The 60,948-nt window shown below is 42.3% G+C and overlaps 4 protein-coding genes across 6 annotated transcripts; 2 read left to right on the top strand and 2 right to left on the bottom strand.

The window, feature by feature from the left end:
• Positions 1-227: 227 nt before the first annotated feature.
• On the bottom strand, positions 228-24,433 carry cwc27 (CWC27 spliceosome associated cyclophilin). The gene is made up of 14 exons (XM_055052449.1): positions 24,214-24,433; positions 23,940-24,036; positions 22,864-22,976; positions 22,594-22,737; positions 22,412-22,510; positions 22,214-22,317; positions 21,069-21,138; positions 20,384-20,460; positions 20,267-20,303; positions 20,004-20,158; positions 12,125-12,228; positions 3,875-3,981; positions 3,679-3,785; positions 228-634 (listed from the first exon to the last, which is right to left on the bottom strand). The coding sequence occupies exons 1-14, from the start codon at positions 24,253-24,255 to the stop codon at positions 472-474; spliced, it is 1,419 nt and encodes a 472-aa protein (XP_054908424.1). The 5' UTR covers positions 24,256-24,433; the 3' UTR covers positions 228-471.
• Positions 24,434-24,885: 452 nt separating this feature from the next.
• ppwd1 (peptidylprolyl isomerase domain and WD repeat containing 1) lies at positions 24,886-30,766 on the top strand. Its single transcript, XM_055052441.1, has 11 exons — positions 24,886-25,048; positions 25,147-25,249; positions 26,081-26,184; positions 26,266-26,386; positions 27,156-27,603; positions 27,684-27,874; positions 28,804-28,993; positions 29,086-29,267; positions 29,367-29,448; positions 29,582-29,764; positions 30,226-30,766. The coding sequence occupies exons 1-11, from the start codon at positions 24,898-24,900 to the stop codon at positions 30,367-30,369; spliced, it is 1,899 nt and encodes a 632-aa protein (XP_054908416.1). The 5' UTR covers positions 24,886-24,897; the 3' UTR covers positions 30,370-30,766.
• trim23 (tripartite motif containing 23) lies at positions 30,521-36,955 on the bottom strand. The gene is made up of 11 exons (XM_055052447.1): positions 36,765-36,955; positions 36,071-36,233; positions 35,543-35,664; positions 35,166-35,444; positions 34,165-34,347; positions 33,856-34,071; positions 33,641-33,775; positions 33,435-33,564; positions 33,240-33,350; positions 32,248-32,372; positions 30,521-32,158 (listed from the first exon to the last, which is right to left on the bottom strand). The coding sequence occupies exons 1-11, from the start codon at positions 36,936-36,938 to the stop codon at positions 31,979-31,981; spliced, it is 1,818 nt and encodes a 605-aa protein (XP_054908422.1). The 5' UTR covers positions 36,939-36,955; the 3' UTR covers positions 30,521-31,978.
• Positions 36,956-37,276: 321 nt separating this feature from the next.
• Positions 37,277-40,289, top strand: mzt2b (mitotic spindle organizing protein 2B). Of its 3 annotated transcripts, XM_055052479.1 has the most exons (5): positions 37,277-37,402; positions 37,531-37,719; positions 37,823-37,971; positions 38,782-38,919; positions 39,690-40,289. In XM_055052479.1, exons 2-5 carry the CDS (start codon positions 37,544-37,546, stop codon positions 39,833-39,835), a joined length of 609 nt encoding a protein of 202 aa, XP_054908454.1. In that variant the 5' UTR covers positions 37,277-37,402; positions 37,531-37,543; the 3' UTR covers positions 39,836-40,289. The 3 variants fall into 3 exon arrangements, with proteins under 3 accessions (XP_054908454.1, XP_054908456.1, XP_054908455.1); XM_055052481.1 differs by lacking the exon at positions 38,782-38,919; XM_055052480.1 differs by lacking the exon at positions 37,277-37,402 and having other exon boundaries at positions 37,410-37,719.
• Positions 40,290-60,948: the final 20,659 nt, after the last annotated feature.

The following is a 60,948-nucleotide window of genomic DNA, read 5'->3' as shown; positions in this document are numbered from 1 at the left end:
AATTCAGGGATAAAAGTCAATTCCGAGTGAATTCTTTGGATTTGATCTCTTTTTCACTGGCCCTAATCTTCTTCTGTCTAAAGTGATAAAATGTGAAGCAGATTAAGGATATGAATCGTCTTCTAACTCAAACACAAGAATTTTTTTTTCTGCCCGTTTGGACTTCGTTTGTCCAGAAGTGACTGACGAGGGCGAAAAAAAAAAAAAAAAGAAACGTGGATCCAAAATTCACATAAAGGTGGTTTATTGGATCTTTCTGGAAATCTTTACAGAGTTCTCCCCCCACAGAGAAAAGCAAACAAGTAAGAAGTGAAAAGCCTCTCATGTAATAATCATCTACACTTTGTCAATAACAGCTGTTCAGTCGCAGATTAGCTGAGCCCAGATGTTCAAACCTGACGGATTGTTTGGGGGGAAAAAGGCGGGAAAGTGGCCGGGGCGGCCCGGCGCGTGACCCCTGACCTCGGCGCTTCACCTCTTGGCTTTCTTCTCCTTCATGATCTTCTTGCTCTCCTCTCTCCGGCGCTTGTTGACGGGGTTGCGCGGGTCGTAGATCTCGAACGTGTCCTCGTCCTGCATGTTGGCGTCCTTGACCTTCCTGCTCTGCTCGTCGAACTGCAGGACGTGGGCCATCCTAAACCAGACGGAGAGAGGCGGGCGGCGGTCAGAGTCAACTTCCCACAATCCTTTGCCGCGTCACTCTAATGAGCTACGTTTCCGTTTATGAATGTGGGTAAAAATGTCGACGTTCTGCTGAAGTGGGGGAAAAAAAAAAACAACTGTGATTATTTCCATGAAATAAGAAATTAAACTAAAATCATCAGAGGCTGCAGATGCGGCGCTTTGGGGGAAATTGCAGTCGGGCGATTCAACGGGGTTTGAATGAGACGCAACTTTTTGCGAGCTGTGGGATTCTGTGACCCCCAATCAACCAAAAAGCAAACTACAAACCACGAAGAAGACTACTTCCTGGTTTCTTCAGTCAGTCTCCTCTTCTCCACGGTCAGAAAATTCCTCCGAGGAGACGTCAGCGTCAGGCACTTCGCAGAAAAACCAAAAACATTTCCTCACCCGTCAGACGACGGAGGCAACAAAGAAGAGGAGAGCGTCTGCTGTCTCGCTGCTTCATCTGCGTGAAGGCAGATCAGACTACTTTCCTTCACTCAACCAGAATTAACTCTATTATTAATTACTGAAAAATGTACAAGTATGCAGAATGCAACGTCCCAGCACATGTTTTTTTTTTTTTTTTACAAAGTCCAGAGTTTTCCCTCCCGGTTTGAAAACGACTATTGATGGATGATTCAACTGCAACTTGGAAAAAAAACTGAAACCGGAAGGAAGGAAGGAAGGAGGGAATGACAGAAACCGGAAAGAGACAAGGAAGGAAAGAAGAACACAAGTAAGGAGGCAACTTTCTGAAGAAGAAGAGAGAGGAAGAAAACATACAAGGAAGGAAAAGAGAAGGGAATGTGGAAGGAAGAAAGGAAACAAGAGGGAAAGAAAGAGGGAAGAACAAGGAAGGAACAAATGAAGGAAGAACAATGGAACAGGGAATGCAGCCTGGAATAATAAATATTGTTTCATCTTTCTATATTTATTTTCATACTTTTCCTGACCTGGAAAATGCTGAAATTCCACAACTTTCTAGACTTCCTAACTTATTCTGTGCTGCTGCAGGCTTTAGGGGTAAACAAATGATTTGCTCGTTTGGAAACTTTTTTTTTTTTTTTAAATCAAAGCCATATGAAGAATAAAATCTGCACACATCCCAGATTGAATGTTTCGAACAAACACCAGCTCACATGCAGGAATGTGTTTCAGTGTAAGGAGGCTGCAGCAGCACTGTGCATCCTACCTGAACGCCAGAAATCACACACACACACACACACACACACACACACACACACACACACACACACACACACACACACACACACACACACACACACGTATATATTTGTGGAATTTTTACAACTTTTAACAATTTTTTCACACAAATAACGGCGGGATGCTTGTGGATAGCCCTGGCGGCTCCACCAGCAGAGTTTCCAACATGTCTTTGAAAAACTAAACATGAAAGGAAATCAGGGCTGATTTCCTGGTGGCCATTTCCAGGTTTTCTGAAGGAACTCCAGTTCTCTGTTCAACATGTTTGGTATTTTCTGGCTTCCATACTGTTGGCTCCTCCGGGTCGGCGAACCGTTTGGGGTAAAGCTCTGCATCAGCCTCTGTGTGTGTGTGTGTGTGTGTGTGTGTATTTCCTGTATTCAATTGTCGTGACAGCTCATCTAGAATGTCACAGCCAGAGTCTGGCGGACTCCTGTGGAGCCCTGCTGTGTGAGCGGGGCTCCTCCGGTAATTCGTCTACCAGCCTCGGCGATGACAGCCTGCCGACCGTTGGGCCTCTGCGCGGCGACGACGTTGCGCGGCTTCATCGCAACCGTGCTCTACTGCCGGCACGTCTGTTTTTCCTGCGTTTCGCAGCGGACAGCGGCGGTGACGGCCGGCCAATCGGGCGTCTTGTAGACTCTGGGAGGATGTGAGTGTTAGCTGAAGGGGAGGAAGGGCTTGAGGAGGGGAGAGAGCCAGGAGCCGTAGACACACACAGATGGAATAGTTTACCTCCTCTGGCCCAGACTTGACTTTGAGTCTCTGACCTGTTGTAACCCACATTCTGTTCACAGTTCCTCTAGAGTGGCACAGACTTCCCACTGTCTTTTTTTTTCTTCTTCTTCTTCTAGGACTGCTATGCGACCCCCTTCCCTCTCCACTCTACCTGGCATAATGAGGAGTATCTTTGGCCGAGAGACGCTCCGAGCGCCAGACGACGCTTCTCGCAAATTCATTAGGGCCCCCCCACACACAGCCAGACTACACATCCAGAGTGTCTCAAGACTAATAGCAAGTACAGATTTTGTTTTTCTAAAAATCTCTCTCCCCGCACACAGACACTTTCCTCAAATTCACACACATGGTATTCATTTCAAACCCCTCGCTCGGTGCCGTTTGAGATCTTTGGTGAAAAACAGAATATGAGAGGAAAACACAGCGTCAGGGCTGATTTCCTGATGGCCAATCTGGTGGCTGCGAGTAACATTCTGAGCCTGACAAACACACACGCAGAGACACAACGTGCACACGCGCACGTGAGTACAACTCGAACTTTCACACACATCTAGAACAACATGAAGCGAGCTGTGGCTCCGAGAGAGGTCAGGTTCACCGCCGGACCTGTTCCCTTCAGAATGAACGGAAATTTATGGGAATAAACGGCTTTTAATCTGGAATTTAAAATACCGAAGTTGGTCCTGAACAGGAACAAGGGCCCAGAGGAAGACACTGTCTGAAAAGTTACAGAACTAAGTTCTCGGTTAAAACCGCTTTTGGTTAAAACATAATTATTCTTCAATCAGTGAAGAAATATCGCTGCGGTATCAAAAATGGTTGCCTGTTTGAAACTGTTGCATTGTGAAAATCATTAAGCTCTTATAAATCTGAACAAATCTTAGAAACAGTGACTATGACAACACTGCTGAGCCAAAATGACAGAGCAAACTGTGTCCTTATTGGATTTACAAGACTTGGAAAACGTACAGCCACAATTTAAAAAAACAAAACAAACAAAAACTAAAAAAAATGACCTGGACACGAAATGAAACTGTGAATCTCACTGACCATCCTTTGTCGTCATCCTCTGCCAACTCCTCCACGTCCTCCTCCTCTGCTCCCTCGGTGATGGCTGACGACAGCTTGGACTTGAAGCTGCTGAGCAGGGCCAGCGTCTGCGAATTCATTGCACATGCGTCTCAGCTTCCCCGGGATCCCGAACGGAGCGGCTCCCAGGCGAGCGAGTCGGTGAACGGGACGTTACCTGCTCCTCTCTGTTTGAGCCTTTTTTCCGTTTCTGTTGCCTGAGCTCCTCGTACTTCTTTCTTTCCTCCAGGTACTCCGCCACGGCCTCGCTGGTCGGCTTCTTCTCTGTCAGGAGGACGACGCGCAAAAGCAACACAGGTTAGCGGCACATGTAGACATTTCCTCTGTTTCAGAATGTTTGAAACCAAACCAAGAAACAGAAAAACGCAACTTTACATTTATAACAGCCTGAAAAAAGAAATCAATTTAAAGATTACTTTGAAAACTTCTCTACAAATTAGGGCTAAGCGATATGGACTTAATGTTTTATATTTTATCGTACTATTGTGATAGATATAATTTATGATGGGAAATATTTATTACTAATATTTTAGCTAACTTTAAAATACTGTTCTTGGGGAAAAACAAGGTTTTCTCGGGAAACCAGTCACATGAATAAGTGCAATTAAGTTGTTCACGCTGACTGTAATAAAAACAAATATTAAAAAGTATAAAAAAATTTAAAAAATGAAAGAAATCCCTCCATTTATTCCACCATTCTAGAACAAGCATAGAATAAATATTTATTCAGATGAAGATTATACCCACAATCCTAACAGTATTATCAATATATTGAGAGACATGCAAATATCTGGTTCCAACATGAAATGGGACACAGTATTAGACAAAATCTGAATGACTCCTGATCTGTTACAGTCAACCTGAGCAACAGGGTTCACTTTTGTTTTCTTGCTCTTGTGAATGAAGCATGTTCAAAGACGTTGAAAACTGCACTTTTTGTTCTGGATGTAACTGAAGCAGGACCACGGTGACAGCAGAGTCATCTGACGTCAGACCGACGTGTTCTGACTGGACCGTAGTGGACGATCACCACTTTGTCTTGCTTAGAGACGAACATAAACAACCTCTGGCGAAAAAAAAAAAAAAAAAAAAAAAGACATCTAGATCTACAGCCGACACAACAGTGTAAAGTTCAGCCCCAAATGAATCACACGGCTGGCAGATTTAGATTTAAACTTATTTTTACTCGATAAAGGAGTTTGTTTCTCCAGGAATCACCAACTCTTTCTTTCCAAAAGATGTTTTAGGCAGAAAAAAAAAAAAAAACGTTTGGCAAAGAAAAATGACTTATGGCTTTATTTTAGGAAGGTGGCCTGATTTAAAATGTCTTCAAAAAGTAACCAAAGTCAAATTATTTTATTCAACTCACAATTCTATTCATAAAGGGACAAAAACCCTTTTCCAAGCTGGCCTGTCAGCCTGGGACAGGTTTTAAAAAAAAATCATGTCTCAGACTTTGGGACTCCAGTGAACCACAGTGAGTCATTGTCCACTAATGGAGAAAACGTGATACAGTGGTGAACCTTCCCAAGACGGTTCGGCCAACCAAAATTACTCCAAGATCCAGATAAATGTGGAACAAACCGCCCAGAAAACGGCAAAATAGCCGAAACACAGACTGGCTAAAACTCCACCGGTTTGCTCTGCCATTGATGAATCGTAAGTTTGACATTGATCGACATATTGGATGTGTATTTGCTTGATGATTTTGATAATGGCATTTGACAAAATGTGATGCGTATTGCCCACTTCATAATTAGTGACTGCATGATGTTTTTCTGATGTAGGATTTCCCCCAGAGTATTATAAGCCTGGCGGGCCTCCAGGCTTAACTTGGGCCCCCACAAGGCTAAGCAGCGGCTAGTTATGTTCGTTTTGTTTTTTGAATGTTTAAATTTTTTTAAAGACTTTATTAATATTCCAATAACACATAGTTATCAAGTGATGTTTTCAAATTTCCTGTCAACTTTGAACATTCTTTAACTCAAAAACACGGCAGGCCGCTGAATGACTGACTGCCCGAGGCCCCAACCAGCAAGTTTTCAACCCGGTGATGGCCAGGAAACCACGAGGATTCGTCCTTAATTTGCCAAGAGACATTGTGAGGATCCACAAGATTGAAGCCATTACATCACTATTAATCTTTTATTTTGCTCATTTTATGCTGTGTTTTTGTGAAAGATGTGCATGGAGACAATTTGACCACACAAATTACCACTGCATCCCTGCTCTCATATCCCCCGCCATAATTCAGTGAAGCCGTTCGGAAACCACCAGCGCTGCTTGTGAACGCCTCACAATCCTGATCGGCTAATCTCTCATCGGCACCAACAGCTGGGAAACGGGAGCTAAACACAGCTTTCGGAGCGAGATTTATGATCGCCACCTGGTGATTTTGAAAGACCAACAGGACTCGAGAACACAGTCAGAAATAAAGTTTATGGATTTGGCGGAACATCCTCGGCTATAAGCGGCACGTTGACCTACTTAAACTCTGGGAGGGTTTGATTTGAAAATAAACTGCAGGGAGATGAGAGTCACACGTTCTGATGCTAATCGGACGTTCAGATTTATTTTCGGGGGCGGTTTTACTTTTTCGTGCTTTAAATTCTAACGATCTGAAACAACAATCTGTTTTGTTTGGCTGCAGTTTCCGGCGAGCCCGCCCCTAGCTGCTAACGAAAGCAATTTTCTGGTCTAGGACCTTATGCTGGGTCCTTGGTGCAAATTCCAAAGTTTGAAGTAAGAGCAGACAGAGCAGACACTAAGATGCATGTTGCTAAGGTGCAACCCCACAGATAAAACGATGGAGGTAAAAGGGAAACGAAGCCCAACTCATGAGTGGAAACATTATTCAGGAGCAACAATCCGCATGCTGGCCCTGGCAGCTCATGCAGTCAGCAGCCTACCGTAAATCTGCGCTCCGACACAGCCTGTGAAGTCAGAGTGGCAGACGGTGAGCACTGTCTGCTGGCTGGAGGAGCTCTCTCTTTCCACAACAAAATGTGATGTCACACCAATGGCGAGCACAAGGAGAGTTTTACCTGACTGGACGCGATGTGCAGACAGTGGCTGGATGCTCTGACGTGTTTGAGTGAAGCCAAATAAACGATGTAACAAAGTAAACACCAGACTGCCGGGTTTTATGAAGGTATGAGTTTCAACGTCACGTGTTTCTGTTTAGTGTGTTGGTATTTTTGAGGCGATTTATTCAGAGGATTCGATTGGGGAGAGATGGCACAAGAAAACTGCGTCAAAAGTCACGGATATTGACCCAAAGGTCAACGTTTAGAATAAAAACAATATAGATGAAGGGAAAGTTAAAACGAAATACAAATGTACTTCATACCCGTCATTATAAAAGACACTCAAACTCTGAACAAAAATGGGTCTTGAAGCAAAGATACAACACACTTGACAGTCTCTGCCGTCCATATAAAAAAAAGGTAAATCGTTCCAATGTGTACAAACTGCAAAAAGCCTGATCATCTCTGAATTTTAACCTGGAACGTATAAGAGAAACTGGGTGGTTGGCCAAAGTATCATATCTCTGGCCTCTGGACAGAGATATGATTGGGGCCAAGCCAAAAAGAACATCTTAAAATCCATCTTAAGGTAAACAGGAAGTCAATGAAGAGAGGCCAGAAATGGAGATACGCATTCTCATATTTAGTACTTGTTAAAAGAAAAACAAGCTGCCGCGTTTTGGATACTTTGTGGGCGACGTCAGATGATTTATTTAGTCCAACATGCAAGGAATTACAATAATCAAACAAAGAGGTAACGACAGCAGGAATCACTTTTTCAAGGTCTTTGGTTGGGATGTATGACTTCACCTTGGCAATTTGTCTTAGTTGGAAAAAAGCAGACTTCACAAAAGCATCTGTCTGTCAACAAGTCAAAGGGCCAAGACGATTGAGGGTTATACACTTCCCCAATCCAGAACATCGCGTCAGAGTGAATTACATTTGTTATGTATCCTATAAAGAATAATGTTACAAAAGCTGTTTGCAGCTATAAACAACATGCGTTGGTGTTACACCTCCTTGAGTCTAAGGACGACGGCTTCAAATGAAGGCAAGTCTTTCGTTTAGCTTGGTTCAAAGTTGGTGCTGAGGAATCACGAGTTTCCGAAGTAGCTCTGGAGCTTGAAGATGTGGTACGAAGTTGTTCACTGGATCTGGTATATTGGAAACCTCTAGTGTCACATCAGGACACAGGTGTTGTGGCAAAGCAACAATACTGTAGTCTGAATGTGAAAGTGTCAGCTGCCAGCACCGCTAAAACCTCTTGCACAATCCTTTTTTTTTTTAGCAAGGGGCAAACATTAGTAGAGGAACAGCAACAGTGTTGTCATTTCTTGGAGGCCAACTTTAAGCCCAGTCCACCTCTGCTGCCCACCCAAACATACCAGGTGTTCTCAGTTAGCCAGCCGGGGGAGACTTCTTACCTCTCAGCCATGCAACCCTTTCTCCACAACAAGTCATCCATCAGCCTCGACAAATCATCTAAGGCCATCACAAACCAAAAAAGACCCTTCATTATCGAACAGCAAGCAAAACTAAAAAAATAAAAATCAACCAATCTCTCCTTTGGACACAGAGGATGCAGCCATTTAAACCATCAATATTTGAGAGCTTTCTAAAGACTATTTGAATACTTATGTAATTTTTAGAGGTGTAATTTCTCCAAGTTAGTAGTTAAGATTAGACAGTGACAGTGTGTCATTTTAGGCCTCGCGCGAACCAATTTTGGACCTTTTGGCGACCATTTTCATTTTGTTCTTGGGTCAGCTGGACCACAATGTTCCACTCGTTAGCATGCAGTTCTCTCTCAGCCTCTATAAATGGAGACAAAGTGCTCATTTGTCAACTGTCCATTCAAAAAGAAAAGGAGAAAAATGTTGATCGACTTACAACGCAATGTAGTTGCGTTGTAAGTCGCAACTACATTGCCTATTTGCAGATACAGCATATCTAAAACATTAGACATAAAATGCATCTTGGAAAATCACTAGGCACAAAGCTCCTTGACATGCTACTTACTGGCTGGCACATTTGTAAAATAGCCAATCCAGGAGCACCATTCATTTTAGTGCCAAGACAGTTTCCATTGTGAATACTAAAGCATATTGTAATACATTTGGTGCTTAAACCATTAAAATAAGAAATTGTAAGCATTTTTAGAAGGGGTCTCCAGTATTTGCGTATTGCAGGTATTTGCAGGTGGTTGTGGTCGCTAACCTCTGCATTCAGGCTGTCCAACTCCACAGTAATGTGTTCTGCTATCTTTGTTAGAGATGAACCGTGAAACAGTTCGGCAACCCGAATGGGACAGTTCTATGCTTGGTGGCGGGTATTTTCCGACAACTGAATGTACCGCACCTAAACTCTAATTGATCAGACCAACGACAACACTCTTCAGTGTGGAAGTTTTTACTACGTGAAGTTACCTGTATAAAAAAATGACCTAATATCAAGAAGGCATTATCTGGAGAGAAAAATCATACAGATCAATTTTGTGCAGAAATGTCACATGTGAAGATCGGGAAAAAAAAAAGCCTTGAACTTCGGTTTGTCTACTGCAGTGCTCTCGACTGTGCTGCTTCAGGGGAAACTTTCCTCAAATTGATTTACGAGGCCAACAAGTGATCTCCTTCCATCCCACCCTCGGTCACCTCTGCTGCTCGGCCTTCTCGCTGCAGCTGCCTTCTCGGGACACCCTGGATGCTGATTGATGATGCCTTCAGGTTCCACACGAGAAACACACATCACCGTCTCCAGCTGTCGTCAGCAGCTACCATCTAAGTTTGATGGCCTTTCTAGCTGCATTCCTGCCCCTCTCCTATCACCTGGGCTCCGGGGGGCAACAAATCAAGCTGCTAATGTTGTAGCAACCGAAGGCCGTTGTGAATGACAAAACGCTGCTTCCAAGAGATGAAAACGTTCCTTATCTCTTCAACAATCGAACAATTTTGAAGGGAATTCACAGAGTGATGAGGTCAAGCTGTGAGGCAACGATATTCTTTACCATCTGTTAAAGAGTGCGCAATTAGAAGCGTAACAATATTTAACAATATGCTTGTTACGTTCCTGCAAAGACAGGATACAAGGACACATCGTATTAGAAAGCTATTGATAAACTGTACCGATCACTAATAAATTCACAGGGAGAATAACGCAGCACAGGATTGGAAAAAGAAGACAATCGGACATTAACAACTGATGAAGGGGAGTTAATCTGTACACAATAGTGGACTACAACAAGCGCCCCCTGGTGGAAGAATATGATTAGCTATCTTTTAGCACACCAGCCCGAAAGTCTCAATATTGACTGTTGGAGTCTGTGTGGAACCGAAGTGACTGAAATTGGGAAAACAACTATAATGTGCATTTATAAAACTAACGAGGACATACTGAAATTGCAGATATGTTTTGCTTCCGTGTTTATGAATCTCTTTATTACTAACTGAACAAACAAAAAGGGAAAAAATAGAGCCGTTTTTCAAAATTATTTTTACAAAATTAAAATCTGAAAAATGTGGTTTGCATTTGTTTTCAAGCTCTGTTGAAAAAGTCTTTGTTGAACCATTTTTTAATGCTTTCTAGTTCTAATATCTTTATGTTATTATATGGATTTCTGGGTTTGAACTGGACGCCACACACGACGCGCTAATTCTGCTCTCCGGAAATAACAATTATGAAAATCTGAATGTGAATGCACATTAGGGCCGGCGCTGACCACAGGCGAGGTCTTCGCCGAGACGACGGCTGAACTCGGAGAGAGATTTAGGGCTTGAGTGACGGTGGTGTCAATGTGAGCCCCGCGATTCAGCTTCGCCGTCTCCCCCAGTGGGAAGAGATGAAACAAATCCTCGCCACAGCGCTCGTCTGCGGCTGAGCAGAGCACAGAGATTTACGGCGCTCGGGCAGACATCCGTCTCCCCTGCAGTGGTCATTGGCTCGAGACATCGAAGGATTCCATCTGATGGAATTAACCGTTTCTTCCAGCGCAGAGATGTAATGACAGCCTCCTAAACTCAAGTCCTGCCTCAGGCTTAGCTAGTATGGAGGTACAGAGCGTATGTTGGATACCTTCTATGATAAAAAAAGAAGCTTAAGGGAGGTGAAAAAGTATCTTCCTAAATGCAAGTAACAATTAGGGATGCACCGATCCCATTTTTTCACTTCCGATACCGATATCTGAGGTTTACCATCGGCCGATACCGATCCGACGCAGCAACATTGAGCTGAATTGAATTTTTTTTAAACACAGACATAAATTAATTACAAATATATTTGATCCCTCTGCACCACTACAACACACATAAATACACCAACAGCGTCACAAGCTTGGCCAAACGTGTCAGAACAACACAACTTTAATTTGTTGAGTCTCTGCAATCAGTCAGTGTGAAATGAATTAAGAAATTGACCAACTATGTTGGTCAAACATGCAAAAATAAACTGCAACAAACAAACAAATGGTTCAGAAAGTGCGACTAGGAATTCTAAATATTATATGAAATTAATAATAAAGCACATTGTTGCTTAGAGCGTAGAATTGGACTGAATAGATCTGTCCTCATGGATCTGGCACATTATCACGATACTCTATAGTTTAAGTCAATATCAGGAAAGATACAGATATTAATATCGGATCAGTGCATCCAAGAAAATCCTCAAATTACACTGAGACCAACTTTGCCTTCTTTCATCAAATATATTTTATAAAATCATAAAAGTTGGGAGTTTCTGTACCAAAAAAAACCCAACACGAGTGTTTGTGGAGAGAAATACAACGTTTGAGCAACTAAACCCCTCATCGTTGTCTCCTATCAATTTTGGCTGATGGTAATCATACAGTTAGGCTGGTTCCAGAAGAACCCCCTGCAAGCTATTCTGCTGTTGCACAACAGCACAGACTGCGGTGTGGTGAGGACCCCGAGGAGATCTGGGGTCAGGTTTTTTTTTTTTTTTTTTTTTTTTTTTTTTTACAGAATCGCATTGGCCGAAACTGCAGGCTTCGCTATGGTTTTGATGTGCAACTATGGCGGCCACTCAACAATTTCTAACCATGCAATTTTCAGCAACTTTAACACAAAAATGCAGACCCCCGGGGAGAGGATAAACTTCTGCAGCTAATTGACTAAATCAGAGGGTTGTCTGACTTGGTGTACATTAGCAGAGAATGCAGCATGGACCACCCTCTTAGAGCGTGTGTTCACACTGAAAGCTGGAGTCATGACAGAGTACTTTTAAAGCCATTAAAAAAAAGGCACCTAAGTTATTATAAGACGTATGTACAGTTATAGTTTGTCCTGGAACGCCAATAAATTCAACATTTAATGACTTGCGCTAGTAAACATTTACATGTACATACAGACAAGTAAAAGCTATGCACATACCCTCCTTGACTTCTTCTGCAGGAGGGTTTAAACGCTCTTCTCTCCTTTGCTTTATGGCCTGCAGTTCCTTCTTCAGCTGCCGGACCTCCTTCTTTAATTCATCACTGTGAGCAAAGGAAGAAACTTTGAGAAAACAGACACAACATGCAAAGTCAAGGCCACTGGGCCTAAAATCAACATTATTGGATCAAGATCTGGGTGACATGGGTAGAGTAATATGACTTGATTTTATTTTACAGATCTTGTTTTATCATTTATACATACAGTTTTCATGTCGACTGTGATGTGTGTTGTGTGTCTTTGTGCCATTACCAAAGAAAAATTTCCATTTTATGTAAGTTTAATGGACAATAAAGGGAGTTTAATCTCTGGGCCTTATGCCAAGATTACTGGATGTAAAGTCACAAACATTAAGTCTAAAGTCAAGATCGGATCCAAGATCAAGACAACTGAGTCTCATGTCAACGTACTCAGTTATTGGGTCTAATGTCAAGGTCACTGGGTCCAAAGTAAAAAACGATTGGCTTAAAGCCTTGATTACTAGGTCTGTCGAGATCATTAAGTCTAAACCCACGCCCATTGTTAAAAGTTAAAAATACCCTTGAGACAGAAGTCAAGATTAGTAAGAGTAGAGTAAAAACATCAAGTCTCAGATTAAGGCCATCAAGTTGAAAGTCAAAAGCAAATTGGTAGAACCAGACCATGCAGATATAAAAAACCACAAAAACAAAAAGCTTGTGTTTTACATTGTGATATAAATTTATGAGCAGCTCGGTTCTTAAAACATTGGCCAAAGTTTCTGGCTTCTATTTAGCACATAGTTTTATATTTTTGTCCCAATTAAAAAAAAAAAATCCACAACCCTTCAAAAAACACTGGCAAAAATAGAATATGCAAGCAAATCTGTACAACAAACTTTGGTTGTGTGCAGTAAACCACAAAATGCTCTGCAGTACAAGAATTGGACAATACTGTTAGTGCCAGAGGTAGTAAACTAACTTTATACTTCCTTTGCTCACATTGGCACTACATTAAGATTTACAGTGAATGTTTGTGGCCCCCTTTTCCTTTAAAACCTTTAGCAGGCAAAGGCACATCCTTGATCCAACATATTGTCCCTCTTGGCTAAACACTCAACTCAACAGGACCGTCAATGCCAGGTATTGTTCCTCTTCATGAGTTAGGGAATAAAACTACTGCATGTAGAGAGCAGAAATGTTATGTCAGAAAATAATATTTTTGTATTGTCTGATAACTATTGGTGTGATGCCATTGACTTGCCAAAAAGCACAGGTAAGCTGCAGAAGTGTTGGCCCTTGGCCCAGCAACATGTGAGGCATCTCCAGAACAAACAATGGAGGCTTTTGTTACCTACATCTGCCTCTCTGGGCTGACATTTGCTTCTATTATTTTCTCTGCTTTTATCTTTGGCTTTGGTTTGTCTATTTGTAGCTCACGTTACGCCGGTTGTATTCTGACTCCCCCAGAGGAAAAGCAATGAGGCATCAAGGGGTGTCAACTGGTGGGCCCTGGGAAATATTAACAGCTGCATGTCTCTTCCCCTAGTTTTCTGGGCTTCTATGACAAATACATAAGGAATCAGTCAGAAATAAGGTTGTAACCAAGAAAATAATGTCTTAACCAAATCAGGAAATTGCATCCCAAGATTTGTTCAGAAGATGTGAAAACAAACATTTTTTATGAGACATTGCGTCTACGATTTGGTAAAAATGCCCAAGTACTCAACCAAGAGTTGGGCTAATGACCCCATCATATTTTTATTTTGCTGTAAAACATTAACTTGAGATTGGTCCCATGATTAGAAATTAGAACCAACTTGCCTGAAACAGGCTGGCATGTTATAAAAAGTGAAGAAAATGTTGCAGTTTCAGTTCTGAACGCAATTAAGAAAACGTTGCAGTGATTACCGAAAGGACTTTCCATCTGTTTACTGATCTCTCTGTTGTCTTCTCATTCCTCACTCATGTTTTGTCATTTACTTCCAGATAAACAGACTGAAACTGGCAAAGCCATTCTGAATCCTTTTCGTGACTCCCAGCTAGTGCTGGCAGCCAGATTCTAGTTGGCGGCTCCTTGCTACTGTCACTCCTTCAGAAAATGTAAAAAATGCGAAAACCAGAAAGCTGTGGATAATTAACTTTTCATAAAGAAAGCATATAAGGTGACTGGCAGTGGACCAAGAAATCCCTCATGATCCCGAACCGTGCAGCGTCTGCTCCGAGTCCACAGCTGACACAGGAATTTGACAACCTTAAAAATAGTCCAGTGATGACTGTACGGTTCACAAGAAAAATTCAGTAGCTTTTCCAAAACGCAAAAAACAGACGCAAGTTGTCTGTCATTAAGAAATGTAAATACTGGCAAAAATCAAGGAACTCAAGTTTGGAACATGGCAGCTACGGCACTCGGATGAGTCAATTTCATGTTTAAAAGTAAAATTTTATCTTCCAAGTCTTGTTTATACAGCAGTGTATGGACTGGGAAAGAGATGCTGATGATTTCTGCGTCTAATTCTTTGTTTGTAAATGTGTCTATAATGGAACCTTCATGTGATTGTTGTGCATTGCTGCCTGGAACTATTGAGAAAGTGCCCCACATTTGAGGGTCTAGAGATGTGTAAACTTGGCCGTTCCAAAACATACACGACCCAACTGCCAAGAGCTGGATTATCTCAAATAGTTGTCTGCACAAAAGTGGCTCAGAAAGCTTTCTTGATCTCTGCGACCTTTCCCTGAGAACTCACTGGGTTATGACCAATGACAAGAGACAGGTGCAGCCAATTAATATGCTGTGACATGTCTGCGCTACGGACCCTTGGTCAGGGTAATTAGGACTTAATGTCCCCTTTAAATCACCTTTTCCGAATAAAGGTTTGCTCACTGAAAGTGTTGTGGATGTTAGAGAGATGTTCCGAAAAGCAAAACACAACTTCAGTGGTGCCCTTAATCACACGACTCAGTAAAGTCTAGAATAGTTAGAATAGACCTCAAATGTTGCAAGTCAGAGACACTGAGGTATCTGCAGTAATTATCAATACTGGCCCAAATTTACATCTCCACCCAGAAGCGTTCGTTGGTGTTTTTTCATTCATAAGATGTCTTCTAACCTGCCAGAATTTACTCTTTAAGCTCGTCCCCAAACCTGGACCTTAAAGAAAATGTTTTGCCTCAGTGGGACGGATTCTCACCCAAAGAGGAAGGACTCCCATGAATGATCTTCTTTATTTCAGAACGTGCCGTAACAGGACTTCGTTTTGACAATGCTCAAAGCTGGATGTCACCTTGTGTTTTATGGCTGTAGCATCGCCCACCTGCATCATTAAGAATCTCCAAAAGTACAGCTAGATAATCTGAATAACAGGCTCTGCAGCCACATCGCCGTCCTCAGGCTGCAGAAACTGAAAAGCGATTACCAGGAGCGGCAGACGGAGCCGGGCCCTGCTGGCAGAAGCAGCTCACACTGTGTCCCTGAGCCATATGGAAGCGTTTTGCTTCCCCCAGTCATGCCCCGTCGGCTTTAACAAAAGTGCCGACTACCGCATGCATCGCTTTTGGGACTCCGTTTCCGTGGTGTCTTCCATAAAGCGCCGCTCTCTCGATTAAAGCGGACGTCTTCAAACACAAAACGAAGACTTGCTCAATGGAAGAACAAAAGGCGTGTCAAACCCTAAGACCCAAACTGGATTCGACCACATTCCTTATTTAATTGTGTGCATGTATTTTTGTCAGCCCAGGTGAAGTTAACCATAACTTGGAAACCTTCGCTCCAAGATTTTTGTTTCAACAATCATGGCATAATGTAGCGGAATATCATCTGGTGGCTGGAAAGCAAGGCGAAATAGATTTGACCTGATGTGAAAACCATTTGGTACTGAGAGGGACTCCTAATGTCACGGTGTTCCCCAATTTTGATGAGAAAAATTCACGATGGCTTATAAATTTTACTTTGGTACTCAGCAGACACTGAAGACCCGCTCTCTGGCTCTCTACGCTAGAGAGAAGCTGCAGCTTTTCTCCAGCGTCGACAGAATTGTTTTATTCAGTTCTCTCTAATGTGGAGACAATTTAACAGCAAGAGGATTGCATCAGAGTGACGCAGCTGATTGAAAAACATTTGCATGAGGGATGAGGATGAAAACGACCGCATGGTTTTCAAGAATTTTTAGAAGAAAAAAAAAGTATCTGAAAAACTGCGACACATAATTGTATACAGTCAAATTGTTTTTTAAAAGGGGCAGCATTTATGTATTTTCTGTAATTTTATACCTCAATAAAGTCACTATGTTACATTCAATTGTTACAAAAATTCTGTATATATTAAATGTCACTTATAAGAAATTTGACCTCATAATTAGATACCTTGAAATTGGGTCTCTGTCTCTTTAAGAAACTCCTGCTCTTTCTGAAACTCCGCCTTCGGGAAGTCATCACAACACGTCTGCTCTATTAACACTTTAACAATGTTTTCACTAGCATTGTTGAAGTAGCTCATATAATGAGCTCAGTTATTCCAGCAGTTGTTTGCCAATTGCTGCAGGCTAGTCTGAAGGAGCTGAGTGGAGGAGTCATAAGGGACGAGTGCTCTACGAGGCGGAAACTTGTGAACTTGCAGCTCTGAGCATGGTGCTTTACAGAGCGGAATGGTCGCCATGGGAGATTAAAAGATTTCTCAAACATGCAACACTCCAGGTATGTTTTTATAAAATGATATAAAGCTATATCACATAATACTGCCCCTTTAAACCATGGATAATTTTCATCTCTAGTTACAGTTCTGCAAGGCTTTGCGTCGGTCCATGTCCGTCATCTCAAAACCAAGTAGAATACATTAAAGTTTTTCGGTTGCAATTTGACAAAATCGGTTGCAATTTGACAAAATGTACAAAGATTAAAGGGGAATAATTCTGTACGATTCAATCACATCTTGTTTTCCCTTCTACCCTGACGACCGGATGGAGATCCTTGTTCATACTGAGCGTGGAGAGTAGCTGAGCGCTCACGGCGGTGGGCGAGCGGAGCTCACCCTGCAACAATACCCCCTTTGTCCTGGACTAACACCGTACCTACCAGCGTGCTCTTTGATTTCCTGCCAAGACAAACCACTGTGTTGGGTTGCAGTTCTTGTGGCAAAACAATCTGCACTTGTGTTTAATATACTACAGTCTGCCTGCATCGGGTTGGCTGTCAGTCAGGACACACACACACATAACCGAGTGAGGACCGGCTCCTTATCCCATTAGCGTTAATGAGAGAAGGGTGCGTTCATTACGCGTGTTGAGGGCTACCTGCTCACAGGATACAGAGGAGGAATAACTAGAGCGACCCGCAGCATCAAAGAGACATGAAAGACAAATCGCCATTCGTTCTTCTCGGGTCATTTTCGGACTAACGTTGACCCGCAGACCATTGCCTTCTTTTCACACTTGTGCTCGCGCACACACACACACACACACACACACACACACACACACACACACACACACACACACACACACACACACACACACACACACACACACACTCTGCTGGCTCAGACACGTTCGCTGTTTGCTTCAACAGAGTAAGTAATCTGCATTGCGAGCCAACATTCCTATTTTCCAAAAGCAGGCCGACTAATGTTGGTCCAGTGGGCTACAACTGAGGCGTGTGTGTTTTTTTTTGTTTTGTTTTGATGTGGATGGAAATGGAGTTCAGGAAAGTGGACGTTGACGGAAAGAGTCAGGAAAATCTGTTGCGACGTCTCAGAGTTTTTCAGCGTTTTAGACCTTTTCTTGAAGTCTGGCCTCCATCCAGCAGTGGGCGCCGCTGGTCATCCTAATGCTGATGCAGAGTTAAAGACGGCAGAGCCCATATCATAACGGGAAAGAGAAACGATTCTGGCATGGGATGCAAAATGCACTTTTTGTTTTGAAATCTAAACACTCGACAAGCTCCTTAAGTCATCACCTTAAACAGCGCTCATTCATGACGGAGCGCCGTCTACTGAACAAAAATGTATTCGTGTGCTACGAAAATGGAGGGGATAATTAAGAAAAAACAGTTCCATGCTGGGGGAAAAAATAGCATGATGCAATAAGCATGGTTGAGTTTGTGAGGGCTGACGTTAGATAATGAACTTTGTGGAGTCAAATTTTAACTTTGCTCCAAGAACAGCCACACACCGTACTTCTGTACGAACAGCTCTATTCATACGTTCACATACTTTATTCTTTCTGTCTTTTATTTTTTTATGCAGCAACATAAGAGGTTGCTGTTTCGTTATGTTTCACAAACATGTCTAAGTTTAATAATGCGAGAAAACCACAATTTTCTGTTTATGTGATTAGCATTTAATAAGGAGTTCACCCAAAATAATATTAAAAATTAATTATTTATAATTCAGCATAGAAGATTTCCCCTCAGGAAACTTGCTGAACCCAGTGTAACACCTAAACTCCAACTACAATAGCCTGAAAAAAAAAAGTCAATGCTTCAAAATAAGTAAAATAAATAAGCAATGTGGCCCGCCAGGCTCATAATACACTGTGGGAAACCCTGAGCAAACAATGAAAAATATTGCCTTTTATGAGAAAGAACACGCTCAAATACACATCCATTAATATTTCTATAAATGCTTTTTGTAATTGGAATTATGAGAAAATACCATCACGTTTTTGTCGCCGTCAACAAGCCACGGGCATAATCCCGGTTGGATAATTGAGTCTTTTTCTTTCAAAATGAATAAAATTCCTGTAAATGTATTTTTATATTACACATCATAGTAATTGTCTGGGAAGTTATTAGAGTAAGTGAGCCTCAACTTTACAAAACCAGGTCTAACTTTTCTAAAATTGATGTCTAATTTACGTCACTTCTAACACGCAAAGCCGATATGTCACTCTCTGTGATGGCTGACTTTACAGAATTTCTGAGAGAGACGGAGCGATTTCTATTAAGCACAACTGAGACGTTTATCTTAGCTTGACAAATTTACCACCAGCCTGTCAAACATCTCTAACACGTGGCTCTCTGAAGACTTTGAAAAGATACTAGCGAACATTTCTCTGAGCCAACACTGACAGGTAAGAAAACCTGTGAAGGAGAACAGAGTTTCATCTTCTACAACAAACCAACCATGTTACATTAAATGACAAGAGATATTTTGTGTGGCAGCTATTTTTAAACTATAAAAGACACATCCCTTTGTTCATTGTTGGCATGTCAAAAAAAAAGAAAGAAAGAAAGCTTTAACAAAATCCACCATAAACCCATTGGAGAAACCGACAGACGCAACAAAACTGCTGTTCTGCAGTAATTTCCTGCCACAATAAGACAAATTTAATACGAAGTCAGGATTGTTTTAGGAGGGCCTCGCCCAGAAGCTGCCAAAGTCTCCCATAAAATCCTTCATGTGGTTGTGAAATTTTAAGGTAGCGCTGAGGGAGTTTACAGACCTTTTTAGATCAAATTTGTCAAACAGTCCCGGGGTTGAGTTTATGATCGTCTCAAGATGAGACATTTTTAGATGTCTTATTGTAGTATCACCCTTTTTTTTTTTTTTTTATTTAGTATTTTTCTATTTTGATATAGATAAGCAATATGTCTGAAAACTGAGAGGACAATTACAAGACTAGTCTGAACTGAATAAAATAACTCAAGCTTCTGGTGGTCTCACCTGGACTCACCATCTATATTCATTTCTAATGAAACATTAGGTTTTAGTAGGAACGATTCAGAAGCACTCCAACAGCACCACCTGCAGGTCATCGTCTTACATTACAAGTGAATTGACCAGTTTAATGTTTAGGAACCAAATCCAAGAGCAGATGGGATCATAAATTAGGAAAAGCCGAGTTTAAAATTGTGGAAATAAAAATGACCTGCGGCTGGTCTTCTTCTCTGTCTCCACCTCGCCGGGTTCAGCTGCTTGCTCTGCACCTTTCTCTTTCTTAAGCTTTTTACTGATGAGCTCTCTCATCCTCTCCTTCTCTTCCGAGTCAGATTCCTCATCGCCGTCATCTGCCTCGCTGCCTGACTGGAAAATAACAATAATAATAAATATATTTTTTTAAAACATAAGTGAACACAATCAGACATACACGACTCGTCTTTCTTTATCCGTCAAGCGTTCCGTCTGACTTACATTTGCCGCATCCCCGGGTCTGGCTTTCTTCTTTCCTCTTTTAAAAGTAGGACACACACAGGCATATTCTTAAAATGGGAAACAACAGGTTCAGTAATCATTGTTTCATGGACATACTTCACAGCTGGAACAGAGCTGAGTCTGGGATCGTCTTTCAGAAGATCGTGGCTGCTTTTGCTTTTTCCCTTCAACGTCTGATGGAAAAATCATAAAGAAGATAAAGGTTAGCGATTAAACAACGTTTGAGAATAGTGGAAAAACTCATTTGGTCTTCACAAACTTCTCTGGAGCTACAAAAACATCGCCTATTAAGTGATTTAAATACCAAGCTGCACTTTATCCATCAATTGTCCCAATTACACGTCTTCCTGCCCATTAAAGGGCCAGTATTATGCATTTTCCAGACACAAAGTGTCATTTTATAGCGCAATTAAGTAACTATGTTAACTTTGGTTGTTATAAAATTGCTGAATAGATATCAAATATGGCTTAAGAATAATTTGACTTCATAATTTAACATCTTAAAATTGGGTCTCTGTCTCTAAAAAAAAAACCCGCTGAATGGTTGCCACGGGAGATTATAGGATTACTCAAACATACATAAAATAATCAAGGCAACACTCCAGATACATGTTGGATGAGAAAAAAAAACCCAATTACAACATGACATAAAGCTCAAAAAGGTCAATTTTACATAATACTATATAATATAGATAGTATTAGCCCCTCTAACAGGTGAAAATCGACAACATGGCATGTAGTTGAAGATGGAGCTGAAATGAGGGTAGCAATAAATCTGTACCTGGCTAACTTGAGTCACCATCTCCTCATCCTCCTCAGCTTCTTCTCCAAATGATAAAAGGTTGAAATTCCTACAAAAAAATAAAAAAAAAACAAAAAAAACTTTTTTTTTAAGTGGTTTTCACCGAATTGTCGACAACAAACATAACACGACAGAGATAAATATTACATAAGGTATCAGATTGTAGAGATGATGTTTATATCGGTCATGCTATTGAAAAATATCTAGATTGAGTGCCAGTTAGAATGTGTCTGACCTATGAAGGGATGACCTATTCAGTTTACGTCTATGCTTTGTGCTCTGAGCAACGTCTTGCTTTATTATTATTCAGATATTATTTATACATGTTTGACCGAGATAGTGAACCTAGTGAACCTGTTTTTCTTTTTTTGGGCTCCGGTGGTCTTTATTTGAAGCTGCTAAGGCAGGTAAGTAGGTAAAGAGAGAGAAAGGACAGACATGCGGCAAAGGTCACCAGGCCGGGTTTCGAACCTGCGACGGACGCGTTTCTACTATTTATTTTCCGCCGGCTGTCGTACTCCTAACTGTACTGACTGAACAGGTTAAATTTGTTTTTACATGTTTGAGCAACGTTGTGAAGCTACTGGTGCATTTAAGTGTGCTGTACTGGTGCAAACTTATTAAATCACTTAGTAATTCAGTACATTTATGTCTGTGTTTAAAAAATAAAAGCAATTTAGATCAATTCAACACGGTTTTTCTATATTGGGTCGGTAATGGCTGCAGATATCAAAATCAGAAGTGAAAAAAGTGAATCGGTGCATCTCTATCTGATTATCTAAATAACACTATAGAGCAATGGCAGTGAGTAAAGAAAGACAAATAAGACACAATGATCAAATTAATATGGTCAAATACCTATAACTCAAGTATTCCCATCAAGACCAAATTGTTTATTAATGCCTCATTTCACATGGATCAAAATAACGACCAAAATTATTGATTTTTTCAGATCAGTTTTTGTACAATACAAAATATTACGCCATGTTTAGGCAATGTTTGGTGTTTCTTTTAAAATTTATATCTGTATGATTATTATGCATTTTTAAAATATTCTGTTTCTTTATAGCTTGTAGTGCAATGTGCCTTCATCGGCAGCAAAAAGAGAAAATCTCAACACTCACTTTGTGGCTTTGGACTGGGATTTTTTCACTTCCTCTTTTTCCTTTTCCTTTCTTGATTTTTTGGTTTCCCGAGGTGTGATGTCATCAAAAGGAGAGTGTAACACCTGGGAGGTATCAGCAACAAACCTCTAAGAACGTACGGGGAAAAAAAACCCCAAACCCTAAACAAAACAAGACACGGCGGTTTTGGGGAAATACCTCGGCTGTTCTTATCTTGTGCGGTTTCAGCGGCCGCTCGTTCGCATCGCATTCGACTTCCGCTAACCGGAGCAGGTTGTAGATCGTGTCTCCGGTGACCTGCAGACGGATGGGGAGCAGGGGCCACGGCGTTACCTCCATCTGGAGTCCACGTGGAGGAAATGCAAGGCCTCAAACGTTACCTTGCCAAATATCGTGTGCTTGTTGTTGAGCTCGTCCGCGCGCCCCAGCGTGAAGAAAAACTGACTGCCGTTATCGTGCTGCCCGGCGTTCGCCATGGCAACCAACCCCCGCCGGATGAAGCGCAGCCGCGAGTGGAACTCATCCTAAACGTTTCAGGAGGAAAGAAGTATTGTGATGCCAGTGATGAAAGCTTATTTTCTTTACAAACGTCTTTGGTTTGTAGATTTCTATAAAAAGTTAAGGAATTTTTTTTAAAAAAGCATCGCGACCTTGAATGGGCGGCCGTAGATGGACTCTCCACCTGTTCCTGTGCCGGTCGGATCCCCCCCCTGAATGATGAAATCCTGAACCACTCTGTGGAAAATGGTCCCATCATAGTAACCTAGATAAGAGAAAACCGCATTACAAATTAATGCAGCAGCACTTTGAGATTAAGTACAAAGAGCTTTAATTTGGCTTGACGTACTATTTACTTTACTACTGTAAGTATTTGTCTGTTTGCAAATTTATATATGATGTTTGCACCGAGATCTGACAATAATAAGCTGTATAAAAACAGGATTATATTTTTGTATATTTATTATAGATTATTTTTATTTTAATTTCATTACTTTTCCTTTTGGTTGTTTTAGGAACATACACTGTATTCATAGTCGCATTTTTCTGTGCTCTGATAATCAAGAAATAACATTTTCCTCACACTTTGGGGACTAATAACAAAGGATTACCTTATCTTATTTTATTGTGCTGAACCATTTGAGATACTTATTTAAATAAAATGTCCAATTAATTATTAGTATTATCATTATTATTAATATTCCTCCAGAAGTTTATATCAGCAAAAGCAAGTGATGTGTGGTTATGTCTTCATGTAAATCTTTTTTTTTTTTATGCAGAATTTGACCGCCACTAAATTAAATGTATAAAATTAAAAACTGGATTTTTCAATTGTTTTAAATGGTTGTTCAGACTTCTTTCCGAGGTATGAAAATATATGTGGAAGCTGCTCACTTTAAGGAAACCTGACCTTGGAAAAAAAAAAAAAAAGAATCTAGAAAAAGTGGATGCAAAGAGAGAAATAACTAAACTTTATTTAGTTATTTCTAAATAAAGAGCCAATGCTATTCTTTACAGAATAAAACCTGATATAACTTTGCTCTCTACTCAGATATATATAAAAAAATAATATTTGAGCACATTAGTGAGGATGGTAGGGTGGTTACTCGTTTAAATGGCAGCTAATATCTAGATAGAGTTCATTTCTGAGCGTAAACACAACAATTTTATGCCATGGATCCCTGATGCGGGATCATTTAGCTGTAAATGACTGCAGGTAAATTCTTACCTTCCATGCACAGCTGTACAAAGTTCCTGCATGCTTTAGGGGCCTCCTTGGACCACAGCTCGATGTCAATCTCCCCAGCTGTGGTCTTCAACAGGACCTTAAACGCAACACAGGGGCGGACATTTTAACCTGAAACTCTGCATTTCGCATTTCGAGCCCCCCACCAGAAAACACACACGCACACACACATTACCTTCCGTTAACAAGGACACGGCTATTTGTCAAAACCCCACACATGTGTAAACTTTGAAGGTTTAAGAAGAAAAGCGCCCACCTTTCCACTCGTGGGAGGCTCCTGGATGTAAATGTTGCTCATTCTACAGCTGAGCTAATGCGTGTTTTGTCTAATATAGGGAGGCTCGCGTTGGTTCACCTTTAAACGCTTTGCTCATATAAAAAATAGTAGCAAGAAAGCGAATTATCCTTCAATTGAAAACAGCTTTTTGTAAATGTGAAAATTATTATGATTTTCTTCCCACAACCATGTTGGCTAGTGAGATGCTTATTTCTGAGTTTAAGGGTAGTGTCAATAAGTTTAATTATTATTTTTGGTTTCATTTCATGACTTTTGGTTATGATTAAAGTTTGGAATTTTTAAATAATCTTTATTAGTAAACTTGAATGAATATAGCGCAAGAAACCCCACCATACAGAGAATTATTAATTTAATATCATCCAATATCACCCCTCAGTGGATGAGCATTGGTTTAATCCGAATGCTCTGCGATAACTGGCACGCGAAAACAGCAACGGGCGTTTTTGGTTCCGGAAGTCACAAATTAAAGCAGAAAATGTATTAAAGTTTAAGGGCATGCTTAAAATAAATACTAAGAAAAACAAACAAAAAATATATGTGAACTATAATAAATTATTTGGAGCTATCAAAGAAATACACTGAAAACCCGAGCCGACCGGAAGTACCACGACCAGCGAAGGACCAGACGGAAGCTCCGCAGAAATGGCGGCCACCGAAAACAGTGTGGAGAAGAAGCGAAAAGCTGATGATAGTCAGGAGAAGGAGAGAGGTTCTGATGGGGACGGAGAGGGAGAGGATGCAGACTGGGTCGGACCCATGCCAAGCGAAGCCACGAAAGCAAAAAAGAGAAAAGGTGGTGTTTTCAGGAGCGAATTAACAACATTATGGCGGCCATGTCTTCTCTAACGAACCTTCTGTTTGTTGCTCCCTTTGCTGGTTGTTTTCCATCAGTGCTCGAGTTTGAGCGCGTCTATCTGGACAACCTCCCATCAGCTGCCATGTATGAGCGGAGCTACATGCACAGAGACGTCATCACACACCTGGTCTGCTCAAAGTGAGTGACGAGCAACAAGAAAACTTCACTCTTGAAGTAGGACTTTGATTTAAAAGCGACGCCTCCTTCAAAAGTATTTTAACCTGATCTTAAGCTGATCAAAAGCAGTCCAGATGTAAGAATTGGCTTTTTGTTGTTTTGGATCTGGGACTTTCTCACGCAGAGCCTCTTTAAATAGACTGTACTACTGCTAACCATCTTGTTCAATCATGAACTTTGACCTTACCTGATATAAATCACACCTGCAGTGCTTTAAATATTGTTTTGGGTTCTTTTGAGACTCGTTGATGGCTGAATATTACATCGGTGTGCAAAATGTTCATTTGAAATATGTTCGTCAACAATTACTTTCCTCTAAACAGGCCTTTGTCATATTATTATCGCCATATCGTTCAGCAGTTGTGATGATTATGATTTATCGGTGAGCACAAGATTTCGGTGAGCACAAGATTTGTTTCTCTTCTGCTTTTGAATGTCTTCAGATTGGTGCGGGACTTTTTAAGATAGTTTAGGAATCAAATTGTCTTTTGAACACTGCTTTTTGGTGTTTAATCACATTATTTTTGTCTATAATTAACATTTGTTTGACTTGAAAGACCAAGTCAGAAACCTGTAACGGGGCAACTTGTGTTTTTATCATAAAGACAAATTGAATCCACAAACTGTAAGAGCGAGAGAATAGACACACACACACACATAAAATAAATGCAGACTTTGTAAAAAATAAACATCACGGTCTTATTTATTTGGTAGATGTTTGGGGGGGGGAAAAAATCTATCGAAAAAGTCAACATGTGTAAACGTGTTGTGACGTTGCCCCCCTGTTTCCAGGACAGACTTCATCATCACCGCCAGCCAGGACGGCCACGTGAAATTCTGGAAGAAGAAAGAGGACGAGGGAATCGAGTTTGTGAAACACTTTCGCAGTCATCTCTGTATGAGCTAAATCGAAACCGAGACCCGCTCCGCTGCGGCTCCCGCTCCGGTCCTGAACGTTGTCGTTGCTCTGTGTGCAGCTGTGATTGAGAGCATCGCGGTGAGCGCAGAAGGAGCTCTGTTGTGCTCCGTCGGGGACGATCAGGCCATGAAGGTGTTCGATGTGGTCAACTTCGACATGATCAACATGCTGAAGATGGGGTGAGTCCGACGCGTCAAAGACCGGGGAGATATTGATTTAAGTATTCTCATTTACTTTTTACATGCGTCTACAGAGTTGGAGTGAAACGTTTCTTGTCTTTCATGTTACAGCCACAAACCTGCAATTACTTAGTTGAGATAATGAGTTAATTTTTTTATTACTTTACCTTTACACCATTTTGTTTGTGTGTTATAACGACTTCGTTCTTGTATTGGTGTGACTTTCTCGTATCATTACGACTTTTCTTGAATATTTCCATAATATGACTTTTTGTTGTACGGCTTTTTTTCCCCCGTGTTACTTTCTCGTAATATTACGACTTTTTTTCTTGTGACTTTTTGTACAACTTTATTCTACTACACCTGAATTCTCGTATAACCATAACTTTATTTTTGTGTTATGACTTTTTGTCGTACAAAATGTTTTCTTGTGTTATTCTGATGTTTTCTCAAATTATTACAACTTTATTCTTGTATTACTGTGACTTATTTTTTGTCATGGTACTACGACCTTTTTCATGAATTTCGACAGCCTTATTTTCATAGTATGATATGACATGTCAAATCATCTCAACTTAAGTTTTTTTCTCGTATTCTTACGACTTCATTCTCATGACCTATTCATTTTTGTCCTACCTTGGCCGTCAGATAAACCAGCATGAAATAGAGCTCAAATGTAAACTGGAAGGTTTGTGGCTGTAACGTTTCAAAATGTGTCCAAAGTTGAAGACGTATTGGTACTTTTGACAGTTTTTGTCTGTGCCTGCAGGTTTCATCCAGGTCAGTGTGAGTGGATCTACAACCCGGGCGACGCCATCTGCACCGTGGCCTGCTCAGAAAAACCTACAGGAAAGATCTTCGTGTACGACGGCCGGGGGAGCAACGAGCCCCTTCACCTCTTCGACAAGCTGCACTCTTCGCCGCTCACCCAGATCCGCCTGAACTCCAAATTCAGAGTCATCGTGTCGGCCGACAAAGCGGGAATGCTGGAGTACTGGACGGGCCTCCCCAACGAGTTCAAATTCCCCAAACACGTGGGCTGGCAGTACAAAACGGACACGGACTTGTACGAATTCGCCAAGCACAAAACCTATCCCATCAGCCTGGCCTTCTCCCCCGACGGGAAGAAGATGGCCACCATCGCGTCCGACAGGAAAGTTCGGATCTTCCGCTTCCTGACGGGGAAGCTGATGCGAGTGTTCGACGAATCGCTGACGGTGAGTTGACTGCGGGTCCTCCGCGTCGCGCCTCGCCGCGCCCTGCAGTGACGTCACGCTGGTGTTTTGTGCGCACTCAGATGTTCACGGAGCTGCAGCAGATGCGGCCGCAGCTGCCCGACATGGAGTTCGGCCGGCGGATGGCCGTGGAGAGAGAGCTGGAGAAGGTGGACGGCGTCCGCCTGACCAACATCATCTTTGACGAGACGGGTCACTTCGTCCTCTATGGGACCATGCTGGGCATCAAGGTCATCAATGTGGAAACCAACCGGTGGGTCATGCATTGTGCTGGACGGTAAATTGTCTCAACAATGATTGCAATAAAGGATTATATAGTTATTGAGTATTATAGTAATAATTATAAGAATAGTTTAAGTACACCTATTCAAAGATAAAGAAAACGTAAAATTTTACTACTGGAATTGGAAAACATTTCAAATATTCGAACGATTTCAATAACGAGAGAGAGAATCTGTCAGAGACTGATCTGAAAACAGATGTTTGGTCTGGGTGAACTTCAGAGTGCAGCTGCGTTTCCATTATGAAAGTGAGCAGAACTTTGTCAGTTTTCCGCTAATGTTGAAGAAACACAATATCGGGGTTGCGGCGTTTCCATCAAACAAGGAACACAATTAAAAATCACACGTGACGAGTCATTCAAAAACATGCCGCACCGCGATCCTCTGACCACTTCCTGTCTCCTCCTTTTTTTTTTTATGTTTTTTTTTTTTTTTGCGTCAGTGGCAACATCCAGTTATTGACGTTGTGACTCGGGATGTGAAAAAAAGTGTTTCCATGGCAGCATTGTAAAATAAACCAATATACGCAGATATCAAGTTGATGCCAAAACCTTTTACAAAAATGTAGTTGTTTTTTTTAACGTTGTGTTTCCATTAACCACATTTATTTTCCAAATGTCAAATTGTGGAACTTTGCAGCCAATGGAAACGCAGCTGTCGTTCTGTGTATGTAAACTTCTCCTTTTAACTTTCATTTTCTTTTAATGGACAGTAAATAATGAGAACATTGTCTAAAAGAAGGGGCAGTTTTAAAAAAAAGGTTTTACATTAAATCCACCAGTTTCCATTGAGACAACGTTGCTTCACATACGTTTTATTCACATAATTCAATTTTTATCGTTGTCATTATTATTAGTATTTCCTAAAAATCACCGACTTGCTGTCCGGCCTCTCGTCCCAGATGTGTGCGCATCCTGGGGAAGCAGGAGAACATCCGGGTGGTGCAGCTGTGCCTGTTCCAGGGCGTGGCCAAGGCCATGGAGGTGGCGCCCACCATCGAGATGAAGGCCTCCGACAACCCGGCCCTGCAGAACGTCGAGCCCGACCCCACCATCTTCTGCTCCGCCTTCAAGAAGAACCGCTTCTACATGGTGAGACGGCGGGGCGGCTCGTTTCAACGGCCAGCTTCTTTTCACACCTTTTTTTTTTTTTTAATGTCTCATTGCGATTTTGTTGTCGTTAGTTTACAAAAAGAGAACCAGAGGACACGAAGAGCGCCGACTCAGACAGAGACATCTTCAACGAGAAGCCTTCGAAGGAGGAGGTGATGGCCGCCACTCAGGCCGAGGGGCCCAAGAGGGTGTCGGACAGCGCCATCATCCACACCACCATGGGCGACATCCACCTCAAGCTTTTCCCCGTGGAGTAGGTTTAACTTCTGAGCGCGAGGCGATCCGAGCTGCTTCCTGCGTTTCAGGATTCAGAAAGCATCTCTGATTTTTTTGTGTGTGTGTGTGTGTTTAGGTGTCCCAAAACCGTGGAGAACTTCTGTGTTCACAGCAGGAACGGTTACTACAACGGCCACATTTTCCACAGAGTCATCAAGGTAGATTTTTGTCTGCAGCAGCGGAACGATTGTTGTTTTCTGGGAGATTGTCGGACGTTAATGAGCCGATTTTGATTGAAGAATCTCAACAAAAGAAAGAAAAACCGAAGTCGAGCCTCTTCGTTTTCCACAGAGCTTCATGATCCAGACCGGAGACCCCACCGGCACGGGCATGGGGGGGGAGAGCATCTGGGGCGGCGAGTTCGAAGACGAGTTCCACTCCACGCTGAGGCACGACCGGCCGTACACGCTCAGTATGGCCAACGCTGGCGCCGGCACCAACGGCTCACAGTTCTTCGTCACTGTGGTACCCACAGTAAGTTTTTATACCCGGCCATTTTTACACTCGCCTGTTCAAAAATAGCAGGAATTACTGCCGTTTGTAAACATTTTACTATTTTACTTTCGCCATTTTTTTTTCTTTTTTTGGGTTACTTACTGAAATTTTGCCAAGTTTTGAATGAGCTGGCGACTCTGAACTTTGACCTTTGACTCACTGAATGTGACGCCCATCCAGATTCATGTAGTTGTTACTTGCATGTTAAATGTGGGCGACAACAGTGCATCAAAAATGTTAAAATGTTAAAATATCCACGGTGGGATCTGGAGGAGTTAAGGATGTAAAAAAAACAGCAAAATATACAATTTTCTTGCCACGACGCAGGTCTTAAATTTCATCCATATGGTCTTAAAAAGTCTTGCATTTCATTTGGCGAGTCGTCCAGAAACTCTGCTGACTGACTTTAACCCTCCTTGTTCTCTCTTGCTCCTCTGCAGCCGTGGCTTGATAACAAGCACACGGTGTTTGGACGGTGCGTCAAAGGGATGGAGGTGGTGCAGAGGATCTCCAACGCTAAAGTCAACCCCAAGACCGACAAACCCTACGAAGACATCAGCATCATCAACATCACCATCAAATGATTCACTCTTTCAATTTCCTGTACCATGACGGCTGTTTTTAAAGACTTATTGAAAGAAAACTTTGGATTGTAACTTTTTTTTTTTTTTTTTTTTAACCCATCAGGTTCTGGGTTACAAAACTGTTGAAAGGAGGAAACGTCAGCCGTACAAATGATGTCAAACAGTTTAATTTTGCTTTTGTTTTGCAGCGTCACATTATTTATAATTTACAAAAGCCGTCATCAAGTCCACTTGTAACAAAGGTTTCACTGCGTACTGTTTCCACGTCTCGGTTCTCACAAACTACATGAAAAGGCTGTTTCCACACGTGCATTGTGATTTCTTTTTTCCTTTTTATACTTAGATACAAATAATAAACATTACATAGCAATGAATAAAACATCCAACTCAAACCATGGTTCGTCGTTAAGAAGTGTCAGTGTTCGGTTTAACGTCTCGGATTCAATTGGCGTCTTTTACGCACTTAGACAGCGACGCGCAAAGTGAAGAGATAGTTTCACATTTTTCATGCTTTCTCTGTAACAACGAGGTGAACGTAACAGGAGGTGATTCACCTGGCTCCACATACGGAAGTTCGTTTCTGCCGTGAGAGAAGAAATAAAAAGCCCGACAGGAGGTCGTATTTAGGAGATTCAAAGTCGTAATTGCAAGAGCTGACGTCGATTTCGACTCCGAAGGGAAACTTTTCACGTCAATGTCGACGTTTAAAGTCACGGTGCGACTCAGGCTCGGAATCGTGAGAAGGGAAGTGACGCTTCGTCGCTTTACAATCTCGCATTTCAAGACCACGACTTGGAAAGTCGAAATTATGACTTGGAATCTTTGTTGGGCTTTTATTTTTCTCCCCCATTCATGGCGGAAATGGATTTCAAAACAGAAAAAAAATTAATAATTTTAAAAAATCTGGCATTTCATCTTCTGCTCACAGAAACGCCCCCCTCCCCACCTCCCCCTCCTTTCCCGTCTGTAAATAAATTCAGTAAACAGTCACTCTGTAACAGAAAGCAAGCCATTCAGCTGGAAACAAGCAGTGCGACCCCTTCAAGTCCAGTCCGGAAAATCAAACAGGTCCACACACTCGGAGAAACTAGTTTGAGGCGACTCGAAACGAGCCGCCTGCACTACAGCAGGCGCTGCTGACATCAGGCGATGAGGCAACGTGAACACCGACTAGAAGCCACTGGACTCACTGAAGCGATAACTGGTTACTAGCTCTGTTGATAACGTCATTTGCAAAGATGTGCTGGATTTACAATACAAGGTCACTGTAGTCGCTTTCCTGAACTAGCTAACGGTTAGTGAGTTAAACTTACAGAACTGAAGCTGGAAAAAAAAACCCCAATCACAACAAGGATTGCTGAATGGAAAGAATAGTCTAGATTGTTGCAGCACAAGAAGCGTTTCAGAGTAAATAGGCTAGTTACTGAAATAAAAGTTGATGACCACGAATGACTGGGGCTTCATTCTGAAAGTTGAGGTGGCCGTGGTTTTAATAAAGCCAGAGGGAAGATGAGACGGGGGGCGGGGCTTCCAGCCGCATCCTGGAGGTTTGGGGTAAAGTCAGTGAGTGCAGGAAGCGTCGGTGGCAGCTAAATGACGACGACGGTGTTTAAGCTACATCCAGGACTCCGGCGGCCACCAGCTGCCTGGAGAGCCAGTCCAGCCCCTCGTGGAGACCCATCCCGCTGCGGGCGTCGCAGCCCTGGATGTGCCAGCTCCGTCCGCAGCACAGCTTGTGCAGGCTCAGCAGCTCCGTCATCTCCTCCACCGACACGGCGCCCGGGACGTCCTGCGAGGCGAGCGGCGCCAAAAGGTCAAGGGCCGGGACGGGCTTCAAATCAACAGTAACGATGATCACGAAGACTTCCGCATCGTTACCTGTTTGTTGGCGAAGATGAGCAGCAAGGCGTCCCGCAGCTCCTTCTCCGTCAGCAGCTTGGCCAGCTCGCTGTGCGCCTCCATCAGTCGGTCTCGGTGGCAGCTGTCGATCACGTACACCACCGCTGTGTGAACAAACCACCGGCTTCACAAACTCAGACTCGAGGCTTATAAGAAACCCTTTTGTAACCATTATGAATAAATACTGAGGCTTGTGTCACGACAGAAATGTACAAAAGAAAACTGAACACTGCATTGCAGCAGTGAAAAACTCTTTTTGTGTGTTTTTTTTTTTACACAAAATGCACGTAACATTGTGGTTTGGCAACAGAAGTGAGCGAGTAGCGAAGACCAACGTCGTCCAACAAACAGGCCGTAAATCTACACTTATGGTAAATTAGATAAACGAAAGGATAATATATTGATAATTTTTACAATAAATTAGGTAAAGGTAAAAATACAACTGCCTATAGGACCATTGTAGACTGAAGCTATTTTTTTCTTTATCAGTTCAGAAATTAACAAAAAAGAAAAGGCTGAAAAAGTTGTACATTTGTAAAAAAAAAAAAAAAAAACCTTCAAAGTTTGCAATTAATTTCACATATTATTAAGAAAAAAAAAACATGTAAAGTTTTAGAGCTCCAAAAGTTGAAAATTAAACATGTCGACGTTTAAAGTCACAGTGCATGGATGTTTTTAGGTGAAAATTCACTGCACCTTGTTTTTACTTCTGCCTACAGTGACCCTAATATGCAGATGTACGAAAAAGAACAAAAAGAAACAACAAAAAAACTAGCACGCTCATTAGCTAGTAATATTAGCAACTAGTTAGTGGGAGCCTCAACCGCCTCAAGTCAGAGATTGTTGGTTCTCACACATTTTCAAACTTTTCCCGAGCCTCCAGTGACGCTCATTGCTTCTTCAGGTTTATTTTCTATTACCGCTTTTTCTTTTTACAACATTCTAAATACTCAACCTGAACCTGAACATACCTTGAGTGTTCAAATAATAGTGTTTCCAGAGAGGCCTCAGTTTATGCTTTCCTCCCACGTCCCAGATCGTGAATTTCAAGTTTTTATATTCTACTGTCTCCACATTGAAACCTGGGAGAAACAGGAAGGAGAAACATCTTTCACTTAGGTGTTAATCGTTGATATTGCGGCCTGGTTTCTAAAAAGAGGCGGTACCGATGGTCGGGATGGGCTGCATAAACTCATCCTGTTTCAGCTTGAAAAGGATGGTGGTCTTTCCCGCTCCGTCAAGCCCCAGAGTCACGACTCGGATCTCCATCTTCGGACCGATGTGGACCCTGTTGTCCTGGGAGGAGAGCACATCCGTCAGCCGTCTGTTTGTTTTTTATCTCTTAGTGTCTGTAGGTGGGGACAGTGGGTACCTTAGTGAAGGTGACGGGGATGCCGGCGTCCAGCTGGACGTGGTCGGCCAGCTCCGTGAACTGATGCTGCTGCTTCTGAAGAGTCTCCAGCAGACAGTTGATCTCCTGCTTGGCCAGCACCACTCGGCAGTCGTCCTGCGGCGGAAAATGAAGTGATCACTCCAGGGCGTCTCTGAATCCGCCCGACCGTTCGTTTGCTTAAAAAGGTTCCTGACCTGCTGGAGGGTTTTCTCGCAGTGCAGGCAGGCAGTGGAGACCTGAGACAGCAGGATGGTCATGTCCTCCTGCTGCTGCCGCAGCCAGATGAGCCTCTCCCTGACGTGAGCGTCCACCACGCTCAGGGCCATCTCCTCCTGCCGACACAGCGTCTCGTGGAGGTCGGCGAAGTAGGCGCGGACGCAGGAGCGCGCGCTCTCCGCCGTTCCAGGGATCTGCCGGGGTAAAAGCAAAAAAAACAAAGCAAAAAAGTTTTAAAACCAAAAAATTTGCAGGAAAAAGCGCCGTCATTCGGGCGGAAGCCTCACGTGTTCCGTGTGCGCCATGCCGACGCCGTCCTCCACTATCTGCTCCCCGCCCTCGATCTGCTGCACGATGCCCACCAGCTTCCTGGAGTACTCGGACACCTCGTCTGTGAACGTTCGGATGCAGTGAGCCATGTCCAGGATGGACGCACGGATCTGGTTGGCTTCCGTTTCCAGAAGCGCGTGCTGCACAGAATGCATTCAGACGGGATATTTAGTGAAGCAGCACCTTTTCATGAGTTGTCAGACAAGGAGCGGCTGTAAATATCAATGTTGACGCCTTGCCACAGATTCCGGTTTGGATGTAGGTCTGGATTTTGATTGGTCATGCCAATTGTTTTAAAGCACTAATCATATATAATATACTCTATTAACATGGGGTTAATGCTAAAGCGCCAACTTCTACCATCTTGATATCCCGTCATGGTATGCTGCTCTCCACACAATCAAATCTGTTATTTTTGTTCCCGTTTCTTCGTTTAAATAACATTTCGATTGGGTAAACAGCCCTTCAAAATAAGAGCATTGACTAAATGCTAACAGTTCGTAACCAAAACTTCAACGCAGACGTCGAACTTTATTCAACTGAAGGTTTACAAAGCAACCAAGTAAATTAGATCTCTAGAGTTTATCTGGAAAAATTAATACAGGGGAAGTTAATTGCGCTAAATAGCTCAAAGTTAGCAAAACGCTAAACAAAATAAATAAATAAATAATTGCTCTGCTGATAGCGGATCAGCACAAGTGTCCCCAACAATGCCGATTTGTCTAACTGTTGTGGAACAACTTCTAAAAGCACTTGGGCATAATTTTTCTTCATCAGTGGAGTCTTGCGTTAAGCAAAACATTTACTGATTTCTTTAAAATAATAGCCTGATGTTTTTGTGTAGCTCTGGGACAACCCGCGCTTAAAAAGTTTTGAAAAGCATCAAAATCCACAACATGCTCGTTTTTCACTTAGCAAAAACCACCGACGTCTGCGGGCGCAACCGGACCCCTCCTACCTTGTGTCCTTGGTGCTTGCCGTATTCCTTGCAAACGCAGCACATGAGAGGCCCTGACTGGCAGGCCTCCTCCAGACAGACGAACTCGATGGCGTGGACTTGGTGCTGCGGACACAGCATCTTCTCATGGGGCTTGTCGGCCAGCGGCACCCGCCGGTGTTTGGCCAGCGTGCGGGTGGAGTGGGTGAGCTGGGAGCACTCGGCGCACAGGTGCGTGGCGCACACCGTGCAGTACATGGACGCCGTGTGGCTCTCGTCCTCGTCGCAGCGGATTATACACTGAGGAACGGGCGGAGAAGAAGATTGGTCTTATGTACCTTTAGAAAAATTAAACATGCGGAGAGACTTTTCTGTGCCTGTGAATTCGGCCGCCTTACTTCTCCCATGCCTTTCAGAGCGTCCTCAGCCATTCCGGACTGGTTGCTCGCTCCGTTCTGGAGGCGCTCCAAGAGTTCGAGCAGAGCAAAGTTCTTCTTTAGACCCCAAACTCCAGAGTCCCCTACACAGAGAGACAGACAGAAAGTTTCAGCATTTTTGTTGGTTTCTTCCCTCGTGCAGCACTTTTTGCACCCTGTGCTGCCGTAAACAAGCTGTATGAATACATTGAACTTGGCCCTGATTTCGTGGAATGGATACTTTTTGTGCTGTTACAATAGGTGTACAATTTCTGGGTACTCTGCCCACTTCTGGGCTGGTGAAACCCACTGCATTTTTACTGTATGTAATTCAAAACGAGCTCTGTGACCCTCGCCCAGCTCTGTGACCCTCACCCAGCTCTGTGACCCTCACCCAGCTCTGTGACCCTCACCCCAGCTCTGTGACCCTCACCCAGCTCTGTGACCCTCACCCAGCTCTGTGACCCTCACCCAGCTCTGTGACCCTCACCCCAGCTCTGTGACCCTCACCCAGCTCTGTGACCTGTCTGTCGAAGGGGCAGCGGACCGCTCTGCCATGCAGGGGCAGCCGGGTGAGGCAGTCATGGCACACCGTGTGACCGCAGAGCAGCAGGCGTGGGACCTTGTCTCCTTGGAGGGAGAACACGTCCTCACACACGCCACACTCCAGCACCTGCATGAGAGGAAGCAAAAATGAGCAGAACCGTCCTGCAAAGCTTTGACAGCTGCAGAGAGAGAGAGGGGAGGGGGATCCATTTGACCCGAAGCGGAAGGATGCTTTCAAGGAATGTGGTTATGAAGAAGAAAGTTGCAAGTAACTTTAATCCTTTTTTTTTGTCCTGTTAGCTTCATGTAAATGCAACCCGCTTTGACATCCCCGCGACGTGTGGACTTGTCACTGCTGAGCTTCAGTACCAAACAGCTGCAGCGCTGCTGAACCAGAGCTGTTAGCATGCAAACACAACACCTTACATTCTGCACACATCTTCAAGAACAAACGGAAAGAAGCAACCCTTTTATGATCATAAATCAATGCATATACATGCACACGCAGTTCCTATAAGAGCTAGGCTGCCCTTTAGCATCCGTTGCCAGCAACGCCAACGCAGCAACCTTAGCTCCTCGTTATCACCAAAACCAGCCGACGAAACCCCCGCGCAGCGACCCGAGTCCGGCTGTTGATGTCCGGGGACATCATTCCAACCTTGACGGTGCCGCCATTCGCTCCCCTCCCGTGCCGGAGACAGGGCTCCATCGTCGCCACAGCGCCCTGCTTGTTTATCCCTGCTGCAGCGGCGGCCATTCTCAGACGACAGCGGAGAAGAGGACTGCCCCCCCTCGAGCACTTCCGCTTTCGTTTGCTAGGACCTTTTAGCATCCGCGGCTACCCTGCGTGAACATTTCCACACTTTGTCAGGTCAGCGCCACTTTTAGCGGGTCTTTATGTGACGGACCGACATAAAGTAGAGCATAATTGTGAAATGTGAAAATATAAATAAATAAATGAAACGGTGTAATGAACAAAGCAACCATATACACTTATTTATCTTTTTTTTTTTATTTGAAAAAAATATGTAGCTTACATATTACGGTTCAAGACAGGTACGCCAACTATATATATGTAAAAAATAGACGCTAAAGCCGAGTTTGCATAAACTAAAGAGCTCCAACAAGGTCTACGCGCTTCTGACTACATATCCCATCATCCCGCGCGGCACCATTTCGCATCAGTGACGCATTTTGGGCGCGTCTCGCTTCACCAACCGACTGTATGCCGTTACAAGCGGTAAACTGCTCCTGTCGTGACAACAATGATCCTGTTGAATGAAGCATTGTGACTTGGTACGTTCGTTCATTTACCGCGTTGTTTGTCCTGCGTGAGTTCATGTTTAAAATGTGCCACGCTTTTACGTTGGGCGGGAGAAAATCACTCTCTGGTTGAGCTGTCACTGTCGTCGCCAATGATTCAGGTTTCCACCAGAGATGTCTCAGCAGGCCCAGCAGACGGGGGCCACGGCCCCTGACTCCCCCGTGATGGTCGTCACAAGTAACGTGCAGAAATACGCCATAAAGAAGAAGAAGGTCCTCAGTCCTGAAGAGAGTGAGCTGTTTGAACTGACCCAAGCTGCAGGGATCACAGTGGATCAAGAAGTGTTCAAGTGAGGGGCCCCAAATGGGTAGAAATGTGAAATCTTTCTGTTATTATTATTATTTTTTTTTGCTGGTGGAGAAGTGGACTGACTTTGTCGTTTCCCCCGCCAGGATTATGGTGGACCTGCTGAAGATGAACGTGGCCCCTCAAGCGGTTTTCCAGACGCTGAAGGCGATGTGTGCGGGCCTGAGAGTCCCAGAGAGCTCCACGGAGTCCTCGCACACGGCGAGCACAACCGCAGCACCCGCAGAGGTCAAAGGTCAGTGTGCGTTGTTAAAGTCAGGACGGATGAGGAACGAACAGCTGTCTCAAGACGTAAACTAAAACACCTGGAAGGATCCGTTTGGATAAACATTACTTTATCTTAGTATTGACAGCACTAGAACTGTGTCACAACTGGTCACCTTACAACCGTCTGGACTTTAAATGTCTGAAGAAGTTTGCTTTTATCATTTTCAAAGTTCGGATAAATACGGAAAGCAGTCTCGTCTTAACACAGATTGAGTTACGGATTCACTTGAAAACTCTGCACCGGTACAACACACTCAGACGCACCGACGTCTTCGCAAGCCTGGTCAAACATGTGAAAACAACACAACATTCATTTGTCGATTCAGCGCAGTTAGACGTCCCTCAGAGCACCGAGCGCAGAATTAAACCGAATAGATTTGCCCTTAGGGATCGAGACCAGTACAGATATTAACAGCGGATCACTGCACCTCAACAGAGAGAGCGTAAAAATAAAAGTTCTGTTTGCTGGCTCATGCCTCAGCAGGGCCTTGGTGACATGGTGATGCCCGGCAGATGTAAATGCTGTTTGTTGTCGTTACTAGTTTCCTCCCACAATCTTTTCTTTGCTCCTCACATCCTGTTTCAGATCTGTAAAACGCACATGTTACCTTAAGCTATTGTTCAGTTCAAACTCACACCAATTCCTCCCCGTTTACATCACGTGTAAGGGCTTTCCATGTGGGGGTGAAATGAAGTGTCTGCCACTGTTTCTTGAGATTTCTTTTCTGTCCCACACAAATTGTTTCTTTTCTTTCTGTGCCCCCGGTGCTTCCTGAAGAGGAAGAATCTCTGGCCTCTGGGAAAAGCCCCAAGCCCGTCGCGGCCCACCATTCGGCGTCTGCCCCCAGATCCGCAAGGGTCAACACTAAGATTGTGGTCTACGGCCCCCAAGATGCTAGCTCAGCTCACTCTCAAGGTCCCCTCTCCTTCACTTCCATCTGGGTTCTTTCTCAGTAGAAATGGCCGATCTCATCATATTTACAATACAAAGCCAGAGGCTTCCTCATCCCATTGATTGTTTTGAATGGAACGTTTTTGTGTGTGTGTGTGTGTGTGTGTATGTGTGCGCAAGCACGTATAAACTAGAACGTCCATGAGTGTTTTTGCCTTCACCATGCACTTCTTTCATCTTATTTCGTTTTGTTTGCAAAGTGGTTGAAATGTCTGGGGAAACAATGTGTAAAAATATGAATTATTATTAATCATTTTAGATTTACAAAAGCATAAATTCCCTAAAGTAACTAAGATTGGCCTGTTAGCATAAAAGTGATATGCCGACTTGACATTTAAAAATATTATGCTAACTTTTCTAATGCTAAAACATTTGTTAGTAAATATTTTTTTTCAACTTTTGGCACAGAAAGCAGCGGGGGGAGAAATTGTTTTTATTTATGACCTTTTATCAGATTAAGCAAATGCAGTTAGAATTTATACATCTGGAAAATTATAAATAATTTTCAAAAACTGAATCTGAATACGTTCAAAGATATACGAAGACTCTGTGCTTTGGATTCATTTCGCATTAGTCAAAATTTGGCAACATCTCACGCCGTCATTCCCCTCCCTGACTCCATAAGTGCCATGCCCCTGGAACCAGAGATCAGAAAATCGTCGTTCTTTTGTTTTTACCTCTCATTTGTTTGCTTGTTTGATTGGTTATGTTTTTGTTTTGTTTTTTTCAATCAGTGCGTAATAAACCCGGAGCAAGCCAGAGTGAAAAGAGTCGAGAGCCCTCCAGCCAGAAGGTGCAGCGGCAGCCAAGCGCCACCAGAGGGCAGAAGACCAAGAGCTCAGGCAGCAGCAGCTCCTCCTCACAAATAAACTCGTCATGAGAGCCTCTTCAGTGTGGGACCTTATGTAAATATGTAGCTTAGTTTCATATCAGTTATTTGTTTTACTCTGTCGCTGTTTATGTTTCAAATGGTTAGAATGATTTGTTCTTTGTTTTCGTGTTTTATGTCCATTTGACTTGGCAACGACAAAAGAAATGTTACTTTCTTCATCTTGACATTCACTTTGACAAATAAGACTAAAGATTTAAAACTACCGTTCCTCTTTATTTAGCAGGCTTTCAGCACGAGGGATGATAGACTTTTTGGCAAACAAAAAGCATCTACGTATCCATCCATGAATATAGTTGTTGCTTGACAAATGGAGATTTTACCTTAAGTGACGTACTAATAGTAATGTCAAATATTTACTTTTTTTTTTTAAATCCAAATGCAATGACGTGTGCATGTTTTTATGTAATTAAACTCAAATAAATAAAATCTGTGATTAACTTGCCGTGTTTGGTTTATTTTTTTACGATTTCAACCAAACGAAGGGTTTGTTGTGTTGGCAGTTGTTGATAAAACTACTCTTACTTTTTGCAATGTTTCACATCGATTCGTTACCAACTTTGAACATCTATAGACTTGGCTAAATACTACCTCAAGCTCAGTCAGTCTGGACAAACAGCGTCTGTGAACTATTTTTAGTCTTTCCAAAGACTTGGTTTTTGGTCTAGAGTCTCTTGACTAACGTTCCTCGTGTTTAGGCATGTCCAACAGTGTCCCACTGGGGTTTTAATATGTGTCCATGCTTGAACTCAACTGATTCAAATAGTTGAATTACATCTAGAGGCCTGCTAATGAGCCATTATGTTCATTCAGCAGTCAAACCTCCAGAAAAACAAGAACATTTATGATACAGGCTCTTGAGGACCGCCTGCATCTCAAGTCTTTTGCTGCATCTGTCAGGTTTACTTCCGGAGTCGTCTTCCCAGATCTCCAATCTGGACAGGAAATAATAATAAAAAACAAATTTAAATCAAGTGGAACTGTGACAACATTTCCAGCATTACAGAGGTTGGTAAGGCAGATGACAGAAGAACAAAAACAACCATTACATGCCAAACGGTTCTTTGACAAATACGTCTGGGAATTTTCTTTTTACAAAGCCATGTGGGTGTTGCTGATCTTTACTGAGAACCAAGAGGTTTGGGCAGATGACGCCAAGACTGAGATTTCACCACAGGGAATGTCAGCCATCCTGAGTCCACAAAGCTAAATCGTAAGACATGTGGCCCTAAGAAGAAACGTGTGGCTGAAGAGAAAATGAGAGACAGCTCTGGACAATAATCTCACAAAGACTAATTGCTCCGGGGGCACAGAGGAAGAGCACAACCCTGGTCCTTGACACAAATGTCGCAGGTTCGAGTCCCGGCCTGATGACCTTTGCTGCATGTCTTCCCACTCTGTCATTACTTATTTCTCGTCTGACCACTAGAAAATAAAGGCTGTTTGAACCAATAAAACATTTTTTAAAAATCTAATTGCTGTCCTACTGACAAAAGCAGATTTCAGATGCCACGCTTGGAATAATGGATTGAAAATAAGAAAAAAAAAAAACTACCATGTACAAAAGGGTAGTTGGTAAAGCGTGGAGGTCGTAGTCCTCAATGCGATTGTCTGGGGTTCAACTCCTGGTCTTGGTCCATTTGCTGCATCTCTTTCCCGTCAAATTATTGTTCAATTTCACGTGTCAGAAAAATCTCTGGAAAAACAAAAAGCAGAGAAGTTTTATTATCTCAGTGCACAGCTCTGTTGTCGGGGCCACACTTCCAGCCTACATAACTCCTTCAGGTCACTCTCCTTGAACTGCAAATCCCTTTGCATAATTTGACTTGTGCAAATTACAGCCTGACTCCCAGCTGAGACAGTGAATTCAACGAACATACTTCAAATATTTTCCTTTTATTTTCTTTTTTTTTTTTTTTTTTTGCAGGCTGTAGCAATATCGCCAAAGCTAGATTCTTGAAATTCCTTCTGTTCAACTTCAAGACTCCAAATCGAGGCTCGGCTGAAGATTCTCCAGCAACAAAAGGTTGGAGGAAGAGCCCATTCATGTGTGAGCTGGATGGGATCTCTGTTCTCACACGTCTTTGTGTTCTGCCAACCAAGCGGCGGCTCCGTCCTTCTCGTCTTGTAAGGCTGACGATAACTCGGAACATCTCGAGAAATGAATGTTTTCGTCGCCGTCGTGCGGAGAGGAAGCGCAGATTTCAAAGTGTTGCTGACAAAGAACGCTCAACGCTGCTGCTCTTACTCTGCTATGATCTTATTGATATTTTTTTTTCTTTTTAAACAGTTTCATTTTTTTTCTTCCTTTGTGGCAGCAAGAATAAAAGCAGAGAGTATGAGGAGTGGAAAATGATAAGTTTTGTGTGTGTGTGTGTAAAACAGTGTGTGTGTGTGTCTGCATTATGATTCTTATGACCTGAACGCTTTGACTTCCATCACAGGGGGGCAGTAGAGGCACATTTCCAATTAACACCATCGAATTGTTTTTGGCCCTTTTTTTCTTCTTCTCCTTTACAAATCAGCTCTGTCATGAATGACAGTGAACTAGAAGCGCGTCAAGTTGTCTCGGTTTCTCTCTTCCTCTTCTTCTGCTGCTGCTGTTTGTAGACAGACGAAGTGACACCTCGGAGGTGAAAGGGGCAAGGAGAGAAGGGGAGAGGAGACACAGAGGAAGGCTGCGGGGCTTTTTTATGTGGCCGTTTGTCCTGTTTATGTGTCCCTGCCTCTCCCTGCTCCTCTCCGCGCGCGCCGCATTGATGGCGGCGTGCCTGTAATTGATGGCACCATATTGCTGTGGTGTAGCAGGTTTAATGGGGCTTGACAGAGCAAGGGAAAGCAGCGTGCAACCAGGGACGGGACTTAACCCTTTCGCACTCGCGCCACCCTTTCATCCGCCTCCTCCCTCTCCCCGTACATCAGCGCGTGCAAACACAAGCGCGAATACAAATACGCCCTGGGTGATTAGCTTGTTTACGATTCCTACTGTTTACCGGCGGTCATGCTAATGGCGGTTTGGTTCATGATCAAGGAAGCATTTCTCTCTTTTTCTCTCTCTTTTTTTCTCTCTCTCTCCCGCTTCCGAAAATAAACACTCGCCAGCTGTTGGTGAGCGCCGCTGTTTTCGCTCAGAGGAGCCTAAACGTGTTTGACAAAAGGTAAACGACCGGGAATTTATTCCTTCAAAAGTTAAAAAGCCGGGGGAATGCGGTTACCCGACGCCGCCTGCAGGGGTCAGTGTATACCTAAACTAGCGCTCTGCGCGGCCTGTCGCTTCCTTGGACTTCCAAAGGCATTCCATGTCCAGATTTTTTCTGTCTTTTTTTTTTTTGGAGGGTGTGAGGGGTGGGGATGTGTTTATTTTGTTATGGGGAGGGAATTTCATAGCCCCGCACTCTTATTCTTCCATTAAAGCAGCTCGCGTTATCCTTCTCTCGGGGCGCACGCGGGTCTCCTCCTGTACACACTCTTACGCGCCATTAATCAATAGAGAGGATGAAACGGTGCCATTGTGCGCGCGAGGCGAAGGCAGAGGCGAACCAGCGCGCTGAAGAACGAGCCAGTCGAAGCTGTTGGCAAATCATTAATGGAAGGTGTTGGTCTAAACCAAGTTCTCACACCCTCTCTGAGCAAGCTGTTCCCAGGTGACAAAAACCTGGGAAGAGACGCTATTTTAAGAGCCAACATCACACCTCTGGTCCCCTCCTTTCATTTAAAAAAAAAGAAGAAGAAAACCCTGTCACTTTCATTCCCCTGTCGAATCCCTTCCTCCTCAAGAGCGTTTGGGTGTGGAGGAATATCATCCCATTCCTCCCCCACGCCCCTCTGCGTCTGCTCTCTCCAACCTCTCAACAGCCTGTGAACTCTCGGTCCACGTTTCTCTCTGAATTTCACTTTTCCACCCCTCCATCTCTAACCCTTTCACTCTCCATCATCTAAAACTCCTCTCCTCTCCTCTCCTCTCCTCTCGTCTCCTCTCCTCCTCTCGTCTCCTCTCCTCTCCTCTCCTCTCCGCTCCTCTCCTCTCCTCTCCTCTCCTCTCCTCTCCTCTCCTCTCCTCTCCTCTCCTCTCCTCTCCTCTCCTCTCTCTCCTCTCCTCTCCTCTCCTCTCCTCTCCTCTCCTCTCCTTCCTCTCCTCTCCTCTCCTCTCCTCTCCTCTCCTCTCCTCTCCTCTCCTCTTCGCCAGGCCCCGGCCGCAGATTGGCTATTTCCTGCACGCGCCCAGTAGAGCCCTTATCAGCAGTAAAGTGCTGATTGTTGGTCTGTCTCTCAGTCTGACTGACAGTTGGGGCTGCGCTGCTGAAATGCCTGATTTGGTCAATGTTTGTCTGTGGGGCCTTATCTCCACGCCTTATATTAACTGCCTTGACAGTATGTGCAGGCAGTCTCTCTCCATCTTGCTGCACCACCCTCCCCCACCACCACCACCACCCATCCCTCTGTCCTCCGTCTCTATCTCCCCCTCGCTCTCTCCTCGCTCTCCAGTCTTTCATCCACCAGCTAAACATTTTTTTCCCCCTGCTGATCCTCCTCTTCTATCTTTGTCCCTTTTGTAGCTGCATCAGCACTTGAAGACCATAAATGTCACTTTTTGTCTTGTTTTGTTTTTGTTTTTTCCCCCCTTTGTTTTCCTTCCTCCCAAAAGCAGCAGGGATGTCAAAGCGAAAAGGGTCAGTCCACCCAAGTTAGAAAAATATCGCCCCCCCCCCACACACACCTTTTTTTTCTTTTCTTATTTTTTTTTTACTTATCTGTAGTGGGGCCAAGCCATGTGGATCTTTTTGCTTCGATCTGCTGAGCTCTCTGCAGTAAATAGAGGGGAACTGACTGGCGTTTGTGCAGGAGAAACTAGTATATTGTACATCAAGATGCCTTATATATATATATATATATATATATATATATATATATATATATATATATATATATATATATATATATATATATATATATATATATATATATATATATATATATATATATATTAACACACAGTATTTTCTGACATTGCAACTATAAAGTTAAATTTATTGCAGTAGGATTTTACACTGAGTAGACCAACCCAAAGCAAACCATATTTTTGAAATCGAAGTAAAACATGGCTGTAAATTTTTGATACTCATAAAAATCAGGAAAGTGTGGTTTGTCTGTGTGTGTCTGTGTGTGTGTGTGTGTGTGTGTGTGTGTGTGTGTGGTGTGTGTGTGTGTGTGTCTGTGTGTGTGTGTGTGTGTGTGTGTGTTATCTGCCCTGGCCTATAGCAGATAAATACAAACACAAACAAACCAGGCAGGTGTCAGGACAGAGTTTTACACATATTTCAGAATCGCTCTCATTCATTCTCTGAAACATATATATTTTTGCATGCAGCTAGCATTGGCAGCATATTGTTCATTGTCTGATTTTGCATGTTGAAGAACTTGACTTTTGAGACGGGGAATGTTGGCTTCTTAGATTTCTGAAACTATCCAGAGTTTCTGCTAAGCTGGACAGAATTACTCAGCAGCTTCCGATGAATCACATGTCACTGTTTAGGTCATGTTTGTTTATTTTGTATGAATAAACAACATGGCCGTGTCGTTTGAAAGGCTCTGGGTCGGTGACTTGTAGAAGCCTGACTCACTGCGTTCACAGCTGTACGTTTTTATAGATATAGATATAACGCCTTTCCAAGTGTAAAAACAACTCGTTTACAGAAATGGAGTTATTTCTCTCCACTGTCGCCACATGCTTACTGAGTAGGTGAAATAACTGCAAACTCAACAATTATATATTTATATATATATATTCACAATATATTGTATATACAATAAGGATCTAAATGACATGTATAAGATTTTTAATGATTTTCTTTGGAATATGTCCTTGCATTTGATGCAAATGCTATTTTATAACGCCATGGCTTTCCATAAGACTGTTGGTGATAAAAAAAAAAAGATAATGTCTGCAGTTATTTACAAAGATAGGTTGAGGTCAGTCAGGATGACCTTGTTATGTGAAACATTGCAAAACAGAGCTTCTGAACTACTGCTTTAGGTCAATGAGAAAATGTTACCTGATCCTGTTACTTTACTAAAACATGCACTCATGCAATTCATCAAGTACATCTGTAAAAGGGGCAGAACGAGACAAAATTGACTTCCAAATTTTACATTGAGTTATAATGTTATTCCCTCAACAAAAACATAGAGTGGTGCTGTGATTCTTTCATCCCTGTTTGAGAGATCTTTTCATCTCCCGTGGCAACCATTCGGCCGCGCAAAACACCAGGGTGGATCTAGCTCCGCCTTTGAGCGCTGCAGAGCAGCCCTCCCTCCCCTCAACTCCTTCAGACTAGCCAGCAGCAATTAGCAAACATCTGGTAGTACTCTGCATCTGCTGCGTTCATTATAGGAGCTATGTCTCAGTGAAAGGCTGATAAAAATGTCATTAATAAAGGGGCCATGTTTTAATAACTTCCTGAAGACGGAGGTTCAGAAAGATCAGGCATTCTTAAAGAGACAGAGGCCAAATTTCGCGAAGTTAAAATACAAAGTAAAAATTATTTTCAGTTATATTTGACATGTGCAGGACTTTTATAACAACAGAAGTTAGCATAGTTAATTGATTATAATACGGAGTGGCTCTATGTGCCTGAAAAACACAATACTGAGTGAAAAAGTATAAAATCCTTGAAAGTGCTTTAAATTCAAACGGCAGTTTTTGATCATAAAGCCAACATTTGGAAAATGTTGCCCTTGAGATCAGATATTTTTATCTACCTAATAAAAAGAGAAACACACATTCACCCCCTCACTGTCTGAAGTTAAATCAGACCAAGACTCTTTTGTTTTAAGTCAGGTAGAATTACCAAAATTATTTCAATTTTCTAAATGCCATGAACTATAGCGAGAAAATGTATTTGATTTTTTTGGTCACTTTTTTGGTGTATTGAATTTCAGCATTTGAGTAGCTAGGTCATTTACCTTCACACAATTTGTTTATATTATTTCAATGTAACAAATATTTATTATTCCTAGTGCCTTAATGACTCATTGACCTGTGTGATTGAATAATGTCTTATATTTTATATGTTAAACAGCGTTATTGGAATTGTAGGATTTTTTAAAATGTTAAATCTGTGTTTTGCTCTGGGAACCAGTCCGTGTGCGAGAGAGAGCTTTTGAAAACATAAAATTTTGAATAACACACGAATCATATTGACAATATTACACTCCTGAATGATCCAATGGTTAAAAAAGCTGGAGGGTTGTAGTGGATACCATGCTTACTCATCAGAACTAACACTCACACAGTGACGTTTATTTAACGGTAATGACTGAATATCTTAAGTCTTCAGAACTCAGCTAATCTATCACTCTCGGTTCTTCCTAGTCGCAGCGTTTTCTTCTTTTGCCAAATAAGTGGAAAGCTGAAACCCCGAAACAGTATATCTGTAATCTGGGCAAAGAGATTTACTGTCCTCAGCAGGAGTAAATGGCCCCTGGGCTCCATGCCACACACCGAGGAGTGACTAAATTAAACACTGTGACCTGTACGGACTCGGTTTTCAAGGCTGTGGCTCGCAATAACAGAGATATACGTTATCAGGCGCCTCGTTTGTTGTTTTAAACACAAAGTAGGGGTACTTTTTTCCCCCTCTATTTTAAGGCAAGAAAAGAAAAAAACTTAATACAACACAATGTGAAAAGTAAAGTTGCGGTACAAAGTGAAGAAAATACCAACAGCAAATTTGGTCCATCTTTCTTAGATGTGGTTTTTATTAAGGGTGATATGGGTTTCTGCAATTTTTAGATCCAAACTCACAGTTATCATCTGACTCTGCCCAGGGCGGCATGGCCTGCCTAGGGTGGAGGTAGGGACACCACTTTGCAAGAAAAGTAAAAAAAAAAAAAAGAATGGGCATTTGGGGAACTTTGAAGGAGTTTCTATTATTTTTTTTCCCCCATCTCCAATCAATGTGAGTGGGCATAAGCCAGGGCTGACCAAAACCTTTTGGGGCCTTGAGCAAAATTTCATTTGAAGCCCCCCATACCAGCATGCCAACACCAGATTCTTTATTATTCCTCACCTCCTTTCTATATGCAATACACCTACCATCATTACCATAACTCATAATTAGCTTAATATGGCTGTTGATTTTAACTGTACAGGAGTGGAAAACTAAAAAGAAAAAAATATATATTTTGAGATGCAGAGCAGTGTTTCAGTGTGCTGTATTATTTTAATTATTTCAAAGTAACATCAGCTGTACAGCAAACAAGTTGACAAGTTTGATGTCTTACTTCCCCAGCAATAGCAGCAGCCTACAGCAGGAAGAAAATCAAATTTGTGTAACTATAAAAATAATATAGATTGTTTTTCATTGTGTAACAGGACTTAATTTGTTTTATTCAGTGTTATTTTAAATATCTGTATATATTTTATCATACCATATTGGTGCTCTTGGACGCCCCCTGGTGGTGTGGGGGCCAGAAGCAGCCGTTCAACTCGCATGACAAGATATAGGCTCTCGTTTTAAGTCAATAATTCTAGAATATTGATTAAAAAAAATTACTAGTTCTACTGGCAGATTACTTTACTTATAACATGGGGGAAATGTCTTGTTATAAGATAAAAATAAGTCTGCCAGTGGATCTAGTCATTTTTATCAATACTCCAAAATTATTGACTTAAAACAAGCGCCTATATCTTGCTGAAAAGTTACTCATTGGTTCGTTTTGTCTTATTTCAAATGAAATAAGATATTTGCACGTGAAAGTCGACCAAAAATACTTGTAAGATTTTGTGTTTTTCCAGTGTACTAAAGTCTTACTTGGCAGGATTGTGGAGATGACTGTAATTACCAGGGTAAATATATATAAACCCTAATCCACGCTTACAGAAAATCCTGTTTTTCGTGAAGTAGCACTAATCAACAGAGACCGAGGAGGTAAACAAGGCGTTTTAAGCTTTATTTATTTATTCACTTTATTAGCAAGAGGCAATTCTTCCGTCTGCTAATAGCAGCTGTGGGAACGAATGGAGTTCACACTCGCTGGGACCCCTGTTGGGCGGCAGGCTGTCAGGTTACGCACAAGCCCACACGTAAACACAAACGAACCCGAATGGGTTCTGTACAGCTGTGAGCCGCAAATTCACGGTTTCTGGCAACGCTGCTGTTTGGTTTCAACTGGAAACTTTGCCTGTTTGGGAAAATAATCGAATGTGTGTTTTATCACGGTAGATCAATCAATTTCTGACTTTTTTTTAGGTGCAACTGGCAACTTTCATCTAGTGTTTTAAATAGTGTTTAAAGACAATGGGTGATTTTCAGTTGTTTAAATGTTTTTTTTTTATTTTTTTACGTTTTTCTGGCACTTGTGGTGTTTATTTTCAATATTCAGACAGGAAATGGCCTAAAACAAAATTGACTTTGTCATTTAGTGCCTTGAAATTGGGCCTCTGCCTCTTTAAGAAGCTCCTGCTCTTTCTGAAACTCTGTCTTCAGGAAGTCATCACAACATGGCTCCTCTGTTCAACCTTTAGCAACATTTGTAACTCAAAAACAGTGAATGTTACATAATATTGCCTCTTTAATTTCCTTTCACTTTCCACCAACTTATAGTTAGCATGTTTGCTAATGCTAGGGTTATAGTTAATTTTTGCTATTGTTAGTTATCCTTAAATGCTACTTTCAGCATGTTAGTGAGGGTTGTTAGCATGTTAGCATTTCGACTAATTCTGTTCTGTCTGCCTTTGTGACAATTAACATTTAAAAATCTAATTTACAGCAAAACAATCATTACGAGATTTGACATTTGGGCTCCACGTTACAGCCACAGGAAATTGCGAATAACAATTTTCTCCAACTTCTGACATTTTGGAGGCTGGTTGGTAAAGCTGTGTATGAGACAACAAATGACACAAACAACCTCCCTCATAAGCTGTTGATGAGGATAAAAGTACAAACGTGTCCTTAGCTTTTCTTTTTTTGGAGTGGTAAGTTGATGGACTCAAAATCGCAGTGTTCCCCAGCTAGCTGTCTCGGCATGATGTCCTTTCAGGCTTCACTGTTGCCTCTGGAAGAGCTCTTGTAAGCAGAAGTAACAATAATTCAACTGTTGCTTATAAGCTCCCAATTATTGGCTGAAGTATAAACAAGGAAGAGGAGTTTAATCATTTCCCGATTGAGAGACTTCCAAAAGTGTTTTCTTTCTAAAGTGTGTGTTGGAGTGCTCAAAATCCCTTTTCATTACAGCACAGACACTGGTTACTGGTCTATCCTTATCTCAGTTAGATTTTAATGAATTTTTCTATTCTGTGTGTTTCAGCTGTGAATGTTTTAATTGCCTTTATTCATGCTGATTTAATTAATGCACCTTTGCAGTATATGAACTTTGAAACTAGTTGAGTTTTAATTGATTTTCAGCTTCCTTTTTTAAATTTTCTTTTCTATTTGAGGACAACTTGTTTGCTCGCTGAGATGCGGATCGAGTGAAGCACAGGAACAAACGGCTGTGAAAAAGTATTCACACCCCATGTTGATCTTTTTTTATTTATTTATTTTCTCACTGTGTCACGTTGCCGCCTCTAACCTCAATGCGTTTCAGTGAGTTTTTACCAGGTACCACAACATAAAGTAATCATGAAGAGGCAGGGGGAAAAAAAGGCGTACGCATTTAAAAAAAAACAAAAAACATCTGTGTTGTGTTCTGGGATTTAGCCCCCTTCTACTCCAACAACCCAGAATAAAACGTCTTATTTTTTTATGCACATTTGAATCATATATGCTAGGAGCAGGCGATATGGAATTAAAGTTTTATGGCCATCTCTTAAAGTATTATTGTGACAATTATAAATCACCATATGAATTGTCTCTCACTCATTTTCCGGGTAATTTTAGGCGACTTCTGGAACAATCATAGCTCCGCAAGCACAAACACTGCTGTCGAAAATATTTCTAATACACTTCTTTTGAACACCAGTCACATCAATAAGTGTGATTTGTATCACACTAAACCAGAGAGTGCGTTTAATCATATTTTCAAACGTTTTGAAACTTATTGATAATCTCAATGGAAAAAAAAAAAAACACTGGAGAAAATAGTAATACTAACATTCCCAACAACACTGACAGTTTGGCGGGGAAAGGGAGTTTAAACGCCGTTAATTGAAATTTGTCGTGGCAACAGTAAAAAATCGGATCATGGGAACTTAAAATGATTTTAAATCATTATTTTAAGAGCGTGACGAATCTTTGTTGATTTCAATTAGCTGGAAAACGAAGACTTGTGCACCAAAGCGCGCAAGTTCTCCAGCACACGCACGTCCGCATGCAAATGCTTGTCCAGATGTGAGGACGGCTGAAGATAAAGAGGCCAGCGGTCCTCCAGGACAGCTGCCCCCCTCCTCTCCGCTAACCCGCCCTGGAGGATTCCTTTATATGTCAGGTTTGTCGTGTCATGTCCTGTCACTGCCCTGCCTGGTGAGCACAATGCCGCGCCGCCATGAGCATTCTGCATGTGTAAAGACGTGCCTTCAACTTCCTCCACATGCACGCTCGGACGGATGTATGCTGCCGCATCGGCGTGCACGGAAAAAAACACGGGTTGGCCTTGCAACTCTGGGCCGTCTGCGGCGCCGCTCGCTCAATGTGTTGGATCCTCACTCTCTGGCTGCATGCCAACAACTGCCCCCCATTGTACCCTGTGAAAAGAAAGAAAGGCCTGTCGCTCGCGCACACATATGCACACGCAGACTTTCAACCGTCCATCACACCGTACGACAAAAAAAGCCACACAATTAGCCTATAACATGATGAATATTTACATACATGGCTGATGCCGTAGAGGTTAATCCCGTTTCCTGTTCGCCTTGGTTTTGACGAACGCTTCCTCATTGGAGAGGTCACCGAGGAAGGTTGGCGCGTCCTGGTTATCCAGGTGCACCAAAATGAATCATTGATGACTTGAAGTAATAAATAATAGAGATTATTTCATTTATCTGAAGGGCTGGGGGGCGTACAGGTGGCTTCACATGTCAAACCTCAATACACCGGCTTGTATATTTCCACAAATAAACGCAGGACTTTTCTGTAGCTTGAATACATTTTGTAATGTGATTTTTGTAAAAATATTTCATATATGACTCAAATAAGCAATATCTGCCATTAATTCATGTTTACTTTGGTACAATGATCATTTGAGGTCATATTTCATTAGAATAAACCGGCCTAAATGAAAATTGGGAATAAAAAAAAAAATCACTGGAAGTAGGGGCTGGGATCTCCAGAAAACAATATGCAAATAAACAACGTGTGTTGTTTGAGTATTTTTTATTATTTAAGAAAATACTTACCAACGTAATTAAGCTGAAAAATTGTGACTAAAAACATTGTCACCAAATGGAAGAAGGTTGTTACTGTAACAACTGGCAAAGAACGAAGACGATGATGTGGCAGCAAAAAAGTGTCATATGATTAAAACAATATTTAATATATATTATGAATTGTTTATTTACCTAGTAAACACAATCTGCACAAAATAAACATTGTGTTTTTACTTTGTGTGTGACAAAATAGCAATAAATAAATATAAACACATGATTAGAACTATAATCTGTTGTTATTTTTTGCAACTGTGTGAATAATCCTTGCTTTTGTTTTATGTTATGTGTTTCACAGGCACATAATGGCCTTTATATAACACAATCAAATACAATAAAGTAACCATATTACCTTCATATTTTTATGTTATGAATTAATTTTCACATCAAATATAACTTAAAATAAATTTTATTTCAATATTTAACACCTTGAAATTGTGCCTCTGTCTCTTTAAGGAACTCCTGCTCTTTCTGAAACTCCACCTTCAGGAAGTCACCACAATGTGGCCGCTCTATTAACCCCTTAACAAAGTTTTTACCTTCGTTTCACTGAGACCCAGTTTGTTTAAGGAGCTCAGTAGATGCGCAGTACCACCAGGAGTTTGCTAATGGCTGCTGGCTAGTCTGAAGGAGTTTACAAACACCGAGGTGTTTTGCACAGCAAAAGAAAAAGAAAAAAAAATCAAGCCGACACTTCAGGAAGGTTTTTGATGAGGGAACAAAATTGACTCACAAAAAACACATTTTACATGATACTGTCCCTTTAACCCTCTCCAGGCAGGTGTTGCAGATTTGCAACAACTTAGCCAGTCTTTGCAAGTAATTTGAGCTTGAGAGGGTTAAGCAAAAACATCTTTTTATGTTCAAAAAATACATAATATAGCAATACCACCATTATACAGTATGCTTACCAAAAGTTATAGGTTGTCAGAGCAACCAGAGGTTACAGTCTTATATTTTGATGTATTAATGGGGTCAATATGTGATTGTTTGAAAACCACAGCATGGATTTCATCAAAATGTTGGACTATCCAGAACTCATTCGTCAAAGCTGATTTAAAAATGCAAGGCTGATTCTCTTCTGGCTCAATATTTCTTAAAACTGAGTCAAAGCGCATCGACTCCACAAAAGGTATCCATTCCTGTACCTCTTCTGATGTCATCAACACAAATATCCAGAACGAGTTTCCTCTTCAGCGTTCATCAGCGCTTTGCTGTGTTTTTATTGTCAGCATTTCTGATTGAAATAAGTACTAACGCCTTGCAGTCCTTTTTCCTCTTCTTGAGGGCAAATCTTGCAGATGCAGTCGCTTCACAGCGTCGCTGATCACGTGTGACAGGCTCATGTGATGCAACACCTGGACATGATTCGATTTGGGGGAAGAAATGTCGCTCGCAAGGCACTGACAAGCCAGAAATTATACCAGGTATATGTTTTTTAAAAAAAATATATTCCACACCAAATCGCAAAACTTGAATCTCCATCTTTGTACGCGCTCCAACACTTTCAGTCTCTGTCTTTAAATGTTCACTTTCTTCCTCCTGACTCCTTCCGAATTGCTTTGTATTTCTTGTATCAAAAAAAAAAAAAAAAAAAAAAAATCAGCTCCTCTCCACCTGTCTCTCTCAGCCTTGCCTGCACCCTCATACAAAGTCTCACTCCCACTACCTCTGCCTGCATCCCTCCTTCACTCCCCCCTCTACCGCTCCTCTCCTCTCCTCACCCTCTCTCTCTCTCTTTTCCCCTGGCAGCCTAGTGATTGACACTTACAAATTACCCGGCGGCAGTGGCATTGTGTGTGACCCCTCTCTCTCATCTCCAGCCCGCTGCCGTTTTGTCATCTAATTACTGTGAATCCCCGGCCTGCTCCCCACTGCTGCATTTTTAATATGGCCACCCCCCTCCCTTCTGCTCCCCTTCTCCCCGACTTCACACTCTCTCCTCCTCCTCCTCACACAATCCCACTCCTCCATTCACCCACTTCGCCTTACCTCTCCGTCCAATACTCACGAGCCCTGACCATCGTCTCTGTATCCTCTCCGAGTGTTTCCTCTCCACCGCCTCCATTATCACGCCATCGCCTCTCCGTCCTCCCTGCAGCTCCGCGTCAGCCTGTCTGTTTGCTGTTCCAGTTTTCATGGCCATCATTAAGAGTGTTTGGTAAACACGCGGATCAATAGGTGCTAATGAACAGGCGGCGGTTCGCGGTCTGTCACAGGACAGAGGAGCTCGGCGGCCGTTTCCGTCCTCGTCTGTTCTGCTGCGATGGCGAGTCAGGGCCGCTGTGGACAGAAGGAAAAGAGGGGAGCACATCTCCGCCAAAAACACCAGAGCGTGTTCAGAAATGTCTTAGGAAAAAAAAAACACTTTCTAACCTCAAAAAGTCACAAACTTGCAACAATTTTTAGGTTGTCAGAAAAAAATGGAAATTTGTGAGTTTTAAAAGTGAAAAATGTTATTTTTTCCCCCTAGAAAATTCAATCTCAAAATTTGTATTTTTTTTCCCAGCAATTCTTTTACTTTGAAACTCTGAAATGTCCTTGTTTCCTAGATTTTTGAGTTGTTTGACAGAAAGTTTCCCCTCCTTTTATTCTATCTACAATGGCCGTAATACACTGTGGGAGTTTTCAACTTATTGTAACTGTATTGGTTGGTTTCCAGTTCATGCCGTGTGTGTTTGTTATTTATTCGGGGTTAATAGTACTATCTTCAAAAAAAATAAAATAACACTAATAATTCAGTTCAGTTTTGATTAGGCTGCATGTGTTTGTTTATGTGTATTTCTTACTTGAAGCCAGAAGCATTGAAAATATTCAGGTTTTTCCTTCAAATTCAAAAACACTTTATTAATTAAATGTTGTAACTCATACCTTCAAAGGATTGTCATCGATGCTGATGCTGTGGACAGGAAGGATCTCCAGTAGCAGTCAGCCTTTGCATTGCAAGTAATCTGAAGAGGCCTCTGACACAAGACTGTTGCTGGACGACAATCTCATGACTGTGATCACATGCTGCCAGCTCAGTGTCCTGGCAGTAGATATGACATATGATAACATGATACTATCAGTTGGAGGATAGCATTGCTAATCCACCTCATTTACTTTTGCCGCTCCACTTTAAATCTGTCTGGCCATAGAGTTAGAAAGCCAGGCAGAAAGACGTTGGTGTGTGTGGTATGATCCTTACCCAGGATGATTGATGGAAGAGATGTTTTCAGCTTTGTCATTTGTCCCGCTTTTTGGTTCTTTTCAACTCTGCTATGATTTTAGGTTGCAGTTCACCTATTTTTTTCCCTTTAGCTTTTGAGATGCTAATCAGCTACTCACATTTGTAAAAGCAACACCTTGTCCCCACAGTGTTGCACACTATAGGAAATAAAGTAAAAATAGATCTTGTGTTTACATGAACATAAAGGTTTTATAAATCTCAAACTGTGTTGACAGGAATCTCAGTTTCTCGCAGTGTTCTGCAACTGTTAGGTGTCCAAAGCGCGTGAATCAAAAGGATGAATTAGCTCTTCATCGTGCAGTCGGGTTCTTCAAAGTATTGTTAATGACGTTACAATCAGATCCAGGTGTTTGACCTGGGACACACCTGAAAGTTACAGGACTGTCTGTGTATGTTTGTGGATTTCTGTATCATGAGTTTGGAAGCTTTGCGGTGAGGAGAGATTCTAATGTGGGTCCTTATTTCTCTCATGGACAATAAAGGACACAAAAACTACATTCATATTCTAACGAGTAATCTTTTTCCCCCCCGTCTCGTTTCAATGCTTTGTCCCAGCCATCGTCAGTTCCAACTCAACTCATCTGTTTGGAGGTTCTTAGCTGGGCTCGGTCTAGATTTGAGCCCATTTTCAGATGAGCAGAACTGCTGCTCCAAACCTTCCAAAAATGGCAACCTTTAACCGTCCGCCATCTTGTTTTATGTCACATGAACCTTAGAGCGTGTCCTGAATAATCCCACGTCAACATCCAGAAGGGAAAGCAGCCGATCTCTTCCTCTAGACTGGACGTGTGCTTGTTTCTGGCCGGTATTTGTATGGCACCAAGCTTTGAAAGACTCTTGTACTGTCAAAGTCGGCACACAAAGCAAGTGGGAGCCAGTCAACCGAATCATCTGAGTCAGCAGTGCTTTCTGGTGAGTCCGTTAATCCGGGTCAACGAACCGATTCGGTTGAATAATCTGAGCCTCTTGTGTCACTATAGCTGCATGGGAAACCATAAAGTTCCCAAATATCATACTTTAGTGACAGGGAGCCCTCAAACCTAGCTTTTTTTTAGTATATGCATTCTTTGATATGCATATACTATCACCATCTTTAAAAAGTGGTGTCACTTTTTAAAGATGGCTTTAGCAACAAAAAAAAAAAAACAGAATTCTGCCCATTAGTTCCACATATGTATGTATTCAGGTTTAAAACAAGTGTATTTGTTCAGTACATGTGCTTGGTGAATCAAAAGGGCTTCACCAGAAATTTACAGAATACATACACACAGAGAACTTATACATACTGGGAGTTAGTAAAAAAAAGGCGACGTATGAAGTCAACATGGAGAGCGCGTGCACGTAGGGAAGACTGCGGTTGTAACCGGAGCTTATATGTTTTAGAGATAACGAAGCCAAATATTGGAAAACTGAGCGTGTGTAATCCGCCATCTTGTTTTATGTCACATGAACCTTAGAGCGTGTCCTGGTCAACATCCAGAAGGTCTCTTCCTCTAGACTGGACGTGTCTCGTCTCTCGCTCCTGGTTTCTTCAAATAAGCTCATGTCAAAAGTGTTTTCTCTGGAACATTCTCACATTTCGCGGCTGCTGTTGCAACCTTTACGGATCTCTCAGGTCTTCTGGTTCTGCTCTGCGTCCACGGAACCAGAACCAAACAAGGAGAAGCAACATTCAGCTTCTATGAATCTGGAACAAACCTCCAGAAAACCGCAAAACTGTCGAAACACAGAGTTCCTTTAAATCTAGACTAAAAACGAAACTTTAATCAATAATCTTTAAAAGTGTTTTGCTCGTGCCGTTGCTCTGTTTAATCTAAGCTAACCGACTGTTTGAAAGAAGACTTCTGGATAACCCAACACATCGTTTTTGCTAAATTAAATTGTACAAAACCTGTTTTATCTGCAAACATTCTTTCAATGTGATACAAATGTTACATTTATTACCAATGTAACAAACATTACATTGGTAATGATTGTAACGCTTACAATTGTGTTACACTGAAATGTCACGTCCAGGTCTAAATTACAATGTTGGACCAACAGTGACACAAAAAGTTACAGCAACAATAGTTGTTTCACTGTAAACCCCCCAATGACTCCCCCAAATAACAAGAAAATAAATTTATATTCATTTATTGGGTTTGTTTCATGAACATTTGTAGAATTTTCCCTGCTTTTCACAAAATGATGGTGTGAAATGCAGCACGCTCATCTTGTACCTCACGGCTACAAATATTGCAAAACTTTACAGATTCTTGACAGACTATTAAGGAAGAACGTCACGGTCGAACATGGGAAGCTTCAATGCATAGCAGAACAATACAAACACACACACACACACACACACACACACACACACACACACACACACACACACACACAGAACTCGCCTGCTGCCTATATATGCAGTTTATGCCGGTATATGAAGATTTCCGTCTTTCATGCGAGCACAAGGATAACCCGCTCAGAAAAAAATGTAAAGAATGACACAGTACAAGTGTTCAGACACATTTACACCCACAGTGGCCTTGCATACCTGCTTCTTTGTGTGTGTGTGTGTGTGTGTGTGTGTGTGTGTTGTGTGTGTGTGTGTGTGTGTGTGTGTGTGTGTGTGTGTGTGTGTGTGGCTCAGCTGCCCACAGCCAGACTGAGCTCCCCTGCCGATCCCCATCTTCCAGCTAGAAGTCAGCAGACCGTGTCAGGCTGCTGCTGCTCTACAGCTCCAGAGGAAGAAGAAGGGAACGAAAGAAAGAGAGGAATAATAATAAGAAAAAAAATAAAATAAAAAAAAAGTTATTTCATTATATGAACTTGCTCAAGATTTTTTTTATGTTACTTTTCATAGTTTTGGAGATTAAAAAAGAAAAGTTTCTTCGCAGAGCAGGTGCTGACAGATGCGAAAGCCGAAGTAGACGTTCAGCCGGGCGGGCGGGCCGGCAGGGCAGGGCCCGGGCCAGGCCAGGCGGGAAACGACCTGCCCCCCCCCCGCCTAACCCCACCTTCTGATGTAGCTCCAGGGCGTGGCAGGATTTAGCATGGCCTCATTACCTTGTCACGAGCTCAGAGAAATATGGGCCTCCTGAGAGAGGCTCAGGGACGTGGACTGATGAAAACAGAAAAGGGAAAAGGGAGCTGACAGCAGGCGCACGCAAAAGGAGGGAGGGGGCTGGAAAGACGGGGCGGGGAAGGAAGGAGAGCGAGAGGCGTGAGAGCAGGAAGGGGAATTGAGAGAGAAAGGGAGGAGAGATGTTGACAGATCTGGAAAAATAGAAAGACAGTGGGGACGGCTGGAGTATGGCGGGGAGTGGCGAAACTAATGGTCCTGCCCGGAGAGATAGCAGTCGATCACTCATCTTTAAACAAAAGCAGCGGGCTCAGGAGGATATTTAAGAAGTGCTTATTTAATTAAAAGTCCCTTTGCTCATATTTATGAGCCATCGCTCCTTCAAATATTAACCTTCCAGGTCCTGGGAGGCCTCTTACGGCTCAGTCCTGCACTGTGGACTTGGTGGCTTGGAAAGGGGCGACGTCGGAGACGAGCCCCTCTCTTCAAACCAGGATGTGGTTTGAAGAGAGGGGCATGAGGTAAAGCTCAGATTATTCAGAGATGTGAAGGCAAAAAAGGTGTCCAAATATGAGAGGGGGGAAAAAAAGCGCCTGAAAACTGAAACTGAATGGATTCAAACTTTGGGCGAGTCGCGGTTTCCACGAATTATTGACCAACTATGTTTAAATATCTGCTTATTCCTTGGAGAAATGACATAGTGCAACTTGTACAATGTTTTGTAGGAGTGTGTTGGAGATAAAAACATGTTTTCAGATCATTTAGAATTTTGTAAGGTTTTATGAAAATGTCAAATTTAAAGATGGCAGTATTATGTATTTTCCAGGCGTTTTGCAGCACAATCAGTCCTTGACGTTGACAAAATGTCAACTTCAGTGGTTCTTTACATATTAAATATGACTTGAAATAAATTCGGCTTCATGATTTACTCCTCGAAATCAGGCCTCCGTCTCTTTAAGAAGCTCCTGCTGTTCCTGAAACTCCGCCTCCGGGAAATCCTCTCAGCAACATTGGACAGGAAGAGTTGAAGAATCCAACAAAGAGCGACTGAAGCTGAGGAGATGAAATACTGCGGAGATGGCATTGAGTCAGAGACGCCAGCTGAGTTTAATCAGTGAATGCAGAGCTGGGAGGAAATCAGAAGTGTAAAATGACAGGGGCAGGAGAAACAGAATGGACCCAGCTAAACAAAACCAAGGAGTAATACCAAGATGAGTCCAAAATGCAACGCACAGAACAAATACATAGTCAGAAATTAGGCATGTACGAGCATTTTTTTGTGTGTCAATTTACAATGTAGACTATGGACTGAAATCATATTTACCTTTCTGAATGTCAGAAAGGAAAAGAAAAATCCTTTGTTCTATAGCAGCATTTTTGTTACAGAAGTGAGAAAAACTTTATCAAAACTCCGCTGATATAAAAAAAAACCCACAATTTCGCAACTGAGGTGTTTCCATTAAATTAGAAACGCGATTAAAGCTGCACGTTAATAAGTTTGTTCACACAACAAGCCGTCAAAAAAAAAAAAAAAAACATGTCGCTCCACAATTCTCTCTCTACTTCCTGTTGTCTTGTTGATCATGTGACCCACGCGATGAAACGAGATTTTCGTTGACACGGCCAAAAAAACCCCCACATCATCCTTGCACCAAAATTTTTTGTTTGACAAAATTCCCATTTCCGTTGCGCTAATTGATTTTTAAAATGTCACAATGAGCAATTACATGGTCAGTGGGGATGCAGTTACTGCCTTGTCACAGTCAAGTACTCCACCATGCGTGAAAAGTTGCAAATCAAAAAGCAAAAAAACATGTTCATGACTACAGACGTCGCTCTGTCCGCTGACCGATATTATGCAATGAGTTGTAAAAATGCACTTTACTTTCCAGAGCCACACACCAAATATAACTTCGCAGTGAAACATGATTTTACACCCCTTTCTCTGGGGAATACTTCCTGTTTCATCCGCATGCCGAACTCCTCGCCGTAACCCATCAAACTGAAATTGTCGCCGCCCGACCAGTCAGTGGCTTTGCGGTTTGTAGATTTCTCTGTTCATATTTCTCTTCCCCTCACTGACTGTTTACATACACCGAGACGCGCTTCTCCATACCAGAAGAGCATTCTGCATATTTATATCCAGACATCTGTTTAGAGAGATTAATGTTGCCTTGGAGTCCCAGTTTATAATACAGGCCTCCTCTCACAAGTCCAAACAGAGATAGCTGGTATCGCATCAAGAAAGGGGGGTTTTGGGGGGAACAGATACGGCACATCTAGTTTCTTTGACAAAACTCAACAACAAGCGCGGCTGAGCTCCGACGCCCCGAAGAACTCCAAAGCAAATCTCACAGTAAAGCATCCGTAAGCCGCTGAAGAGATATTTGAATGCGGCTGAAATCCTTAAAATATTTCTATAGCCTTCGAAAAGTTATGCTAACACA

Source organism: Poeciliopsis prolifica, unplaced genomic scaffold, assembly GCF_027474105.1.
Source record: "Poeciliopsis prolifica strain line A6 unplaced genomic scaffold, Auburn_PproV2 SCAFFOLD035, whole genome shotgun sequence".
Lineage (NCBI taxonomy): Eukaryota > Metazoa > Chordata > Actinopteri > Cyprinodontiformes > Poeciliidae > Poeciliopsis > Poeciliopsis prolifica.
This window is presented reverse-complemented; position numbering and strand designations above follow the sequence as displayed.

Coding starts and splice junctions, on each gene's coding strand:
- cwc27 (XM_055052449.1), bottom strand. CDS start 24,255: ATGAGCAACATTTACATCCAGGAGCCTCCCACGAGTGGAAAG. Junction 21,139..22,213: donor TCCCAGTCCAAAGCCACAAA/GTGAGTGTTGAG, acceptor ATTTTTTTGTAG/GAATTTCAACCTTTTATCAT. Junction 20,159..20,266: donor GACCCGGGGATGCGGCAAAT/GTAAGTCAGACG, acceptor GTTATTTTCCAG/TCAGGCAGCGAGGCAGATGA.
- ppwd1 (XM_055052441.1), top strand. CDS start 24,898: ATGGCGGCCACCGAAAACAGTGTGGAGAAGAAGCGAAAAGCTGATGAT. Junction 27,604..27,683: donor TGTTCGACGAATCGCTGACG/GTGAGTTGACTG, acceptor GTGCGCACTCAG/ATGTTCACGGAGCTGCAGCA. Junction 28,994..29,085: donor AGAAGAACCGCTTCTACATG/GTGAGACGGCGG, acceptor TGTTGTCGTTAG/TTTACAAAAAGAGAACCAGA.
- mzt2b (XM_055052479.1), top strand. CDS start 37,544: ATGTCTCAGCAGGCCCAGCAGACGGGGGCCACGGCCCCTGACTCCCCC. Junction 37,720..37,822: donor GTGGATCAAGAAGTGTTCAA/GTGAGGGGCCCC, acceptor TTCCCCCGCCAG/GATTATGGTGGACCTGCTGA. Junction 37,972..38,781: donor AGCACCCGCAGAGGTCAAAG/GTCAGTGTGCGT, acceptor TGCTTCCTGAAG/AGGAAGAATCTCTGGCCTCT.
- trim23 (XM_055052447.1), bottom strand. CDS start 36,938: ATGCTAAAAGGTCCTAGCAAACGAAAGCGGAAGTGCTCGAGGGGGGGC. Junction 35,445..35,542: donor CTCTGAAAGGCATGGGAGAA/GTAAGGCGGCCG, acceptor CCCGTTCCTCAG/TGTATAATCCGCTGCGACGA. Junction 33,565..33,640: donor TCCCCGTCACCTTCACTAAG/GTACCCACTGTC, acceptor CTCTCCTCCCAG/GACAACAGGGTCCACATCGG.